Below are 72,089 nucleotides of genomic sequence, written 5' to 3'. Positions count from 1 at the left end.
GTGTTGTCTTTGTAGCAACTCAGCAAGCAAGTTCTTAAGAGGCACGCCCTTTCACTCTAGGATTTTCTGATTAGAAGTTGTATAGCAAGGAGAAAAGCACAGTGATAACTGGCTTGACCAGTTTAAAATGACCAGGCTAATGAGCCCCTGGTGGCGCAGTGGTAAAACTGCCGCCCTGTAACCAGAAGGTTACAAGTTCAATCCAGACCAGGGGCTCAAGGTTGACTCAGCCTTCCATCCTTCCGAGGTCGGTAAAATGAGTACCCAGAATGTTGGGGGCAATATGCTAAATCATTGTAAACCACTTAGAGAGCTCCGGCTATAAAAGCGGTATATAAATGTAAGTAAGTGCTAAAGTCTTTCAATGATCAGTGAACACCCACATTGGGATGCATATTCCACCCCCACCCCCTTGGAAGGTGGGAGGGTTTGCAGACATGTGGATTAATTGAAATTTCCCTGCACATTGTTCTTCTCTGGTCTACAGTACAGGAATCAGCAAAGTGCAGTTAGGAGGGCAAGAGGTAAATAATTATTTATTTTATCTTCTTAAAAACACTTTGCAAACACTTTAGGCTCTGGACTGACTGGGAATCAAAGTCTGATTCCCAGCCAACAGCTACCCGGCTTGTTAGGTATTTGGGGGATTGGGGTGTGTGTGTGTGTGTGTGTGTGTTCCATCCTGGGTACTTTATTCTTTTTGTAGGGTTGTGGTGGGAGAGAGAGTGGGAGATTTTCATTTGCTTCCTAATTGCAAAGAGGTAAGAGAAACTGAGAATCCTTATGTTTGCGTGGCCATCCAGTCCTGCATCCTGTTTCACACCCCTGAGAAGCCTACAGGCAAGAGCTGTGGGCATGCCCTCACTCTTGCTGTTGCTCCCCTGCACCTGGTATTTGGAGGCATCTTGCCTCTGAGGTGCCTGGAGCTGGCTACACACACAGTCTTGTAGGAATAAGATAAGTGCTTATATCTGTCATGCTAAATTCCTGAAAATGCTTTGTGGGTGCATTGTGGGTTCTCTGTGAGCTGGGACATGTCATCCTAGCCTCTGGAGTAAAGTGCTGCAGGAACCATGCTTGTCTGGGAGCGTGGTTCATGTTCCCAACAGTAGAGCCCAGTCATCTGGGGGGAAGGTGAGTAAAAGAAAGCCTCTCCTTGCCCTGCCGGCCCCATCATGAGAACTCAGTCAGACCTTAGTCTTGGGAAAGTAAGCTGTCTTTCAAGGAAGTTTATATTAACACACAGTTTATATTAATACACAGACCAGTTCTGGCTATTTGTAGCCAGCAGAGCTTAAAGAAGGCTCAGCGGGTTCACAAAAGAGACATATATCTGTACCCATAATAAAACTAGTTTAATTTGAATACTGCCTCCAGTTTAATCAGTCTGTTCAATCTGACCTAACACTAGGTAGTGAAGGGGTATGCATTTTTATTGTTAGATGGCATGGTGTGAACCTGTTTTTGCAGTAAAATTAGGAGGCTTATCCACAGGCACTGGCAGCATGCGATGAGATTTTCTCTGGGTTTTGCCGTTTCTTCCTGCTGAAAGAATTGCAGTTCTTCAGCAGCAGCATCAAAATAAAAGTGCATGCCTTTGCAGTTCAACAGAGATTTGATTATTCTACCCTTTCAAAGCACTACATTGAATGAAGATGGCTTTTCCAGACTGAACACAGCACTTTGCAGGCCGGCTGGCTGGCTGAAGCATTAGTAGACACTCCACAGAGATGGTTCATGTAGCAGTGCTGACAAGTACTGCTGCCACTGCATCTATCCAATGGATTTCACAGTCTCTGCAGATTTTGTATTTTTACAGTGGGCATATTGTGACCTCATCATTTTGTGACCTCATCATTGCCCCTCAGTCTGGAACTTCTGCAGCCCAGCCCCTTTGTCTATTATAGCAGAGGATCTAAGGGGTGGCTTAGGCTAAGGAAGTTTCCTTCCAACCCACTGTAATTGGCTCTTTTCATTGTGCTTGCAGGGAGAGTTTTGATAACTGGAAGCTAGCACACACACTCTAGCCATGGACTGTCATGGGGGAGTGAAGGGTTTAATTACCCCACCTCCCACACAGAGTCCATGGGGCCTTCCTGCATGCTACCACACATTGTGGGAGCAGGAGGGAGAGGATTCATAGCATTGCCACTGTGTGCAGGATCCGGAGAGGAAGAAAGATGGTGCCCTGATAAGTATTTGGGCAATCTGGAGAGCCACAACCTTGTGCCCCTGAATGTGTCACTAAAGCACGAATGACTGTGGGTGGGTTGAGAGGAAGACCTGTTCTACCAAGTCCCTGAAATCACCAGGCCCACTGGGTCTACAGTTCTCTGCAAACCTTGCCTCCTCTCTCCATCTGCATTTGTATCTACTTCCTTTCTGATGAGTTTGATCACTGGATTGCTCTTGGAGACTGCCAGCATAAGAAGTTTCATGCTTAAGTTACTACTAGGAACAGTAGAACTTAGAGACTGCCTGTTTGCTTCCTGCTTAGTGCTACTAGTTGTGCTAAAACATCCACTGACAACTGAAGGAAGCTGTTTTCTGGCTGAGTGCTCCCCCGTCGCCCAAAAATGGGATCCTGTTACACTGGGCTGGGAAGACAACATTAACATATTACTTAGTTCTAAACCACCTTTCCACCCAAAGGGGTATCTCTTTCAAATGATACTGCTTTTGGTGGGAAAATGGGTTAGAACTCTGAAACACAGATCTATAAACAAATAAACGTGGGAAAGATTTGGTGAGATCATAGCTTGGATTGTGGATGACACTCACCAGCTAAATGACCCACACTGTAAGTTACTATTCACTGGGTTTGTTATGGAACATGAATATTCCTATAATTTTGTTGAGAAGACATTTTCACAGGGTATTGCTTCCCTCCTCCCTCTAATTAGCTGGGAGTGAATAGTATCTGCATGTATCAAGTCTGCATGTCTCAAGCTCAGGGGGAAAGCCTGGCAATTGACAGTGGCATGGACTTGAGCGGATTGTGTACAATTCAGGCATGGAGCTTGTGACAGGTGCAAGGCCCAAAGTGTACCATTTACCCAGCCCTCATGTTTCCCAGGAAGACAAAAGTGGCAAAAATTATCTCTGAAATGGGCTCATTGTCTTGGAATAGTGGGCCAACCTGTTTAGCCATAAGCTAATTAAGCCATGAGCTAAACATGAGGTGCTGGAACCTTCAAAGGCAATCTACCTGAGAGAGGGAGATCCCTCATTATGTCATTTCTTCTGCTGCAATCTCCCTCCTCCCCTTAAGGTGAAGAAATTGAAAGTAGCCCCTGCTGGTTTGAAGGAAGAGGACATTCCAGAAGAAGAGAGCTCAAGGCTTTCTGTCTTGGCATGTTCATGAATGGGCCAGTTCAGAGGTAATGCTTTTAGCACTGCTGTCGGTTAACAGCTGCCTGCAAAGCTCTGTTTTAGAGCTGGATGATAGCACCTCATTGGAGAAATGTCCAGTGCTTCCTGGGGCAGGTCTCCATCCAGTGCTGGAAGAGCAAGGATCAGTTCTCAGGCAAGCATTCTGCATTTAGCTTTGGCTACATTCCTGAATAGTTCTTGGGAAGCAGTGCAGGCCAAGCTAAATGAAGAGCATGTTGCAGATCACTTCTGAGCTGGCCAGCACCAGGATGCAGTGCTGCTTGGCACTGTGGTCTCCTGGACACCTCTTCAAAGAGCTCTGGCAGGAACAAGTGCTGCCAGCTGGCTCAGAAGTGCTACATCATGTGCAGCTGTTGGTTCAGGCAGAACCATTTCCAAAGTTCATTTTTGGGAAGTGATGGTGTCAGGACTAAAAGTGCCACATGAAGTGCCACTTCTGAGCAAAGAGATGCTGGGGGCCAGATGGTGCTAGTATATGGGTCTCATGTAGTGCTAGGCTGCCAGTTGGCTATCCCTGCCCTGGAGCATCAATGTACTGTATCTGTCTCAAGAACCAACCCTTGATCACATCACTCTGATAAGCTGAGGAAATAGCTTAGAATGTCTTTCTGGCTTCAACACATTCTCCCAAATGTGTTTTCTACCAGGTGGGCAGGCTGCACAGGGCTGGTCCTTCCAGTAGGGTGACTCATCCTGCCTCAAATGACAGATTTTGGAGCACCATATTGTCATGCATTTAGTTTGTTACATTTTTCTTAACCAACAAGAGATGTGTCATGCAGGCGCTAAAGTGTCGTGGACCATTTCTAGGCTGCCTCTTCTATAGACTATTAATTATCCTGTTCTCTTTCTTTTTTGTTTGGCTGTGCAAATGATTGGAATCACTTAATAATGCACAATCTGGAATTTATGTATTAACATTTTCCCTAAATGTGAATCTCCCAGGACATCAGGAAATAGCTGTAAAATTGCAGGATTTTTAAAAAAATAAAAAGTCAATTCTCAGACAGAAACAACAAGCAGAGGCGTTTTGCTGCAGACTGTGAAAAAACATATGTTAACAAAGGTGGGATAATGTGCAGTAGAATTGCTTGCCTTTGTGAGCTAGCACAAAATAAAATTAAAATAAAGAACTGACATCTTATGTGACAGAACCTGAGTAGGCAGCACAGCATTTATCACCTCCTGTTCACTAGCTTTTCCTTTTTTTAAATTAGTGAGATTTATCTTATATGACGCCTACTCATGGGCTTTGGCATAAAGGAAAAGCAAAATTGAAGGATATAGAATTATATATTGGTTCTGCTTTTGCCAATGCTATGTATACTGTGGGAGGCTGTTTGTGAGAGTTTCAGGGCTGGATGATCCTCTTTGCAAATGTAAATCTGAAATAATAGTCTTACTAAGCACAAGAAATGGGTCTTGGCGTATTCTAGCAGCCTACTCTCCAGTCTGGTAAGAATATAATCATTTGAGGCCTATACAGATGACAGGCACATTTGAGTGAGGAAAGATGGTCCTCTGAACTGGATGTTAGGATTTTGTAGTAAGGTAGGTCCACCTTCTTTAGTAGACACACACACACACACACACACACACACACACACACACACACACACACCATGCTACTTCAGTAATCTGAGAGACCCTCTCTAACAACCTTGGCATCTTTCTCCACTGACAGTTACGTCATACCTAGCCAGAGTCATTTCTGTTCAAGGCTGCAAAGTGTTCAGTTATAACAAAGGCAGAGGCAGACTATGTGCCTAGAATGTTGACTGCACATTATCACCTTAATCAGAAATTGCTATTTGATTACCACTGAACAACCTGTAATTGCATGATCATCAAGGCTGTAAGTTGCTTTTGCCTCTGTGGCTTGACAGCTGGCTTGCCTAGCTCTTCCTGCTGTCTTAACTCTTGAGGTACCTGGTTGAAACAGTGATGCAATCATCTTCACACCAGCTGCAAGGCCTCTACTATATTTGCAGTTGCAACCAATCCATTCAAAATTATTATGAAAGGGCAGATTGAACTTTTACTCTCTCCGTGTGTAGTGTGGGGTATGGAACAAGAGATGAGACATAGCACGAAGCAGGAACTTGTACCTGCGAGTAAGAAGGCTGAATCCTTGCTGCTGTTTTTCATTAATAAGATGACACTTCAAGCATAAAAATACTTAGTGTGGGAAGATACAGAAGAACATATTTTGAACTTTAGCTTGTTAGTACAAGATGTATATCAAGTAAAGGAATGATGACTATTGTGTATAATGTTGCTTTTAGTCCATAGAAGCTAAAAATCTGTGCTAAGATTTGGAACTAAGAATCTGAGATTTGGAATATTCCAAATACCTGCCATGCGATCTAATGTACTACATGTCAATTATATTTTAAAATAGTTTACAAAATCAAGCCAATAGACACAATCTGATAACTTATATACCTGTTCTGACCTCCCTTGTTTTAATGGCATTTGCATAACAAGAAAACAAGGAGGTTGCACCAAATATGGTTGTCTGTGTAGATTTCTTCATATGTAAACTTAAAGGTGGCATTTCCTTGCTACATCTTTAATTTTGTCCACATGTGCTGTTTATTTATTTAATTTATTATTTAACATATTTTTATACTGTCCCAAACTTACCTCTCTGATACCACCCTTCCTAAAGTGGTTCAGAGTAGTTTGCATTAAAATCAAAAACACATAATAAAACAATGAACATTAAAAAAATTAAAATCAGATTAAAATTAAAACTCGATATTAAAAGCCAGGTTAAAAAGATGGGTCTTTAAGGCTCTCCTGAAGGCCTCCAAGGAAGATAATCCTCTTGTATCCACAGGGAGTGCGTTCCACAACCCAAGGGTGACAACTGATCGTTCACTGGTGGCACCCCAAGAGGAACCCCTCTTGATGATCTTAAAGACCATTGGGGCTCTGTAGAGAAAGGCATTCTCCCAAGTAACCCAGACCTAAGAAATTCAGGGCTTTAAAGGTAATAACCAGCACTTTGTACCTTGCCCAGAAACATATTGGCAGCCAGTACAATTGTTTAAGAACAGTCATAATATGGTCTCTCCAGGATACTCCAGACACCAATCTGGCTGCTGCATTTTGTGCTAGCTGAAGTTTCTGAACTATGTACAAAGGCAGCCCTAAATAGAGTGCATTGCAGTAGTCCAACATGGAGGTTACCAGTTGCTGTGCCACTGTTTTCAGGTCATTCTCATCAAAGAGAATGTGTCAAACCAATTGAATTTGGCAGAGTTATCGAATCAATCTCAGCTCATAAAAAGTGCTCCTGGCTATAGCTTCAGTCTGAGGCACCAGGATGAGACTTGGGTTCAAGACTACTCCCAAGCTATGAACCTGTTCTTTCTTGGGGAGTATAAACTCATCCCAAACAGGAAGTTTGTTCCTGTCTTGCAGATTATGACCCCAACAATGAGCACCCCCATCTTGCTTGGATTCAGCCTCAGTTTATTATCCTTCATCCAGCCCATTACTACCAATTACCAGACATTTAAGGGGTTAATGCCATTTCCTGATATTGATGACAAGGAGAAATAGATTTGGGTGTCATCAGCATATTGATAACACCCAGCACCAAATCCCATGATGGCCAGCAGTTTCATGTAGATGTTAAAATGCATTGGTGACAAACTGGAACCCTGGGGGACTCCATATAGTAGCTCCCATTTTGAAGAGCAACTGTTACCAAGTGCCACCATCTGAAAACTACCCGAGACATAGGAGTGGAACCACTGTAAAATAGTGCCACCTGTCCTCAAATCCCTCAGGCGATCCAGAACGATACCATGGCTGATAGTATCAAAAGCTGATGAGCGATCCAAAATAATCAGCAGAGTTATACTCTCTATGTCAATTCCCTGATGAAGGTGATCTGTCAGGCTGAACAAGGTCATCTCAATCCCACAGCTTGACCTAAAGTCAGTTTGAAATGGATCTAGATAATCAGTTTTCCCCAAGACTGCTTGGAACTGGTGAGCCACCACCCTCTCAGTCACCTTACCCAACCATGGGAGGTTGGAGATGGGCTATAATTATCCATCACCAGGTGATCCAGAGCAGGCTTCTTAAGAAGAGGATTAACCATTGCCTCCTTCAAACAAAGTGGTATCCTGCCCTCCCTCAGTGAGAAATTAATGATATCAACTAGACTAGTTCCAACAACCTCCCTGCAAGATGAAATCAGCTATGTTGGGCAATGATCCCAAGAACAGGTGGTAGGCTATACTGCTCCAAGCAGCTTGTTCACATCTCAGGAGTAATAAACTGAAACTGATTCAATCTAATCTTGCAAGGCTGTTGTGACACTGATATATAAAACTAGTCTGTTTTTGGTTTTTTTAAAAAAAACTGTCTTTGCAACCAGCAATTGCTTCATTTAATGTGAGGTAATTTCTCCCACATGTGTTTTCTTAAAATGATGAGAAAGCAATTAAAAATGAAATGTATAAAGGAAAGAAAACATAAACAGAGTCATTTTGCTTAATAGGCATACAAAGATATTTGGGCCTATTGTTGACATTCACTAAAGTGGATAATTATAAGGATATTTCCACAAGAGACAGAAAACTGAACATTTGCATGCCAATCCCCCTGCTTATTAGGACAGCCTGGAAATGTTATATCTAATAGTCAAAACATGCATCAGGTCTATGCATCCTAGAGGATATCACTTTAGCAGAGAGAAAGCCAAGCCGTACATGTAACAAATGAAGGGGTAAGAGAAATTCCCATTTACAACATACTCATGAGCGGGAGGAAATGTATGGTTCCCACTGAGTGTTGCTATTTCTTCCGCCATCCTGGCTCAGTCACACTAGCTCACTTTTTCTATCTAAAGAAACACAGTTCTACTATTCTCACCAGTGTTACGCATGTTCCCCATTTTCTTGAGTGGTGAGAAGGGCTAGAGGGAGCACTATCTGGGCTTGGCTTCCTATGGAAGAGAGATCCCACTTATAGTATCTTTATAATAGTTGGTTTATTTTCAAATATATTATGTGAGCATCAGGTGGAAGTAAGCAATAGCAATTGATGACCTACAAATCATTGATATTTCACACCAGATCCCCAAAGAGACTCCCTGTACCCAAAAGGTGCTTTCCATCATCAGCTTAATCTCTCCCTATCTCAATTTCAGTCTTTATCTCCCTCTCAGAAAGACTGCTTATGTTTTATTCGTGTTCTCTCTCTCTCTCTCTCTCTCTCTCTCTCTCTCTCTCTCTCTCTCTCTCCTGGAGAAAGGAGGAGAATGAATCCATCTTGTATGCTCTGATGGCTTCCCCACATTCTAGAATATTCCAGAGTCAATATCTCCCAACCACATTAGCTTATGTTAGGAAACATGAATTGGTGTTGTTCTTAGCCATTAAGAAATATTAACATTATTATTACGTTACGTTAGGAAACATGAACTGTTATTCTTCTCAGCCATTAAGAAATATTAGAATTATTATTAAAAGTTCCAGACACAAGTAAATCTGATCACTGGTTCATGCTATTCCCTGTGCTTATGTACTAAGAACACTGGCAGCTTAACATTGTTCCAGCAGCTGAACTGTGTGCCACAACTGGACTTCCATTCATTGCCTCCTTAGGGCAAAACCATAATGCAGGGGTCTAACGAGGGTGGGGCAAGCAGGGCATCTGCCCTGGACACCATTGCAGGGGGGCACAAAGTGCCTGCCATGCCTCGCCCCCCAACTGCAGTCGGAGAGGCGGTACAGCCCCCTCCCAGCAAGCACTTGCCATTTATTTCAGGCAGCATTTGCTGCCTGAAAGCATCTATTCCCCTTTCTCTCCCTCCGGAGGAGGAGAGAAAGGAAGAATAGATACTTTCAGGCAGCAAGCACTGCCTGAAATAACACCAAAGAGCTTGCTCAGGCTCTTCGGAGCTTGAGGCCATGCCCCCTTTGCATTGGATGTCAAAGGGGGCATGGCATCAGCTTGATGCAACACCCCCTTTGGCATCACATGTGTGGCCTAAAGCTCCGAAGAGCCTGAGCAAGCTCTTTGGCGCCATTTGAGGCAGTGCTTGCTGCCTGAAAGCATCTATTATTCCTTTCTCTCCCTTTCTGGAGGGAGAGAAAGGGGAATAGGTGCTTTCAGGCAGGAAACGCTGCCTGAAATAAATGGCAAGTGCTTGCTGGGGTGGGGGAAATACAAGGGGTTGAGTGTCTGTCTGTACTCTGAGTTGCAAACATGTTAGAAAGGGACAAGCTGAATTTTAAAGCAGCAGTTGCTCCATAAATGGCTGTTGAATGCTGCTCCTTTTATTTTTTCTGGAGCCAGACCCAAAGAGAAGAACTTGCAAAACTGAAAAGAGCAAACCATGTTAAATATGATGCGATATTGTAAGCTAGACCTGCAGAATATGTGCTCCCATTTGGTCATTTCCTTGCATCAAAATCTGCCCACAATGAGCAAACTTTGAGGGTGTTTCAGGTTGTCTTATTTAAGCCTAGTAAGGGCATGGCTGTGCTTTAATGTGTGTGTGTGTGTGTGTACATGTGTGTAGCAGAGGGGAGGGAGGGAGGATGGAATGATAAATAATTGAATGTCCAGACTTTGAGGAATCAAGTTCTGATTATTTATTTATTTATTTATTTATTCGTTTTCTATACCGCCGTTCCAAAAATGGCTCAAGGAGGTTTACACAGAGACATAATAAATAAATAAGATGGTTCCCTGTCCCCAAAGGGCTCACAATCTCAACAGAAACATCAGACAGACACCAGCAACCAGTCACTGGAGGTACTGTGCTGGAGGTGGAGCGGGCCAGTTACTCTCCCTCTGCTAAATAAAGAAAATCACCATGTTAAAAAGGTGCCTCTTTGCCCTGTTAGCTAGGGTTAAAGCAAACAAAAATCAGGCCGCTGATGTAGTCCATATTAGGAACAATGGTGACCATGATTATACCATTCCCTTTGTGACCGCCTACAAAATGGTGATTTAGTCATGGGTTTTAGTTTTAATTGCTCTCTTTGTCAACTAAGGCAGTGCATATCTTCTCTAAAATGGCCCTCTTATAGTTTTTCTAACTTTGAAATTGTAACATTAAACAAAGCATAAATACATGAACCAAACAAAAAATAAGCATCATGATTCAATAAACACATATCAGAAGTAAAACAATGATGTACCAGAACAAGTGCGGGGAGCATATTGGAGGTTTCAGACTCAGTTGTTAAAATCAGACCAAGAGCCAACTAAGAATCCATGCTACAGACCCTCCATTATTCCACAAAGGAAACTTTGTGAAGTATTTGGGAGTATGCTTGTAGTGAGATGTGCTTGTAACACTCTGTTCTGCAAAAGCCAAGCCTTCCACTGATTAAAAAGCCAAGAGGGTGTTTGCTCTTTTGGTTAAACATATATATTGAATTAACATAATTGTATGATGATCTGCTATACTAGTTTAAAATGTTTGGACGTGGGGGGCACAATTTCAGTGCTTGCCCTAGGCACCATTTTCCCTAGTTATGCCCCTGTCATAATGAGAGGCTATTCACAATAACCAGATCCAAATCTTGCAATGATAGGTATGGTTATTGTAGGTAGTGACATTAAGTGCACATGAAGCTTCTTAGAGGAATATAAGCAAGGAGACTGCAACCTCTCTCAAGGGGCTTACAGGCAGTATTCACACATAACATGAAACCAGAGTTGAAGGGGCCAGAGGTTGCCAAACCTGTACGTCTGAATGCAGGACACTCCTTCAGAACTCTGGTTTCATTTGGAGAGCAACCCGAGGTTCTGCTTTCCAAACTCCAGTTTTAACCCTCAGATTTTAGTGAGTTTTGCCACCAGAACTCAAGGTTAAATGCAGCCTGTGTTACATATGAATGTTGAACTGCAGGCTGTGTTCCTTCAAACCAGAGTTGAGGGAGGAAGCTCCTCCCTATCTCCAGCTATGATTGGCTGTGCAGGCTGTCCTTCATGAAAGAAGGAATCCTTCACAGCCAGTTCCCCCTCCTCTCTGCAATCGCATCGACTGCTGACTCCCTGCTCTCTGTCACATCCGAATTTGGACAGGAGAATTGGGGTGGGGTGCACAGTGCAACAGCAGGTCTATTGGACCTATGGTTCGGTGTTATGTGTGAATACGGCCACAGTGTAACATTAGATGTAGGGTGGAAGGGCGGGGGGGGGGGGAGAAGCAAGGATAATAGGATATACATGTGAGCAAATGCAACAATTAAGCTTTGTGTCAGGGCAAAACTAGGCATGATAGTGGCAGTTACAAATATTAAATGCATAACTGCCCCAATTGTATAAAAAGAGGGAGGTTGGCTGCTCAGTTTTTAATAGCAAAACAGTTTAATAAAAGAGGGTGCTGTACCCTGCCTCTGCCCACTGCTTACCTGCTTGCAACACTCTTTCCCAAAGCACTTTGTGGTCAGCCAAGGTAACTTTCAAAATTTGAGCCTGGCTGAGGAGAAAAACATTCAGGGAGAGAGGTTGCAGAGAGGGAGGTTAGCAGCAGGTGAAAGCAGGTTCGACAGTTCCCACCCACGTGTTTCTTTCAGTGCGACAAAGCAGGCACAGCCACCTCTTTCTACACGATTGCAGGCAATTCTGTGTTTAAACCCATGGGACTGATGACTTCATCAGTCCCTCATGACTTCATCATGTGGCCCTCAGTTTGGGATGCTGCCATGTTCACATTGGCAGACTACTACTACCAGCTAGTATATAGAATTATATATCTTTTTGAGAGGCCTTAGAATTTTCTTGCCATTTCAGTAATGCTCAGAAAAGAGCATTACTGGCAGGGAAGTAGAGCTTAATCATTCTTTGCCAAAGATAACTTATTGGAAAGGAGAAAGGTCCTGGAGATAGAGTTATGCTCTGCAGGTTTTTACAAACATTCTGGGTTTTCCTGCTGCTTTCCCTGAAATAGATAGTAAAAGCCTCCTTCTGGACATCTATATGTCCAGTGTGGTTTAGGCACCATCTGCAAGCTCATGTATCTTCCCCCACTCGGATGGACCTAGGGAAGTAACAGCAAGAAACAAGAATGTTTGCTGACACACTCTTTGGAACTGGCTGAGAAAACACAACAGGGGAGAAAAGGGAAACTGTGGTGTCTTGGTGCCGTGATCCAAATCTTTGCTGGACTCTGCATCCACAAAGCTACATGAGTTAATATTAAGGGCTCCTTTATTATCTTCAATAGAATAAGTGTGTGTCTGGCGGGGGGGACTCCTTTTGGTTCACAAAACCAAGTAAACTACAAACCAAAAAAAACTACACTACCAATAAAATAAATGTAGATTGCAACACAAACACCAACCAGCATTTGAGCAGTCAACAATTAGTTTATAGGCTCTTCATATTTCCTTCACATAATCAGACTCTCAATGTGATGTTATAGGGCTAGTTTAGAGGTAACACTGCATCGAGGGGAGCAGAGAGAGAGAAAGAGAGAGGAATAAAAGGCTGTTTTTCTCTCAAATTCACTCCGGTGTTAAGTAAATTGCTAGAACTAGCTTGCTATAAAAGACAATCTGTTTCCCAGTAAAGATGTTGCACTAGTTACTTTTGGAAGGTGAAAATGTATTTACAGTGTAAAAGCTCTGTCACAATGGACAATGAGAAGCATAGTGCAAGCCAGTCCAGCGAGGTACATTAACATATAGCAGAACTGATGCATACTCTGACTGGAGGGCATTAAAACGTAGTAGTCTTATTGAGTGCCCAGAGAATTTAAAAATTCTGCTCAAGTCTAAACAATTTTAAATTCTAAATGTTTCTCTGAAACATTTATTTATTTATCTAGCTAGCTAGCATGCACATTTTAATACTTCCCCATACAGAAGTCCTTGGGCAGTTCACAAACATCCCATTTGAAGGAAGATAAAGGTTGCATTCACACATAACCTGAAAGCAGAGGTTGCCAAACCTGTGGTTAATTTTTGTAACAATGAATTGCATCACAGATGTTTGTCCAACCATGGCCCGGCAACCTCTATTTTTAGGGCAAGGAAGCCCCTCCCTCTTCCTGGTCCACTGAGTCCACATCCCAGCAAGCTCCATAGCACTCACATTGCCAGCCTACGGGCAACACATCAACTGTCAGCAGGGCAGCAGCCATTGGCCACAATCTTCAAGGGGGCGTGCCAAACACAATTGTGCCTTTTGGGGATGATTTGCCTACCTTCGGCAGAGAGACGGCGTTTAAAACCCTTTATATGCCATGCAAACTCTTCATCTGACAGTGATTGCACCACTACCCTCATAAGAGCCCTGTAACAAAACAGTCTTTCACAAGCACAATTTCTGGCAGCAGGGGGATGCTGAGGGGCACTATTATTTTTGTTACTTCAGGAAGGAATTATGATTACTTCCTAGGAGGGGATATGTATATGAGGGAGGGCAAAGAATCCTGGGGTCTGGCCTACTGTGATCAAGGATGCTCTTGCGATGGCTCACCCCAGCAAAGCAGTCCATGGAGATCAAATCACACTCCTGCCCCCATATCAGCTGACCACCTGGGGATTAGCTCTCTCATAAGAGGGCGAGTCCACTGAGGAGGGCCTTAGGCTCGAAAACCCGTAGTTTCCCACCAGATTGTACACCCATGAGTCGAGCCATTAAAAAAAGCCATCCATTAATCATTCTTTCTAATTAATGAGAGAACCTTTGCACAGTGACCTCCTCCTCTCAGTTGAAGCCTTTGATGCACCCAAAGGAGAATTTTATGCTACATTTCTCCAGGCATTGCCAGGTGGGTTCACTGGGGAAACACTGGGACCAGGACATATCTTAGTTCTCATTCAAATTTCCTGGGTTTGGGACCAGCATTGCAGCATATGCAGATCGGCTGCCTCATGGAATCATGGGAGAGGGTAGCCTGATTTCCAGCAACCCCAGGAGATTAGGGTCACTGTGCTGGGCAAAAATAAAAATCAATCAATCAATCTTTATTACGGCCCCAGACCAGCACAAAATAAAAATGTATATTTCCTGATGGGCGACTGGACTGGAAGAAGACTTGACTTCCCTGCTAACTGGGCAAAGAGGCACCTTTTACCGTGGTGATTCTCTTTATTTAGCAGGGGGCAGGGGTGTAACTACAATTAGGCAGGGGGAAGCCATTGTCTCGGGGCCCCCGCATTGGGGGGGCCCTCAGAGGCTCTCCCCCACCCAATCTTCTCAACATCCCCCGCCCCCGGCGCCTTCCCCTCTGGCTGCTGCACACTCACCATCCAGCAGCTCTCTAAAGCCAAGGCTGCCTTCGGAGGGAGGGGGCCGTCCTCGCAGAGGGCCTCTCGCCAAGCCAGCCTCTCTAGGAAACCCCACTCCCTCGCCTTAACCCTCTGCTTGCCTTCTCCCTCCACCCTCGCCACGGGGAGGAGAGCTCCAGACAAGGACTTCGCCGCACGCATGCCGCCTTTGCGACCAACTTGGGGATGGCTTTTCCGCGGCACCGTTTCTCTCCCCAGTGGCAGCCAATGCAGAGCTGAGTTTCCCAGGCCTGTAGCCCGCCTCAAAATGTGGAGCGGGGGCGGGGGTGGTTGGGGTTGCAGGTTATAAAATGTTCAGCTATGAAGCATGGAAAACGGGCTCGGGAGGGAAGAGAATTTTTTGGTGTGGCACTGATAAATACAGGAAGCTGTATTTCGTGTGGAAGCTGAATCTTTCACTGTTCAGCAATGCTCCTACTGTTCTAAGAGGTCAATAGACGTGGACCGCATCTTGGGCAGGAAAGATCACCTCTACTCTTGGCCATGGCTACATTGGGTGACAGGGAGTTTCATAGGTTAGTTCTGTACTATGTAGGGAACCGTGTCTATTTTCTCTTTCCAACTGTGCGACTGTCAGCATATAGCCCTTTCTCCCCATTCCCCACTACTGCAACAGATCACTGCTTTACATAAGAGAGCAAGGAAGCAGCAAGAGAGCAGGCTAACAGTATTTTCCAAATGACTGCACTGAGGAGGGGGCAATTTTTGACAGTCTCCCCTTTCCCCCTGAGCACCACCCAGAAGTATGTCTCCAAGGGCTACCGGAGGAAAGGAAGGGGTCATCAAAAGTTTGCCCTCCCCTGTGCACCGATACAGTAAGTTGAGAAGTGCTATTAGCCTGCTCTCTCTCTCTCACTGCATTGGTGCTTCCTGGCTTTCTCACATCAGCCACTGTTCTTTTCAGAGCACCACCACATTTTATCAGTGGTCCAGTAGTAACAAACACACAGGAGTGCCTAGGGCATTTTCAATACCAAACAAATGTACTGTTGCAGAATGAGGATGGATATAAAGGCTGAGCCCGCTCTCCCCGCTAACCCTCTCAAGGCGGGTCTCACTGATCATGAGACCCACCTCAATGTCTTCCTGCCAAATATTAGTTGGTGTCAGCACTGGGTCATGGGTAGCCACTGCAGGATGTGTCAGACTCTGAAGTCAGGACTGGGAGGCCCAGTGGAGAACTGAGAATGAGGGAGCATTCTAGAACCAGGAAGCAAGCCAGGAGTCAATGTCAAAATAAAGGTCAAAGCTAGGCTGACAAGCCATTAGCCACAGTGGAAGCATGGAGTCAAACCCAAGCAAACAAATAAGAGATATGCTGACTCCAGGACCAAAGAGACCTTGAAATTAAAGCTGAGCCTAGACAGGAAGCCTTTATATCCATCCTCTGTTGGAAGGAGGCAATTAACTGCCTGACTAGGTGGGGTCTTTCCAGGCCATGCCTGGCAAGGCTACTGTAGTTCAACTGGCTACCACACAGGGCAGCAATATGTGCAGGTTCTCTGATTCCCAGCCTTAAATACTGCAGTTCTTTATAGCCGGTAGGATTTTGTCAAGGTACAGAGCTTTGCAATTGCCAAAAACCTTTTAGGGCAGGGTTTCTCAACCTTGGGCCCCCAGATGTTTTTGGACTACAACTCCCATCATCCCCAGACATGGCCTTTATGGCTGAGAATGATGGGAGTTGTAGTCCAACAACATCTGGGGCCCAAGGTTAAGAAACGCTGTTTTAGGAAATCACAAGGATACCCACTTATGTCCATGATGCAAAGCTGCAATATGGCATTTGGTGATTGTGTTTCTTCCCAGTGCAGTAGTAGGACTAACCCCATGCCACTGTAGTGATGCAACATGCTTACTCTGCTTGCAATACTGACCTAAAACAACTGGTCATGATTCTATAGGGTCTTTTCTGATGATACAGCCCCTGGCACATGTGATTAGGAAGGGTATATCAGGGACATGTATGGAAGGGACCACTCAGAAGAACAGCCCCCTCATACAATAAAGGGATGTGCTGGGCAGGGGGACATCTGTGGAGGAAGTCCTGATGGGTGTGCTCTCAGCACATCCCTCCCCTAACTGTATGTGCTGGGGGCTGTATTGTTGGAACTGGCCCATAATAATTTCACGCAATCCTGACCTCTTATTTGCTGATAGAACCAGACACAAGTCTGATTTCACTTTTTATTTCCAAATTATTTAGATTTAGCGAAATGATACAATCCAATTGTCATGCTCTCATTTCATTACTCTGACAATTTCAGAATTTGATATCTCAGGAAATAAGTAAAAGTTACAAATGGCATTAAAATGAACATTAGAAGATGGAGTCGGAGAAGCTGAAGCCAGCACTTTTCAGTGTTGCTTTTTGAATATTCCTGCCCATCCACAGTGATTTAGTGATTTTTGTGACAGGCCAAACCCCTAGACAGAGACAGTGCCTGCCAAGATGTAACATCACAATGAAATGTCTTTCAAAAGGATGACAGTAAAGCTTTTTTTTTTTTTTTTTAACTATCTGAAGAAGGAAAGCAAGATTTCTAACATATTTGATCATGGAGTTTGGGAAGATTTTTCAAGGTAGATTAATGGGTACTAGAGCCCTTTTATCTCACAGGTGTCCCAGAGAAGTTGTCCCAGAGGACGATCTTTGAGATTTAAGAAACAATCCCTCGCACACTTAATCTGGCATAGGGAGAAGTGGTTAGGCATAGGAGCTGATTATGACCTATTGGCTCCCAGTGACCATCCTGAGAGCATGTAGAATGGACAAATGGGCCGCATCAAACTATATTAAAGATTGTATATGTTAAAGTATAAATCAGAATCAGATTGAAAAATACATTTGGCTGAAAACAAATATGAATATTTAGATTTTGGAAGTGTTCAGAGTGATGCCTGTAGAGCATCATCTACAATATTTTGAATTATTCTGGGGTCTGAAATTTGTGGATTTGAGCCAATTTTGAATTTCAGTATTGCTATCCAGAATATGTGGAAGATGGGGATGTGACTATACATCACCACACTGTTGTAAAATATTAGTAAGCTCTCTTTTCTTACTCCGGCATATGTGGTAATTGGGCAGAAGTTGCCTGGCACTGAGTCAGATACTCAAGCTGTACTTTATCTTGGTGGCTGCCATTTCTTTGCAACAAAACAAAACAAAACAAAAAAGCTAAGAGATTTGTTCATGTAAAATGGTGATCACTTGGAGCAAGCTGGCAATGGAACAAGTGAAATGTTTACTCGAGGAGTAATGTATAGGTGTGAAATATGACGGAATTTATTACGGGCATCAGTGTGTGGTTACATTGCATTGTCTTCCTAAAGAAATGCCGTACAAGTGTAATACCAAATGTTGAAAGTAATGGATCCTTAGTATAGTAACAGTGCAGGAGGTTTAATTTGCTCTTCAAAAAAACCGGAAAAAAATGCATGTAGTAGCATCATGTAAAGTGTAATCTTTCTTTCTTTCTTTCTTTCTTTCTTTCTTTCTTTCTTTCTTTCTTTCTTTCTTTCTTTCTTTCTTGCCTTTGGAGGTAGGTGGTATATAAATGAATTAAATAAATATATAGATAAAAGGTTCTGTTTCTAGAAGAAGGGAAAATCCACAACTATTAGCTACAGATATTCTGTATTATAATACAGGTATGTATTATACTGGAAATGCTACATTATTTATATTTCATATAACTTAAATCATTTCATTATCTTAATGAAAGACACACACTGACCCTATGCATGAAAAAGTGTATAATACTAGTTGGACTGCATCCTTAGATATGTTTCAGTTTTATTAAGTACACAGCATACTGGATTAAAAAACCCTAATGACCTCTACCTTTCAGGCAATCTTAAGGTTTCCTGCTGGGGCCATGAAAACATCAGGTTGCATTTCCCTTTGTTGTCTGTCTATACCAGGCATTGTGCTCTCAGTTGGTGGAAATTAAATACATATTCAGTGATGCTATGGGAAGAAGTGTTTTGATTAGTGGAAGCCCAATGGCATTCTCAGCTGGAAAGAACAGAGCAGGCAAGGTTAATCCCTCCCACACACAAAGACAAAGAGAATATACACAGAGAAATAGAGCAAATCTCATACTGCTTATGACTGTGGCTTACATAATGTGCAGCACCCTGCCAATCCATGCTAGTTCCAGTTGAGCCCAGCTCATTCCATGCTGAAAGCTCAGAGAGGCTCCTAGGCTCCTAAGAGTTGCATTAGTGCTGAAATGATACTTCTCTTCTTAGGAATGATGGGGAAATTGCCACTTCAGCGCTAATAGACAATTCTTAGGCGCTACAAGACCTCTCTGTGTTAGCTTCCAGAGTGGACAGGGCTTGGACTCAAATGGAACCAGCACGCACATCCTGTTAGAGATGTGCATGAATCAATTTTTTCAATTTGATTTGTACCCGAATCGAATCACCGCCAATTTGTTTTGAGTCCAATTCTGGCCATCTAGCACAGGGGCAATTTGTTTCGTCCACAAATCTCCTGAAACAGGTAGATTTGGGTACAAATCATTTTGTACCCAAATCAATTTGCACAGACAGCAGCAGGCAGTGATTCTCTCAGCAGCAGTAAGGGGATGAAAAAAATTCTCTTCTCTTTTCCTTAGTCAGAAAAGCAGGAACAAAAAGCAGAGAATCTACTCCAGGCAGCAGGCAGGCAAGGCAAAGCAAAGCTCCTCTGGCCCTCTCTCTCTCTCTTTCCGCATGAGGCAGAAAGGCAGAATGGTGGCTGGCTGCCTCCTTCAGTACATTTGAAAATCCCTCCTTAGAACTACCCTTGAGCCTTCTTTAAACCTTCCCCTAGCCAATGTGGGGTCAGTCACCCTTGGCAACACAAGATTTGAATGGAAATGAGTCAGTCTGGAACCAGGGGGGAATTGCTAGCCAATCGTTGCACACTGTAAGTCACCAATCTGAAGCTTGGGAGGGCGGGATTTTTTTTTTTTAAGTTCCTGACACAAAATGGAGACAGCAAGAGAAATTGCCACAAAATGGAGGTCTGGATCTACAAATGTTTCAGGTCTGAAATCTGGGCAATTTGTTTTGGACCCAAATCTGGCCAGCTAGCACATATTTGGGTACAAATATTTTTGTACTCAATTCGCACATCCCTACATCCTGCTCTTTCATCAGTGGGGCTCTGCACACTATGTAAACCAGCATTCATATATATAGATATAGATATACCCTGTTTCCCCAAAAGTAAGACCTACCCCGAAAGTAAGACCTAGCAGTAATTTCTGATGTGAGGCTTTCATCCTCAAAATCCGTTAACAGTTTAAAAATACTCTTTTGATATGTAATTTATCAATTCTTCTTTCTGAGTAAGGGCATGGTTACAACCCTATAGTTTTGAAGTGATGCAGCTTAACCCCTGTGGCACCAGTGTATGGATGGCCAGTGTCAGAGGTTGACAAATTTTGACTCTGGCCAACAGCCCACAGTCATCAAAGGGCACATATCTAATACCTAAGGTTTTGGTTTTAAAAGAAGGTTATATGGAAGAGGGAGAGGCACCACACCAATGAAGACCAGAGAACCGAGAAAGAGCGGTACAAAACTGTTTATCTATATAAACAACGCCCATTGTGTTTTGGGGTGATAAGACATCTTCTTCAGGGGAAAGTCTTTATCCAACACAGTGTAAAACCTTTCTCTAACAGGTAACCCAAAAGATGGTGGCCAGTAGTATGGCTGCCAAGAGGTAACCCAAGCTGCTACTGCTGCTAACATCCAGGTAAGCATCTTCCATACCTTTGTGGGGCTTACCCTAGTGTGGCTTGAAGTGCTGCTCAACAGATGCACTGGTGACTGTCACCTTCCTTTATATGTCATGCAATGTCCCACCACACCATTGCATCCAGTGGTGCTGCAGTGCATGGTGGAGGTGCAGGTATTATGTTATAATGCCCACCCGTGGGGTGCCCTGTTCCCGCTCCCCTCCCACTAAAATGCCCTGCAAAGGCATTTGGCCAAGGGCCTTCATGAACTTGGCCCCAGAACTGAGTGCACACAGTTGATTCATGGATATTAGGGATGTGCAAACAGGCTCGATTCCAAACCTGTTTGAAGTTGAACTGGTTCAGTTTAATGGCTAGATGTTGGGCTACACACACACACACACACACACACACACACACACACACACACACGGTTTGGCTCGACATCAGACCAACCCCCCTGGCTTTTTTTGGGGGTACAAATATATATTTTATTTTTATAAAGAAATATTTTGTGTATTTACCCTCTCTGGGGGCTTCTGTGAGACCACTGAGGTGTGTGTTCGTGGATGTCCCCCCTCCCCCACCAATCTTCCTTATGTATAAAAGTGCCCAGTTCAGGTGCTCTTCGGCCCTTTCTAGGCCTTGCCCCCATTGCGGTGGCCATTTTGGAGGTGACGTGTATGCACAATGGGCCCTGCATGACCAGGACATGACCCAGGCCACACAGGGGCCCATGGTGCATGAACAGTGGCCTCCAAAATGGCCGCTGTGATGGGGGCAAGGCCTAGACCGAACTGGGCGCTTTTATACATAAGAAAGGCCATTGGGGGGAGGGGAACATCAGCAGACCCCCCACCCACCTCAGAAAAGCCCCCCAGAGGCAGTAAGTACAAAAATTAAATTAAATTTAAAAAATATTAGTGACACCCCCCCCCCCGAGTTGAACCGAACCGGGTGGGGGTCAGGGTTGAGGGGGGCAAACCCGAACTGGCCCAGTCCAGTTTGAGGCTGGTTTGGCCTCAAACTGAACCAGGCCATCCAGTTTTGTGCACACCTCTGATATCTCCTGCACACCTGGTTGCCACCAGTATACTCCATGGACCAGACGCCATGCATACAAGGTCACCTTTATGCCAGGCACATAAAATAAAAGGAGACAGATGCTTCTCAGACTGGGGTTGGATGAAAACATAAGCAATAAAGAAATAAGACTTTAATTAGGAGACAGCTTTTTACACACCAGAGCTGGAGTGGCCTTCACTCTAGAGGAAAAGTCCCTGCCCCTTCAGCCTAGGCAAAGCACCTAGGAATGTAACATCAGCTTTCTCTGATTAAACTGCACTCCAGATTTATGACTTAGAAAGTGTGTTGGGTAGCAGATGGGAAATTGCAGCCACTGGGAACAAGAATGCCATCAATCGGTTTCTCTCCTTGAGACTTCACTTTGGGACGGGGGAGGAATTAAAACCATTAGTCTGGGTAATCTATTAATGAATTTCTTACATTGCAGGTACCCAGTTGCAGGGGCATGAACTCCACTGGAGGACAGGAAGCATCAGAGTCCAGAGGGGTGTGTGTGACACCCTTTATTTAATAAATATACTTTCATCACCAGCAATGTCAGTTGCTCCATCTATATCCAACATTCCTTATCAAGAAAGGTGATTTTCAGAATGGTTTCACTGTGGTGATTAAACTGCTGTTTTCTTCTACCAGCTACAACCATCTTGATGCTGTTGGCTGAATTAGAACATGATAGACTGACTAGCTTGTTCCTGAAGTGTTCCTGAGAGAATCATTGATTTTTGATTTATTCTTTCTCTCATTGCTTGCCTACATGGGTTTTTTAAATAGGTGCAGCCTCCCTGCTGGTTTTAGGTCAAACCACCACAGCCCTGCTGAAAACTTTTGTAAAGACTCAAAATGGGAAATTCGGTTAGAACAATTTGCAGCTCCCTTCATTTTCTGAAATTGCTGGTCTCTTGTGCTTAATTGCATTCAGGTTGTTCTACAGGAATACTGAATAAGTTTATTCAGGTAAGGTGTAGAGAAGTCAAGCAGAAAAACACATATTACATGTGACCTACTTCATGATTAGCCCAGGATTATAATGGTTGGTGGGAAGGACATTCATGTTGTTCTATGCTTCCCTATATGTCAGGTATACAGCAGAATGTGTATAATTAATTAGCATTTTAGCTCCAATTCTAGAAGTAAATATAAGCAGAAACAGAAATGTTCTTCCTAATATTAAGCTGCTCACAGTGGCTGACATGCCCCACAGTGTTCTGACAATGGAAGGAGCCATGTGGGGATGCAAAGAGCTCAAGGGGTAGTGTTCTTTGCTCTTCAGCCGAGCAGCAGCAGCAGCAACAAAGGGTGGAGGAAGCCATTTTAGCTGCTCTCCCCCAGGGACACATTCCTGAAACTGAATAGTCTCAGGGACTGTACTTCCTGCCCTTAGTGAATTATTCTGAAATGAAATAATGTTCATTGTGCAAAAGTTGGTTTGCAAATAACAGGGAATGCCTTGATGGTAAATTGCTTTAAATGCTGTGTGGTGATTTAGGTGTAGAGGTTTCTTGGACAGTCCTAATTTTCTAACTGCCAAGTACTGTGGGGCTCAAATCACGGGATTTTGCAGGTTAAATCTGAGTACAACATTTGGGAGTGGGGAGGTGATATATGAAAGTGATTGCCATCATACTCTCAAACATTTCAGTGGTGTAAATAAGGACATGCTTGCTTGTGCCATCCCTATTACCAGATCAAGGATGGTTTCATGAGCTACACTCCCTCCATTATAACACACTGGGCAGCATCCTGATTTGTAGTTCCATGACATTAGTGTAACATATTCAGTTCATGCAGGGAAGATGGGTGATTTTCACAGACCCTCCTTCCCTCTGCTGCTCCTGTTATTGAGGTCCCCCAGGTTCTCAGGGAAATATTTTCAGAGGGAACAGGGGGCTTCAGAGGAAACGGGGAACTGATGAAAATCGCCACTTGTGTGAACAGAACATGTTTCATTCACAACTCTGCATGTCAGGATGCTGTCCATTGTTGAGGGCTCATCACTGCCTGCTGTATGATACATTCATTTTACTCAATAGCAACGTGCCCTCAATTGAATGCCAGTAGGGTGAATCTTCTTTTGGTAAAGACATACTAGAAAAGCATAATTATCCTTGTCACTTCACATAAATATCATTTGTCACTTGGCAGATAAGGCTGCTTACATCCATGCCGATTTGGACTCCAGGGTTTTGGCAGTTCCAGAAAAGGTGCCTCAGCAACCACCTGGTCCTATTGTGTTGGATTATTTCCAGTTAGTGCAGCCTGAGAAGGTGGACAAGATCCTGGGGAGTCTGTGGGCAATATCATGTGCTCTGGACCCTTGCCCTTCTTGGCAGGTAAATGAACAGGTAGATGGTTGGACGTAAGTATTAATGCCTCAGTAACAGAGAGAAAGATGCAATTGATCCTCAAGCAGGTGGCGGTATTAAAAGAGCCCTTTCTAGATTTCTCCAACCTTGATAACTACCAACCTGTTTCTAATCTCCCTTTAAAAATTTATTTTATGTATTTATTTTATTTCTCAAATTTGTAGACCACCCCAAACTTCCATCTCTGGGCAGTTTTCAACAACACAAAACAAATTAAAATGAAAACCTTAAAACAATTAAAAACCACAATCAAATTAAAAAGCTTAGGTGAAGCTGTTTAAATAAAAGAAAAGAAAACTAAGCTTTTTAAAGCAAGGTGACAGAGCGTACGGTGGCTGTGCAGCTGAAAAGGGACCTGTATGATACAGACCCTTTTCAATGTGGCTTCTGCCCTGGGTTTGGGATGGAAATTGCCTTGGTCACCCTGGTGGATGACCTTCACCAGGAACTAGGCAGGGGGAATGCATCCCTTTTGGTTCTGATGGACCTCTCAGCGGCGTTAGATACCATCAGCCACGGTATCTTTCTGGATTGTCTCTTGGGTATGGGGATTGGGAGTACTTCATTAGAGTGGTTCTGGTCCATGCTTGAGGGGAGGTTTCAGGAGTTGGTGCTGGGGAATTTCTATTCGACTCCTTGATCTCTCTGCCTATGGGGTCCCACAAGACTCAGTTCCCCCTCTACCCATTTTGTTTAACATGAAACCAATGGGAGAGATAATCACGAGGTATGGATTGAAGTGTCATCAATAAGCAGATGACATTCAGCCCTAGATCTTTTTTCATTGAATCTTAGGGAGGTGGCGGATGTACTGAACTGGAGGCTGGAGGCAGTGATGGGCTAGATGTGGGATAGCAAATTGAGGTTAAATACAAACAAGACATAGGTGCTGTTGGTCAGTAGTAAAGCCAATTGGGATGGGGGTGGGAATTCATCCCGCTCTGTATGGAGTTGTACTCCCTTTGAAAGAGCAAGTGTGCAGCATGGGGGTGTTGCAGGACCTGGCTCTGCTTTAGGATGTTCAGGTGGAGATGATGGCCAGGGGTGCCTTCACATAACTTTGGCTAGTGTGCCAGCTGTGTCCCTGTCTTGAGAAGGCAGATCGGGCCACAGTTACTGATGCCTTAGTCATGTTGCAGCTGGATTCTTGCAATGTGCTTTATGTGGGCTTCCCTTGAATAATATTCAGAAATTTCAGTTGGTGCAGAATGCAACAGTTAGAGTTCTAGCTGGAACTCCTTGTTCAGAACATATTACATGAGCAGAGTAAGGGTCCAGTAGAGCAGGGATCCAGCAGGGCAGGACCAGCAGGGCAGGGCAGGGGCCCAGCCAAAGCAAGGCTGCAGCAGCAGCATAGAAAGCAGCAAGGCAAGACAGCTCTCTTCCTCCAGAATCCAGAGTTAGAGTGAAGCCAGGCACACACTGCCTGGCTTTAAATACACTCCCTCCTTTTTGCTTCCCCTCCCTTGTTCTTCCTCCTCAACCAATGGAGCCAGAATTGCCCTGACCACATTTGATTTTGAATGCCAACCAGAGCAAATGGGATTGCAAGCCAATCAGAAGGCAATGGCAGACAAACAATCAGCATGAGAGAAAACTAGAAACACACCAGATAAAATGGTGGCCTCCATAGACATTTGAACCGTTGAACCAGTTCTAACTGGTTTGAATTGGACTGGGTCCAATTCAGTACTGCGAGTGCCTCCTGGTCCTCCTCCTTTCTCTGCCCAACCTTTGGCAGAACTTTGATCCAGAGAAAATAAAGTTGTATCATCGAGTCAGTGTCAAATCCTGGAGACCACAGAGCCCTGTGGTTTTCTTTAGTAGAATACAGGAGGGGTTTACCATTGCCTCCTCCCACACAGTATGAGATGATACCTTTCAGCATCTTCCTACATCGCTGCTGCCCGATATAGGTGTTTCCCATAGTCTTGGAAACATAGTCTGGAAAACATACCAGAGAGCCTGACCATAAAATATGATCTAGTTTGGGAGATTTAATTTTTTTTAAAAAAAACCTGCTGCTATGCAGGAGCCCAATCTAGAACAGGAATACAGTATGAAAGTAAAGGTTTTTAAGCCTTTAATTTTATAGCACTTTTCCTGCTGAAAACACTGAAAACCTCCTAACACTGCTCTTGGCCCCCAAAGGCTCCACTGCAGTTGCACCTTTGGGAGCCCACAGAAGCCTTAGGATGAGGTTTTGGCAGGAAATGGTGCAAAATTGAAGAGTTAAAAACCCTCTGCTTCCACACTGTGTTCCTAATCTAGATTGGTCCCCTTTGCTACTTCTATTTTAAGATTTAAAATGACTCAAACTAGATAATGATGCATTTAATAGGGCTATGTGAAGCTTCAGATTGCTATTCCATTCGACTGAGATTCATGTTGAATCGGGCATCGAAAAGCTAAATCCATCCAAATCAGCTACTGAATCTCTCCAAATCGAATTAGCAATGTTCACGTTGATTTGGAGAGATTTAACAAGATACAGCCATTTAGAGGCTTTCCCCCTGCTATTTTTTAATGGCTATTTTTCAATGGCAAACATTACAACTTGTTGAAACGGACAAAAGTCAGTTTGTAATGGAAGTGATCTTCCATAAAGTGAAAACACTGCGGAGCAGGAGAAAGTGTCCTTTGAAATTGACATCCCAATCTGGCCAATGACTTTGCTTAGGTTCTCTGTTCCCATCCGATCACATTGCTTTGTAGGGGATGTAGAAAGAACAAGCCCTTTCCCTATTTGCTTGAAATGCTGTTGGCAAATGTCATCAAAACAGGCAAGCAATTCCCTGCTATTCTCACCCCATTGCTGAATTATTATCTTTTAAAAAGAAGAAAGGCTTTTTAATCCAAAATTTAAACTTTATTTTTAAGGAAACTCCTGCACTTATTTATTTGAAATTTTGCAGGCTTTAAGTCCACTTAAGTGGCTAGCACTCTCATTAGTTTCATCCCATTCTGCGAAGAAATTAACACAATATAGGCATTTTAGTTATTCTCTCCATTATATTTATTTATTTATTTAATACATTTAATTAATTAATTTATTTAAATTAATGTGGTTCACAATCATAAAACAATGCAAATAAATAAAACATTAAAATCAATTAAAACTCCAAAAAGATGCCTAAAACAAAAACAATTCACAGTATTTAAAATTTCAAAAGCTAAAAGGCCTGGTTAAAAAAATGAGTCTTCAAAGATTTTTTTAAAACCGCTAGAGATGAGGAGAGTCTTATGTCAGCGGGAAGCACATTCCAAAGTCTCGGAACGACAACTGAGAAGCCCTGTCCCTGAGCGGCCACCAAACGACTTGAAGGTAGCCACAGACGGGCCTCCCCTGACTAACACAGTGGATGATGGGGATCGTGCAGAAGAAGATGCTCTCTTAAATACCATGGGCCTAAGCTGTTTAGGGCTTTATAGGTTATAACCAGCACTTTGTATTTTGCACGGAAACCTATTGGCAGCCAGTGTAACTCCTGTAATATAGGAGTAATATGGTCTCTTCAAGATGACCTGGAGACCAACCTGGCTGCCACGTTATGTACTAATTGTAGTTTCCAGACTATGTACAAAGGCAGCTCCACATAGAGCGCATTGCAGTAATTAAGTCTGGAGGTTACCAGCAAATGTACTACTGTTCTGAGGTCATGAATCTCAAGAAATGGACACAGCTGGTGTATCAACCGAAGCTGATAAAAAGCACTTCTGGCCACTGCCTCAACCTGAGAAACCAGGGAGAGGCATGAATCCAGAAGCACTCCCAAAGTGCGTACCTGTTCCTTCTGAAGAAGTGTGACCCCATCTAGAACAGGCAGGTCAATATCATTTCCTGAGTAACAACCCTGCACAACAAGTACTTCCGTCTTGTCTGGATTCAGTCTCAGTTTGTTATCCCTCATCCAGCCCATTACCACCTCCAGGCAGGCATTCAGGGAGGATATACCTTCTCCTGATGAAGTTGACATGGAGAAATAGATTTGGGTGTCATCAGCATACTGATAGCACCCAGCTCCAAATCCCCTGATGATCTCTCCCAGCGGTTTCATGTAGATGTTAAAAAGCACTGGAGACAATACGGAGCCTTGAGGGACCACATATAAAAGTTCAAGTTTTGAAGAGCAACAGTCTCCAAGTGACACCATCTGGAATCTGCCCAAGAGATAGTAGCGGAATCACCGCAAAGCAGTGCCTCCTACTCCCAACTCATTATATCCTATAGACAAATATTTGGACAATTGAATATTTGGATCAGAATAATCAAATATGAATTGGGGTGGGCGGAGGTATCCAAATAATCTAACTGAAACACTGAATTGAATAGTACATTATTTATTTATTTACTTACTTACTTATTTACTTACTCACTATTTATTTATTTATTTATTTATTTATTTATTTATTTATTTATTTATTTCTATACCACCTTTCATTAAAATAATCTCAAGGCTGCTCACAAAACATTCAACAATATAAAGCCATAAAAACTACACAATAAGTATTAAAATGGAATATAAAAATACAAATCTAACTAAAAGTTTTAAAAACATGTACAATATAACCATAAGATAAAAAGCATCAGCAAACAAAACACTCATTTAAAAGCCTGGGTAAAAAGCCAAGATTTTACTGTTTTTCTAAAAACTGTGATGGAGCCTGGGGAGTGGAGGCTCACCAGGAGAACACTTCAAAGTCTGGGGGCAATGACTGAAAAGGCCCTGTCCTGAGTACATGATAGGTGAGCCTCCCCCATTGTTGGCACACAGAGCAGGGCCCACTCTGATGACCTCATTGAGCGAGCAGACATCCTTGGGAGCAGGCAGTGCCTCAGATATCCATGGCCCAAACAGTTTAGGGCTTTAAAGGTCAAAACCAGCACCTTGAATTGGACCCAGAAACAGATTGGCAGCCAATGTAGCTCTCTCAAAATGGGGGTAATATGGTCCCAGCAGGCAGCTCTGGATAACATCCCAGCAGCTGCATTTTGCACTAGCTGCAGTTTCTGAATATTCTTCAAGGGCAGCCCCATGTAGAGCACATTACAGTAATCCAGCCATGATGTCACTAAGGTGTGGGTAACAGTGGCCAGATTTGCCTTTTCAAGAAAGGGAGAAGGGATCCACCTTTTGAGGGATCCGCCTCCCTCGAGAAAGGGAGCTTCTTTGGCTGGTGCGCTAGCCAAAGCCGTGCAAAGGTACCCTGGGCCACCATCTCCACCTGAGCTTCCAAAAGCAGTGCTGGGTCCAGCAGTATTTGCTCTTTCAAGGGGAGTCCAACCCCATTTAACATTTGAGCCTGAACTGCTTTTCCTAAATAAGACCTATTTGCTCTTCGTCTAGTTGTTCAAAAATGTGGACACCTGCAAAGGTTTTGGCCCTTCAGCCACCTAAAAATGTGTCCTTTTGACATACTGGAGAAGTAAGCAGCAGCTTAGAATACTGCATGGAGCAAATTTAAAAAATGGTTTGGATTGCCCTGTACTAAAAATGTTCACTCTGATGCTTATTCCCAAAGAAGTGTTGGGGTTTGTGATTATTTAGCAAAGCACCAAGGAAGTGAGCAGTTAAAGAGTGCAGAGTTTAGTTGTTGCAGCTATTGAAATAGCACACATGGAGATCACTGTAGAGTCTAAACTAAATTGATTTATTGATGAAGTACATTTGAGATAGGAAAGAGCTATCCTATCTATTAGCTACATAATGAATAGGTGGGGGGGGGAGAGAGATGTTTCCAGCTTCTCTCTAGGAGGAAAGGAAGAGGACTGACTCACTACAGGAAATACCTGAGGAGTCAAGGCAGGGGTCATACAAGGAGGGACAGGTAAGGAGACTCTCACTAACTACCTCTACTCTCAATGCCCCTAGTGGACATTAGGATAGTTAGTGCAAAAGGCCGATGCACTAGAACTCCATCTCCAACAATTAGTTTGCATAGGGTTGTAGTTTTACTCTTGATTGTATTGACAGGCCAAATAAGAGTTTGTTGGAACAAATGAGCTTGTCTCTGCCTACCATAGAGGCCACCAAAGGTTACAGAAAAAATATTAACAGGCCATCACCTTTTCCACTTTCCTGAACCCACCCCATATCAAACAACATTTGCTCAGGCCCAGCAGCATAATTCTGGCAACTGAGTAGATTACTAGCAAAGGGACGTATAGGAGAAGATGCGGGCAGGGGTTGTCATTTGGCTGGGCTGGGGGACAGCTGCCCCTTAAGCCCCTGGACACATAATCATCACTAGAAACACCCCCACAGCTGTTTGCATTCATCTCAGTGGTGGCTGGTGTGGGTGGGTCTAGAGGGGTGGAAAACGACCCAACCTGGCGAACATCAGCCATATGCCATGGGTAAGTGACTGCTGCAGTGGGATGAGGCAGCCGGGTAGGGTGGGGTGGGGGCAAGAAGAATGAGAATGAGCTACTCATTTTACACTTCCCAGCCCCACCTGTATCAGCCACCACCGATTCCTTCTTTTTCATCCATGGTGCGGGGAATACCTCCAAAATGGTGCCAGCCAGACTTTATGAAATGGCTGCTTTAGGAAATGCCATCTGGTACAAGATTGCTTTGCCCCTAATAGCTATTCTAGGAAGCCTGCCAGGTGTCATCTTGAAGACTCTTGCTAGTTAGTGTTGAGAGAAGAAGGTGTTGAGATGGGAGGCCTGGAGTGGGTGGAGGGCAGAGGGTAACTTCAGAGGGGGAAGAAGAGGGGAAGGAGGGCTACATTCCTCCTCGGATTTTCTTCTTGACCCATCATGATTATGACCCATCATGATCAGTTCCTCACATATCTAACTGAAGCTCTAAATGCAACCATCAGAAAGCTAGGGGATTTTAGATTTCTGCAATGCTAGTGTAGTGCACTTGGTAACAGTTGATGTTAGTGGCTAATGAGTATTCTAGAAACCAAAGAATGTACTATTTGGTGAATTATAGGAATTGGATTTAATCTTTTTCCTGTTGAAGTACTTCAGGTGGGCGGGGGGAAGAAACCCACTCAACCATGCAAGGCTTGGTTCATTCATGTTCAGAACTAAAATTGTGTGTTAATGAGCATTGGCTATGTGCCATAATGTCCTGGGAATCTCAAAAATTGTACCCATCCATTATCCGTGTAATTATACATTATTGACATAAAATTAATCTAGCCTATGTATTTCACATCTCAACAAATATAGCAGACCTGTCATAGATAAGTCTCAGGATTTCCTCTTTTGCTCCTGCTCATTTTGGTGCAGACATTCTAAATTAGGTTTTCAAAACTCCACACTGCTGTGAAACTTTCAATAGTCAAGCCAATGAACATGGAACACTAAGAATAGCAATCTGGATCTCTATGGGATGTTCTAAATTTTGCTTGAAATGTGGCTAGAAAGAACTTCTTGGCTGAAAAGTTCATTTTAAATGGGGCTCTTAGATACTAGAATAGCTTTCTCCTTGGGGAGGGGGGGAATGCTGTGCTATGGTTACAATGTATGTATGCAACCAAAGGGATGTTCTTGCCTTCCTAAATCAAAAGCCAGCCTTCTGTCTACTAAGACAGAACTTTTTAAAGACACAGCTTCATATTTAGCCCTGATACATCTTGACATGATGGCAGCTGATGACAGGATTAAGGGGATTAGTAAAGACATTCTAATGCACAGAAAAAGAAGAGGACAGAGGGTCTTGCCTTTGGCCATTGTGGCTGGGGATGATGGGAGAGTTTAGTCCAACAACATCTGGGTTCCCAAGGATGAGAACCCCTGATGTAGATGAATAAATTGCATGTCATCTAGCAGTACACCAGAGTTGGTTTTTGTTTTAAAAAATTGGCAAATATCTCAATAACAACCCATCACAAGTTAATGATTTGGTATCTTTGCCTAACAACTGTGTCATCACTTTGCAAGGTTCCAAATGGCTCAGGCTCTTTCTACAAATAGGAAGCTATGGCTGCATGTTCATGGTATAAACTCATCATTTCACTGCTGCACATTCCAGAAATAGCAAGTGTTCTCTCTGTATTTTTTCCCACCCTCATGAAGCAAAGATGTCTATAGATAGCTATAGGAGCTAAAGTCAGTGGTATATAGGGTCTATGCCTGTCAAAGGACATTATCAGTCTTCATTTTAGGCTCTCTTACTTTGGCATGGTTAGCTCTTTATCACAGCACAAATCTGAAATGTGAACTGGATAACATAGTTGACTTTTTTCCACATCAGAACACTTATAAAATAGTTCATGCAACATAGCCCAGATACATGTAGTTGGAGGGGTAGCAGGAAAACACCAGCTGGTCTCACCTCAACTGCCACATATCCATCAGAAGCTATGAATGGAGCCTATATGCATAACCCCTGTTCATAGCTCCCATAGAATACAATGAGGTTGGTGTGTATGTGCAGCCAATGGCATACTCTTGTTTCCTACCTCTATCCATGTGATCATATCCATGGATATATCATGTGAACCTGCCTAGTAGAATGATGTATGCCCTGAACATAGTTTCCTGTATTTAAAACCATGTGGAGCTCTGTTTACAGCCTCTGTTATAGCTTCTTTCCTACAATCCAAACTGAGTTCAATAGATATCAGGGTTGTTTTATAAAATAAAACTGAAGGATATATGTATGGAAAATCTTGCTTATATATATAGTCTTCAGTTTATATAAATAAACTGAAGAATATATGTATGGAAAATCGTGCTTTATTATTATTATTATTATTATTATTATTATTATTATTATTATTATTATTATTACAACATTTATATCCCGCTGTTCCTTCAAGGAGCCCAGAGTGGTGTACAACATACTTAAGTTTCTCCTCACAACAACCCCGTGAAATAGGTTAGGCTGAGAGAGAAGTGACTGGCCCAGAGTCACCCAGCAAGTCTCATGGCTGAATGGGGATTTGAACTTGGTTTCCCCCAGTCCTAGTCCAGCACTCTAACCACTAAACCACACTGGCTCTCATGGCTTATGATCATGCATCAGCATCCTGGTGCTAAGAGTATCCTGAAGCCCTTTGGGTTGCTCAGAATTCTTTAGGGCTATAACTAACACATGACTAATAACCACCCTTTTAGCCCTGTATTTAGTTTTTAATACTGTGAGCCATGTGATGATAAAAACATCAGAAAACAAATATTATTTATTTGTTGGGGTTATACCCTGCCTTTGACTGGTCCTCAGGACAACTGACAATGGATTACAGTAATAATGATGTAAGAAACAAACAAAAACCCATCCCTGCTCCTGCATGGGTGCATGTGCATACACACACACCTTAGCAGTCATTAACCCTGTGGTTGATGGTAGAGGCTGGAGGGTGCTTCTTTTTATTTCTTCCCTCTCCAGGCAACTGGTGGTTGAAGCAAAAGGTTCTTTACTGGGAAAGAAGAGGAAGCAGGCTTCCTGCAGCTGCTCCTTCCCTCTCCGATGAATGGGGCCAGACTGGTTGTCCCCTTGCTGCTCTGGTCTTCCTAGGAGGCAGGGAGTGCAACCAGTAACCATTTAGACAATTAGACGGTGCCCATGACATCATTGTTAAGAAGCAGCACAACATCTCCATGCCTGTGCCCTTTGGTGAACAGATTGAAAATGTTACTTTTACTTTTTATTAATAAAAAATATATTAGAGCATCTCACTGCACTACATCGGTACAGAAGCACAAGCTCTGCTAGCTGTGAGAATGTACCATATATGGAGGAACAGTGCATCTGTTAACAGTTTTCCAGCATGCTGATAGCCTTGTTTTGTTTGTTTTGGTGTTGTATTATATAGCCAAAGCACTGAAAACAGAGGATATACTTCCTAATAGGCCCCATGTGTGTGTTCTCTCTCTCTCTCTCTCTCTCTCTCTCTCTCTCTCTCTCTCCCTAATCAACTGCACTTTTCTTTTTTCTAGTTACTAGCCCTTTGCTTTAACTGTGGTCACTCCTGAAACCACTCAGATTAGCACTTTGAAAGAATGTTATACAAAAGCCATCTACATCCCCATCACATACAGTTCCTTATAGCGTGGGGAGCCTTCGTGCTTCGTAGTCTAGTGGCATGTCTTACTAGTATTTTTAAAATGGCACTGTGTAAATAGTTTTATCTGCTTCAAGGAGATAGGTAATGCAGGCAGCTTTTTAAAATCCTTATCCTCTCTCACACCCAATTTTTGGAGTTTGTGGGTTTAGCTTTTAATATTGGAATTTAGATTTTAATATTGGACCCTTAAATATTTACGTGTCAGTAAATTTGCTATCAAGAATTATCCTCTCTAAATTGAGATCTTGAAGATTCACGAGAAATTTATTATTTGAGCCTTCAAACATTCATTGAATATTCACTTTATATTTGACACTGGGAATTGATTATATGTAATTATAGTTTAATATTTGATAATACTCAACTTGAATATTAGATTTTTGACACAATTTTATGGCTAATATGTCATAGCATTTAGTATCTGTCAGCATTTTATGATTAGCATGCAGTGCTAGTAAGTACTTGACAGTTGGCATCTTATGCGATTTTGAACTTGACACCTGCAAAAATCAAAATAATGCTGAGATGGCAGAAGGTCTAAAGGTAAACACTGCCCATTTAAAATCCGAATATCATTTTAAATATGACCAAATTAGAAATGTTGAAAATTTGCAGAATTTTGTTTCAGCCCTAATATATCTTATCTCACCATTTCAGCTCAAATTCAGTGCATTATTAAGGAAAATAAAATAAATTGCTAGATCTTCTAAAAAGTGTAACTTTCTGATATCCAATAATTGGGAGCAAAGGCTAATGAACATTTCATGAATGTGTTGTGATGCGTGGACATTGTCCCCACTTATCCCATCTGCTTCAGAAATATTCTAGAATAAGCATGCTAATGAACCAAACATATTCTGGACAGGAACATTAACTGACTCCAAATTATATTCCTAATATCACCATTATGTACAAGGATAATCACTGAGCACACCGGGCATGAAGGTCAAGATCTTGCTTAAGTCAACAGAATCAGGCCCTTCTCACAATGCATTTTGGGTGACTAGAATGGTAGAGTGGGCTCCATTCATAATCTGGAGGCCAAACCTGGGTGTTAGACCATAGACACTTCCATGCTTGCTTAGTGAATCCAGAATAGTTAGGCATCTTGGGAGCTACAGGATAATGGGAGCATTGTGGGAACATTCCCATGGCACCCAGCAGACAGAGCTTTGCAGACAGCAGCAAAAGGGGTTGTGTAATTAATTTTCTGTATTTTATGATTTAAATCAAATTCAGAATTAGAAAATATAAGTGCATTGCAGTGACTTGCAATTTTAATTGGCTGTTTCAAAAATATAGTTATTATGTCATTTGTTGCACCTACTTCCAGAAATAATAAGATGAGATAGTAGGTAGAATTTGTGACACAAGTAGGTGGAATTTACAAGTATGTGGAATTCACAAGTAGGTGGAATTTGCGACACAACTTTATTAACTTACTACAGAGATCGTTAACTTAATTAAAAAACAGATACCAAACCAGGATTGAGGTAGTGTCCTCAATGTGACAAAAGCCACCACTTTTTCTGGGTGAGCATCCTAAACTCTGAACACAGAAGCAATCAGTGGACTAATCTCCTCTGTCTGCTTGAAACACAGCTAGCTAGCTATGCTAGGGAAGTCTTGCTTGAATCTCCATGTCTCAAGGCTCCAAGTGGGTGAGGCAGGCAATCCCCCAAAAGAGCTTCAGTTTCCAAGGCCCTGAGAGGCTGATCCATGGAGATCTCCATTTCAGTTAGTACTTCCAGATACTCATCAATAATTTTCTCTGACAATCCATCTGCTGCTGCATCTGCCATGAACTGCCATTGTGATCAGGGTTACACAAACTGAAGACATCATACATTAAACAAAGACTCATTCTGTGCCCCAGAGCAGAGTCGGCAAAATCAAAAAATTCCTACCTTTAGGCCAAATGGTGAACAGTAAACAAGTCCTACCCAGACCCATAGTCAGCCTCAAGGTTGGGGGGAGGGAGTGGGAAGGCATCTTATCTGGCCTTTTAAAGACAACATTCAAGCAACATTCAGTTATTTAAGAATCATTTGTTTGTAAACAAAACTTAGAAAGGCCAGAGAATAATGTAGGGGGCAAGGGCCAACAGCCCCCCCCCCACCCTGCTCCTACCGGGTGGATCTTACACTGAAATGCAGGTGGGTAGGTGCACTGATGCCAAAGAGGCATATCAGAGTATAGTGCTGGCTTTCCCATTAGTCAGGGACATATCTAGGGTGAGGCAGGCAGGGCACGTGCCCCGGGCACCACTTGAAGGGGGCCATCATGCATGCTCAAATGGCCTCTGTGAGGCCCTAGGCCATGCCAGGCCTTGCAGAGGCCATTTGAGCATGCGCAGCATCCATTTTGTTTTCAGAGGCCATTTTAAAACAACAACAACAATTATTTTAAAAAAATGGCCACCACACATGCTCAGATGGTTCCTGCGAGGACCTAGAGGCCAGCGGGGGAAGGGGGAACCTTTGCAGACACCCCCACGGCCTTTAGGAAGCCCCCCAAAGGGGCTATGGGTAATTAAAAAAAATGTAACTGTACACATATTCAGTTTGGCACTATGTACAGAGAATCAGGGCTTGTGAATACTGAGCTGAAGCTTATGAGCTAGGATTGTATTCATTTGCTCTTACTTTGCTTCTTGTGATAAGTGAGTTAAACGTGATGTCTTAATTATATGGCTATTAATGGTGAGTTTGTCTTTGAATCAGTGTGAAATCCTTAGTATTAAGGCCCACTGGGAGTTTCTTGCTCTCTTTCTCTCATTTTAACTGCCTTTCTGAAATACTAGAATATATTCCAAGCAGTGACACAATTTACTTTGCATATCCTATAATTATTTTCAGAGTATCTGGGAAAAGTCAAATTCTCCATTTATTTTTAAAACATATGTAATAGTGATGCTACAATGCATAGTAGAGAATTAGACAGGCATTTCTGTTTGTTTTCCAAGTACACCTCCACACAGTATTTGGGTATTTCATGAGCCCTAGCTTACTGAAACTTGTAGTTTTCCAGCATTTTTTGGTCTGGCTACGTTTTTTGAAATATTAAAAGATTGATGAGCTTGACTTGTATTTTTCAGTTTATATTATGGTAAAGTTATCTGAAAGATGGGTGTCAGATGTTTGGGGGGGGGCGCAATTTCAGTGCTTGCCCTAGGCGCTATTTTCCCTAGATACACCTCTGCCATTAGCTCCTCAACTCAAGACTGTGAACAGCCATAGTGCAGCTGGAATCAGTGTCCTATCTCCAGTCTGAGGCCAGGCACTGTCCTGTCCTGCCCATATGGGGAAAGGGCACCAATGTTTGACTTGGCATCATTGAAAATACATTTATGTCTCTTATGACATTTATATCTATTTTATGTAATTAAAATGATTTCCCCCCAGGAATGGCATTAAAGGCACATTATGAGACATTACATAGTGATTGTACTAATGCACTCTTGCCTACCCCCTGGAACCGGTATTTATGAGATGCTTACTTAGTTAATCAACATTAATTTTCAATCCCTCTCTAATAGAAAATGCTTGGGGAGAAACCCCTGTAGAAGTATGCATTAGGCATGAAGAACAAAGTGTGGTTTCTGCTTAGTATATAGCCATATTCTTCATTTGAAATACAATACAGGCATTATGAGTGTATCACATAATTGTGTGTGTATCATGATACTGGTATGATGCACTTGGGAGGAGGGGATAATCTGCAAAATAATAAAAATAATAAATAATGACAGGGAAAAGGAGATTTTAAAAGGTATGGGTGTTCTTTGTTTTTTGTTTTACAGTGAGGAATTATTATGAAAAATACCAAACTTCTTCATATTTTTAAGCTGGTTCTGAGTTTACATTGATGACTTGAGGCACTCACATCATTTATATCTACTCATCAGAAATCAAAGCATTTCAGATAGATGATAGAGCAGATGATGACTTTAGATATTTTGCCATGGTCAGCCGTACAATATTCTGAATATATAATAATGTTCCACTTGCTCCAGGTTATTCTGAACTGGCAAAGTCCTTCTTGTTTAAGAGATGAGTGGAAGCCGAAAAAAACTGTAGAAGAAAAAAGCTGAATGCTTTTTGCTTAAGGGAATTAAAGATGTTCTCATGACAGAGGCATAAGGAAGTTGTAAATCTGAGGTTTAAGAATTTCTGAACATCATCCCTTTGAAGTCTGAAATGTGCTCCTGAATAAAATGTTTAATATGTTTAAACTTGAACCCCAAATTGGGCCTTTAATCACATGCATAGGTCCCTGCCGCCAGCTGGATGGAGTGTAAACTTGATGAGCCATTTGTGTAAACCAGCCCACCATGTGCACCAACCATCAGCATAGCTGTGATATGCTGTGTATGAAAATTCAGGTCATTGCAGGATGCTGATAATTCTCAAGTACTGGTAATGTTGGATTTGCCCCCACCACACACACACATACACTCATCACATTAAGGGGGGCAGATCTGTTACAAGTACTGAAAAATACGCTCTTAATATAAGATAATACGTTACTCCGGAATTGACATTTTAAACATAATTTGTTCTCATTCTGATCCAGAGATTCAGTCATCAAGATGTCTGGGATCCACAGGTGCTAACATTAATTTCAATGGTGGGAACTGACTTGCACTTGTGTTCCTTAGTGTGTATGGATGACATTTCTCTGGATGGTGTCCCTGCCCTCACCACTGCTGCTGGCTGCCTCAGCCACTTGCCATTACACTCCCAGGAACCCAGCTCTCAGGACCATCCACCTTCCATCAGCCGGGCTTCTGCCGAATGAAAGGAGGACACACATGCACTCCCTGTGGGCTGATCAGCCCATGGAGAGTGCATGTGTGCCCCCCTTCCATTGTCCGGGAGCCCAGCTGATGGAAGGAGGATGGGCCTGGGAGCCGGATAGGTGGCCGCCGCTGGCAGTCCTGGCCAGGGGTGGGGAACTCAGCCTTGGCAGCATCTAGACACAGAAGTTCCTGGGCACTTTGAATCCATTCAACCTATTATAGCTCCTCCCCCCCCCGCCTTATGCATTATACTACAAGGACATATCTGGGCTGCAAATTAAACTGTTATGCATGGTCATCGTCACTCCCATCCAGTTGTAGTTCTCTTATGGGTCTAGGGACTAGAGTGCTGTGAAAGGAGTAGGCATCTTTAAGGGAATTGTCTGCTATTTTTGAAAAGTACATGAAAGTGATGTCAAAATATACATTTTCTGTTCTCAGAAATTCCATCAACTCCTCTTCTGTAAATATCTTTCATTTTCTAGTAGTAGTTCATGAATTCCCATTTCTTGCCAATGCTGATAAAAAATGTAGGCCCTTTATTTCCTAGTGGGGTGGCTATTGCTTCAGAAATTACTACGAACAAAATACTTAACAGAAACAAAGACTTGGGCATCTTGAATTACACAGGCACATGAGTGCCTGTGTATTATGAATGGAGAGGTAAAACAGCATTCTATCGTGTTATTCTACTTAACCCCCCTGCCACACACAGACATACAACTGTGGCTTCTCAAAGCTTTCTCTTGGCACTATTTGTGCTAGAAGGGCCACATTGTTACACTCAGAATTGCCTGCTCAACAACTGTGTCAGTTTTTAAAAACCAAATTTGTGGGGGAAATTTTTGAGGAGTTTTGTGCCCCTAGGTGCTCTGCATCTGGAATAATGGGTCGGTTCGACTCTCCATTATACTCGATGTGGAACCTTTTAGAACTGGTTCAAGTTGGGTTAGAGTTCAAACCAAATTGAGGGGGGTGCATTTTGAGCAAAACCAAAACCGTACCTACCTATCCCGGTTCGAATTGGGTTTGAATTCAAACCAAACAGGCCAAACCAGTTTTGTGCACATCTGCAAAGCTGGTCCCTATCCCTTCAATAAAGCCAAATAAGAGTGCCAATTCCAAGACAGGGCAGACATGTCTTAAAGGCACAGTGCACAAAACAGCAACTGGAAAACACTCTAATTGGGTGCAACCCAGGGAGGAAATAGGATAAACAGAGACCAAGCTCAAGAAAAAGAAGACCCTTTGGCACTGGCAGACATGGAGGAGGCACAAAGGGAGCCACCAAAAAAGCAATAGCAAAAGCACCTAGAGGAGGAACATACAATTGTTCCAACTGTTAGTTCACCAAAACCTCAGCCCCAATCGCCTTCCCCAGAGATCTCTATAGATGCATTGTCTGACGGTCCTGACCAGCCATACAGACCATTCTCTGATCCTGAATCCAAACATGACTCAGCTGCGAGTGCGGGCAGCAGAGACACTGGCTTACTAAAGTCTCTGTGATGCCATTATGAGCATCACTACTAGTACCTTGAGTGTGGGACTATTATAGACCCCACCCATGCTATAAAGACCCCCTATTATGAGTTCTGTGCTCATTACTGTGCTTTTAGCTAGCCATCACACATCTATGAGGAGAAGTGTGACTATCATCAACAATGCTGCAGTTCCTGGTCATGCACTCATTCCAGATCTCCTTCGAGATCCCCAAGGAGGCAATCATGTAAAAAGGAGGGCCCTCGCATAACAGCATCACAGGAGAAGCCGACCCCTCCTCCTCTGGACCCACTGGCACCTGCCCAATCAATGCAACAGCCACTGTCCTGCCTCCAGCTGGGCAACAAGAGAATCCACTGGAAGGGGGCACCAATAATCCCCCTGACATCCTGCTGGACCCAGAAACTTCCATGGTCCCTGCTGGTATGCCCAGTTCAGGGAATGAAGCCACAGAAGAACCATCAGATGAGACCCCATCATAGGAATTCAAAATATATGGTGAGCAACATCTTCTCATGGCTTCCTCCTTGCAGCTCAACATACAGTAGCAGTTGGCCCCACTAGAGGACCCAATCTCCAGATTAATCCAATCTGAGTCTCAAGGTGCAATTGCTTGTTGTCTTAAGTAGTGAAGGCAGTGTGGGAGAAGCTGGCCTCCATGCCTCCAACTTCAAAGAAATTTGAGAGCATGTATAAGGCACAGCAAAAAGATTTGCAATACCCCACTAAACATCCCATACCTAATTCAGTAGTGGTCGAAACTGCTCAGTCAAAGGCATGCCAAAGATCTTCAGCAGCACCTGTGGATAGAGAAGGCAAAAAACTAGCTGCAATAGGCAAGTGAACCTATTCCTCGGGGAGCCTCTTCTTAAGAGTAGCCAACCACCAGGCATGTTGGGCCAGATACTAACACTTCATCCTAGAAAAACTAGTCCCTCTCTGAGGAGGTCTCCCTCAGGAGCATAAATTTGCAGCTCAAGCCCTTCTACAGGATGGTTTCCGTGCAGCAAAACAACAGCTACACTCTGCCATGCAGCGGACTGTGGATCATGCTCTATGGCATGAGCAGCAGTCTCTCTAAGGAGGCATGCCTGGCCTCACTCATTGTTGCTAACACAAGAGTCCAGGGCACAGATAGAGGACCTACCTTTTGATGAAGAGGCCTTGTTTGGACAAAAACAAACAAACAGATGACACACTTGAAAGGGTGCAAAAGCTTCGAACCACAGCTCGCTCTATGGGTTTCTCCTCTTTCTCTTCTGCCTTCAGTAACAGAAGAAGGTTCTGGCCTAAGCAACACCAGCCTAGACAATCGCCTTCATCGTACTATTCAGATGATTCCTTTTGTCAGCATCAGTACTGTTACCAGCAGCAGAAGCAGTTACCTTCCTCAGTATCAAAGCCCAACTCTTTGGCTAAACCTAAGCCCCACTACAAGAAACAAAGACACTGCAACCTCCAGATTGGGTCAATACTACCACACATGGGCATCCATCACCTCAGGTGGGTGGGTTCTAATGATAGTTCAAAATGGCTGCAAAATAGAATTTCAAACCCTGCCCTCAAATTCCAGTATAAAAATTATACCACCATCCCCACACCTCTTGGAGGAAATAAGATATCCAGAAAGCGGCAATAGAGAGGGCTCATCAAATAGTTCAGGATGGTATATTTTCAAGATACTTCACCGTCCAGATGCCAGATGGTGGACTGCAGCCAATATTGGACCTGAGGAGTGTGAACTGCTTCATTCATTACAAGAGGTTTTGAATGGTGACGATTCCCTCCATCATTCACCTCCTCTCAGTTGCAGTTTGGTTCACATCTATAGATCTCAAGGAAATGTATTTCCACCTCTTTATGACCTCCGCCCTCCATTCCGCGTAGCTGGCCAATCTTACCAATATGCGGTCCTGCCTTTTGGTTTGGCTTCAGCCCCACATGTTTTTACAGAATGTATGGTGATGGTGGCTGAGCATCCGTGGCTGCCTGCAGGGTATATCAGTTTACCCATTTATAGACAATTGGCTATTGGTTTCCCCATCTCATCGCCATCTCATAGATCATATAAAGACCATACTCCACCTACTAAATTTGCTAGGTCTACGTATTGATCAAGCCACCTAATGGCACAGCAGGGAAATGACTTGACTAGCAAGCCAGAGGCTGCCGGTTTGAATCCCTGCTGGTATGTTTCCCAGACTATGGGAAACACCTATACTGGGCAGCAGGGATATAGGTAAGGTGCTGAAAAGCATCATCTCATACTGCGCGGGAGATGGCAACGGTAAATCCCTCCTGTATTCTACCAAAGACAATCACAAGGCTCTGAGGTTGCCAGGAGTCGACACTGACTTGATGGCACACTTTACTTTATGCATCAATCACAAAAAATCAAAGCTAATGCCAACCCTGACCATAGAATTCTTGTGCATGCTCCTAGACTCCCACCGAGAAAAGGCATTCCTCACGAAACACTGCGTTCTGACCATTCAGGAAGCAGTATGCAATTTCTGGAAAAGGAAGGTGCATACCACCCACTTTGTCCAGCGCTTATTTGGGCTGATGGCCTCCATGACCGCAGTACTCCCTCTAGCTCGAAACCACATGAGGCCACTTCAGGCATGGTTCCTGACTCATTTCAAGTCCCATTGCCAGCATCACAGCAGGAAGCTTTGTGTTCCCTCAAGGATACAGGTGGGCAGACCGTGCCAATCTGACAGAAGGGACTGCCTTTCATCGACCATCTCCAACCCTCATGATAACCACAGACACATCCACAAAGCGGGGGGGGGGGGCATTTCAGGAACCTGATGGTGGCAGGGAGATGCTCATGTGTAGAACAACACATGCATATAAACTACCTGGAGTCGTTGGCCATTTTTCGGAGTTAAGAACCTTCCATCATTAGATCCAGGGATCCCTAGTACTGATCTTAATGGACAACACAACTGCACATTTCTACATCAACAGACAGGGAGGCATGAGCTCTTACCATCTGTCATGCCTAGCTCTTTAAACGTGGAATCGGTGCATTCAGAAGAACATTTGGTTGGTTGTGGTTCACATAGAAGGGAAAATGAACACCCTAGCAGATGCTCTGAGCAGGCCGGATTACCTGTATCACGAATGGTCATTAGACCCGAGGCCACTATAGAAAGTGTTCTGCAGATGGGGCACACCCGCATTGGACTTATTTGCAACACGGTTCAACACGAAGTGTGTCCAGTTCTGCAGCAGGATGGGCAAGCACCACAAGTCTTTGGGTGATATCTTCCTCAGGAGTTGGAGTCATCAGCTGCTCTATGCCTTTCCACCGATTCTGCTGATCAAAAGGGTAATCCAGAAGATAAAACAAGACAATGCATGAGTCCTGCTGGTCACCCCTTGGTGGCCACAGCAGCCCTGTTTCACTGCCACTTACTTCTCTCCAGGCAGACTTACCTACAACTTCCTCTGTCATCTTGTCTTCTTATGCAGGACCGGGGAGTGATGTTGCAGCCTGATCTGGACTCTCTCCACTTGACAATCTGGAAATCAGAGAGTTCAATGAACTCAATGAGGACGTAAAGAGATTCTTGCTACCTCTAAAAAGCATTCCAACCAGAAAATGTACGTCCTGAAGTGGAAGCAATTTGTGACTTACACCTCCAGTGAAGGCATATCTCCACAATATGCTCCCATACAAGCAGTGCTAGACTACCTATTAACTTTGAAGAGCACTGCTCTTGCTCATTCTTCAATCTGTGTTCATTTGGCAGCTATTGCAGCAAAGCATTCAGTAACAGGGTTGTTTTGTGACCCAACAGTTAAAATGTTTTTTTTAAGGTTTGGTCAATGTTTTTTTTCAGTACCTCCAAAATTGTTACCCTCTTGGGATTTGCAATTGGTCCTGTCCTGCCTAATGAAGCATCCCTTTGAACCTATAGCTGCATGCAGTCTTAAGTTACTTGCCATCAAAACAGCCTTCCTGGTGGCAATCACCTCAGCAAGGATCATTAGTGAATTAAAAGCACTGAGATATGACTCCCTATACCTGACTTTTCATAGAGATAGAGTGGTACTGCGCCCAGACATCAACTTTCTTCCTAAGGTTGTCTCCAACTTTCACCTTTCCCAGGACGTATGCTTGCCAGTGTTTCACCCAAATCCTGCAACAGACATGGACAGATGTATCACTCTCTAGATGTAAGGAGAGCTTTGACTTTTTATGTGGAAAGGACAAAACAGTTTCGGCAATCCTGTTCATTATTCATTAGTTACGCTGGCTCCCCTAAGGGTCTTCCAGTCTCAGCTCAAAGAATTTCAGCCTGCATAAAGGAAGCCATTGCTCTTACTTACCAGCTGGCTAAGAAGCCCCTACCTTGCTCCTTATGGACCCACTCAACCAGCGCAGTGGCAGCTTCTACAGCATTTTGGAGCAGAGTTCCTCTGGAGGATGACTGTAGGGCAGCAACTTGGTCACAAGTTTCCATGTTCATTAGACACTATGCCCTCGAAGTCAGGTCTCAGGTACAGGCTTCATTTGGTTCTGAGGTTCTTCGTACAATCTGCAATTAAGGCTGCTCCCTCTAATCAGGTAAGCCTAGCTTGCTACTGTCCCAAATGTGATGCACAGAGACTACAAAGAACAGGTTGCTCACCTGTAATCATAGTTCTCCGAGTGGTCTTCTCTGCATTCACACTTTCCTCCCTGCCTCCTCGCAGCAGCCTTTGTTGGCTGTGGTGGTCTCCTAGACTGAGGTAGGGAGGGTAGTTAGCCAATGAGTTTTCCCACTCTTTTTCCTTTGAATGACGAGCTCTGGAACATTCCAAGTCTGCGGATCTGTGCAAGTGCATGTCCAAGTGTGAATGCACAGAAGACCACTCAAAGAACTATGGTTACAGGTAAGCAACCTGTTCTTCCCTCTCCTCTCTGCATTTTCACTGACTGCAGGATCCCTGATCTACATTATGACAGAATTCAGACTTGAGAGAGTGGGTGGGGTGGGGAGTGGAACCGCAGGTTCATTGGACCCACAGTTCTGCATTATTTGCGAATTTGGCCACCAGCTCCAAACTTCCCTGAGCTATTGATCCCTCCTCCCCAAAAAGAGGGGAACCCCTTTTCAAATTTGTTTGGTCTCAGGCTGGGCCTGGCTACCAATCACAGGGTTCATGTGGATTTCCAGGCCCTATTAACCCCTTGTTACCCACTACAATGACATAGTCAGGGAAATAGCAGGTTACTGGTTGAAGGCAGAGACAGGCAGAATGACACAGATCTGTACCCCAAAGAAGCAAGAAAACTTCTCTCTTGGGAAGATACATGCCCTAAGAGACTCCTGAGATGGCAGCCAGCCAAAGCTTGACCTCATGGGGCCAACATGACCCAGATGAATCCTTGTGGACTTTCCAACATTCTGAGAAAGCAGGTCTTTGTGCCTTGACCCTCCAGAAGTGGGGTGGACTGGAGAAAACCACCCCAGGAAGCTGTAACTCCTTTGAACAATGACTATAAATGAGACCCTTTGGGAGGGCTAAAGCGAGAAGCCTTCATCTGGAACCAGGACATGTATGCACCATGCTTCTCTGTCCTGACCAAGCCGAAACACCAACTAATTCTTGGAGTCTGGCCAGGTCCAGAGTTAGTTAGAGTTAGTAAGGATGTTTGAGTGAGTGAGATACATCAGTAAATCTTGTTATTGATATGTGGATTTTTGTCTTTGCTGCTGCTACTGACATTTTTGCCATCATCATTATTTGTCACCTGCTGCCAATGCTAAATATATTTCCTCTTGTGCAATTCATGCCTTAATAAAAGTTATATACATTAATGTCAAAATTACATCGGGTCTCCCTTGTCTTCTTCCCTCTAAAGATCTGATAGCACAGAAAACCTCAGCCCCGCATAACTGTAGTAGTGGATCTAGGAGTGCAAAGGTGTTCCTATATCCCCAAAGGGTCAAGGCCAGAGCAGCACCACACCATTAGGTGCCACTAATTCTTTAACCCTTTTTTGTTTGCTGCTGCTGCCACCTCAAGGGTCAGCCTTCAGCACTGTTGCTGTATGCCATCACTGCAGGAGGTGACCTTCTGCACTGCTTGCCACTTCCTTGGTGGGGGAAGCAGCCTTTGATGCTTCTGCCACTGCCAGGATGGCAGCAGTGGAACTACACAGTGTGCTGCTCCTGGTGTGTAAAAAGCCAGCCAGAAAGTGGTGTGTGTACACCCTGCTCGCTTTTCACACACCCGGTAACGGTGGTATGCTCCTTAGCTTCTCTGCCACCATCCTTATGGTGGTGAAGGAGTAGGGATGTGCATGAACCAAGGTTCATGCACGGGTTCGGTGCAATGGGGAGCGGAGCAGTGAGCGAGAGCTTTAAAAAAGAGGAGAGCAGGTTCTTACCTGCCGTCCGTCATCCCATGCATGGGTGCTATGTGCGTGCCGGCATTGCATGTGGATTCTTAGGATGAGCAACACCCCAACAGGAAGCTGCATGGGGTGGTGGAGAGCAGGTAAGGACCTGCTCTCCTCTTTTTTAAAGCTCCCACTCACTGCTCCCCTCCCCATATCCAAAATGGTTTGGTATTTCTGAACCAGGTTCATGCACTTCCTTATGAAGGAAGAAGTGAGGTAGAGGGAGGTCTGGAGCACCCCCCCAAATATTGGGGCCATATGCACTCAGAGCCCCTGCCCCCACTGCACTTGGGGCCCCTGCCTCCCCCAACCATTGAGAGCATGGCTCATGCCAAAAAGCTCTATGGCTAAGTTACGAATATGACAAATATATATATACATACCGCTTTTCAATAAAAGTTCCCAAAGCAGTTTACATAGATATGAATAAATAAATGAAATAGCTCCCTGTCCCTAAAGGGCTCACAATTTCAAAAAGAAACATAAGACAGACACCAGCAACAGCCAATGGAGGGATGCTGTGCTGGGGACAGATAGGGCCAGTTACTCCCCCTGCTAAATAAAGAGAATCACCACTTTTAAAAGGTGCCTCTTTGCTCAGTTAGTAAAGTGAAGCTCTAAAAAGTGAAGAGATTGACTCAGTTATATGTGTGTGGAAAGAGTAGGGATCACTGTAGCAGAGTGCCACCCCAGACCCACTGGGTTCGGTCTCAAGGATTGTCTCCTACGAAAGGGAATATTCCCCAGGCTGGTGATGAATGCTGCCACCACCTACTCTACTTTAGGGTAGGGTCCTCACTCCCCTCCCCTTGGATATTCTAGATTGGGAAGAGTATGAGTCTCAGACCACCCATCATCTAACTATACTCAATAAAGAAATCTTACAGGGCCAGTACAACTGGTGACCCCTAAGCTCCAAGGCTTGTGGATGAGGCACTAAAGAACTCCCCCCCCCCTTTACCACAGAGCATTCTGAACCAATCTTACAGAGAAAAAGAGATGTTTTATTCTCTGAAGAACCTCATTGCAGAGTTAAACATAAGGACTGGAAATAGGAAAAACAAATCAGTATGTTGGATTCAAAGGCACACTAGAATTTTAAAAAACACTAAAGCAATTGTAGCGGATTAAAGCCTTTGTCTTAGAGCAAGCCCACGTGAGGGGAAGAAAAATGCTGAATCACCCCCTCTATGCTTTCTGAGTAAGGCTTTTCCTTACTTTCCTTACTTTCTGGTAGTTTCAAAAATGGCTGCCACCACCACCCCTCTTTATCACAGAGCTTGACCCTCCCTGGGTTTAGGGTGGAAATCCCAGGGAAAGGCTCCCTTTATGTTGCTTTAAGCTAAATGCAAAAATTCAAGCCTACACGTGGTGAGAAAACTGATGCAAGTGGACCGAGAATGAGACATGTTTGCACCAGAGTAAAAACCCTCTTTCTCCTGAGCCAAAAATCCACCCAGAGAGGCTTGTAAAATCGCAAAGAACAAAAGGGGGTGGGAGTTTTATTCAAGGGCTATAGACTGCTGCCATCTGAGGCTCTCTCAGCTTTTAGTTATAGGTAAAAATACTCAGTAGGTTACAAGAATATACCAAAAATAGAATACTTCAAAAAGCACCCTAGTTGCAAGGAACAGGTATGCAGGAAGATACAAAATACCCTTTAAAAGCTTATAGAGTATTTTACATCCTGGCTGGATGGGCGAAGGCTACTGTTTCTTAGTTCAGTTACATTACACGTAAACAACAATAGATCAGTATCCAAAATATGCAAAGCACATACAAAAGAAACTGAAAATCTGATGCAAAATCTGACTAAACAAACTTTCCCTAGACTAAACTTCCTGAAGCCAAAGCCCTGGCTTTCTCTGTCTTGAACTCACCAAAACATGGTAGAGGATTCAAGTTTCCTTCCCTTCCCCGCTTCCCCGGACTTGCAGAGAGATTTTCCTGCAGGCAGATCTCATGGCCACATCTTCTCTGCTCCTCCAGCCAGCTACTTGTAACAAAGAAACCCTTCTTCATCTCCAATGACCCTCTAGGTCCCACTTACCTGGTGTGCTGATTGGCTGATCCCTGGAGTTCACCAGACTGTCTGTAAGGACAGGGTTCACTTCTGGCTAACTCTTTAGGGGAGCGGTGGCTGGTCACTACACCAATATCTAAGAACCTTTCCTAACACTATCTTCTTTAGATGGCAGTTCTTCCTTAAGCTATACTGCAGCTTTTTCTTCAGCTTTCTCAGTCCAGTTCTCCAAATGAGGGCTTGGAAGAGAGTGTGATTCCCACCTTTTCTGGCTGCTCCAGCACAGAGAACAACAAAATAGAATATGGCCGCATTTGCACATAATGAAAAACTAGAGTTTAAGGGGCCAGAGGTTCCCAAACCTCTATGTCTGGATGCCGGAAACTCCAGTTCCACAAGGAGAGTGACCCAAGGTTTGCTTTTTAAAACTCCAGTTTGTACCCTTGGGTTGTAGTGAGTTTCGCCATCCCAACCTGAACTCAGCCTGTGTTACATCTGAATGTGGACCTGCAGGCTGTGTTCCCTGTAACCAGAGTTAAGGGCAGAAGCTCCATCCTCTCTCCAGCCAGGATTGGCTGTGTGGACTGTCTTTCATGCAAGAAGAAAGCCCACATAGCGAGTTCTTTTTTGTGGTCTCTGTGCATTCACACTTGGGTATGCGCCTGCGCAGAGCCGCGGACTCAGAATGTTCCAGGGCTTGTCATTCAAAAGAAAACGAGCAGGAAAATGACCCCCCTATTGACTAACTACCCTCCTTACCCCAGTTTTTCATCGACTGCCGGTCTCGGAATTTTCCTCTGCTTGTTCCTGTGGGAGAATGATAGGTCTAATTCTATTTTTCACTTGACACTCCTGATTTTTCTCTTCCTTCTAACATTTTATTTGTTTTTAGTCTCTTCCTGTTCATTTCTGCATGTTATTTTTTATTTGGGCTCCCCTCACCCACCACTGCTGCCTAGCCTCGCAGGCTGGGGGTGCCTTATGGCCACAACATCTAGTTACTTTAATAGTGTGCTGAGTGCCATTTGAAAATCCAATCATTGGACAGGCACAAAAATCCCATCATTGGATGGGTAGACCCAGGGCAGAACAGCAGCATCAAGCACCGCACCTATGGCTCATTTTTTGCCGCTTCCACTGTCACCACCACACAAAGGGTGATGGCACAGAGATGGTCTCATCTTCAGAGACTGCTTGTGAGGGCCACGAGCCTTTAGCAGCTGCTGCCAGCCCCTAATGCCAGCCCTGACCATGATTTTTGTAACTCACTTCATGTCAAAAGGCTACAGCTCAATAAAAATAAGTTCAAACAGTGATTGTAGTTATTTAAACACAGCAAGAAGGGCTTCCTTGTTTTGTTTGATTTGCTCACATTTGTGTTTGACTTTCATTAATGCCACAAATCTATTGATTAGCCATAGACAATGTACACATGTTATAAGCATAAGGTTAATGGAAGTTGTATTGGGAATACTCCATGAGCCAATGGTAGAATACATCCATTAGCAGACTTAGATAAACACTGGCTGCTCATGACCTTATTCAAACTCTTTCTAGCAGAAGAAATATAAGCAAACAACTTCTGATCACCTACTTGGAGGAAGAAAATAGACTTTCAGCACACAACGAGGTCTGATGTAAAAATTCACATCAGTTCAAAATCTGGCACATTTTAAAAGTCCAGTTCTGTTTTTGTTAGTTTAAAATTATAGGTTGTTGTAAACCTCACTGTGGTCATGATGCAACCACCTATTTATCTCAGGTAATAAACTATAAATGCACATATCTCAGCCGGTAGGTATGAGCACAGCAACTTCATTTCAATTCAGAATTCAAATTTGTTTCCTGACATCAGGTCATTCAGTGCCATTTGATAATACTTTTATCAAGTAATCCCCAAAGCAAGACAGTAATTAACTGTATGGATTTGCTTCTATTTTTCAGTGTTGTTATGGCAAATGAGGATCTTAGTATAGCATTATGGGAGGAAAGGAGCCCTTAATGAAATCTACAAGCCTCACTCTGACTCTCCCCAGATTTAGCCAAATCATGCCCCTATAGCCTTCTAAAAGAGTAGCTAAGGGAACTGTCACAAAACATGAAAAAGCCATTTAGAAGAATCCAAAGTCAATTCCAAGACCCCGGTCATTTAAGTCCTGAAGGATGGTCAGTGACAAATTTGCCCTAGTCTGATAGCAAATTAAAAAAAACCTTTAAAAATCCGTTGATCCCAGATAATCTCACTCTATATTTCTCTTAAACATACCAGTTGCTAATCCCATGCGTAGCAGCTCTTGTGAGAGCTCGTGAGCAGCTGTTGGATAGTGGTGGGGAGGGAAAGAGGTAGCCAGGCTGGCAGCGGACAGTGAGGGAAAGTACCACCAGAGGGCAGTGAGAGAAAGTGGACTGGGAGGGGGAGAATGGACTGTGGCTGAAGGGAGGAGGGAACAGACTGGGGCTGAAGAGAGGGGGGGAACAGACTGGGGCTGAAGAGAGGGGGAATGAACTGGGGCTGTAGGGAGGGGGCAGAATGGACTGGAACTGAAGGGAGGGGGCAGAATGGACTGGAGCTTAAGGGAGGGGGGAGAATGGACTGAGACTGAAGGGAGGGAGAGAACAAACTGGGGCGGAAGGGGAGAGAATGGACTGGAGCTGAAGGGAGGGGGGAAGAATGGACTGGAGCTGAAGATGAAATGAAGATGGGGGAGAGACCGGGAGAATTAGGGGCTCAGATGCTCTGTGCCGGATCAGCTAATTTGAGAATAAATTGCAAACAATCTGGTTATAGGGGCATTATACCAAGGACAATACAGAAAATAATAAATTATATCTTCAACCAGACACTGACTGCATACACAAAGACCTCAATCAAATAGTGTGTGTTTTTAGTATATTTACCATCCAAGTAAACTGATGGCATTGTCTGGAATTGTAAACTTGTGAATGTTTTTCACAAGGAACAGAACAATATATCTGCTGGAGGTAGTCCACCTTAATGTATCCATACCATGCAAAGAACGAAGTACATATCTGTACCTGTCTGTACATATCTGCAATCTTTGGCCTGGAAGACAGGGATTGTCTGTGGCTCAAATAATGGCATACCAAGGCCTCCTTGCACCTGGAATTCTGCTTTTAGTATGATCAGTGATATTCTATCATGTGCAAGAACCTTGTGACCTTGTGAACCTTGTGACCTGAAGTTTTCAGGGTCCCTAAAATCTATTCGAAGGACTCAGGGACCCTAGAAAACTATATTTCCCAAGTCCCCTGGTGCATGGGCAGGGCTTGAATTGAGAGAACCAGAGGCAGCCCAAGCCTTTTACTTTTTTGTGCTGCCCACCTTAGGAAAGGTTTCTGAATTTTATAAGGTACCCCTACCTTTCCCCTGTAATTCAAGCACTGTAAGCATGGGACACTGCCACTGCAGCATTCAGGTCATCAGGGAGGCCTCTCAGTAAGGTCTTTAATAAGAAAGAAGTTGCTGTTGTTGCTGCCACAGCCAGATGTTAATGGTACGCAGGCGTGGGCCGTGAACGCGCCTCTGGGGGGGGCAGTGGGTGGCTTCTTTAACTGTAAATGGAGCCCGTGCTCCATGCTGCCCAGCAGCCCCCGCAGTGGGGAATCGCCTCCGCCACTTACCTGGCTCCCATGGAGGTGATCCCCCGCCAGCAGCCAGGAAGGGAGCTACATGATTACTGTACTTTATGTATTACTGGAGGAGCTAGAGGGTGGGAGAGCCCAAGATCTGAGGTGGCCATGGCACAGTGCTGTGATCCAGCCTTACTTCTGTTTTCCTCCCTAATTTCTTGGTGAGAAAGAGTTTGAAAGTTCGAAGTTTGAAGAGTTTAAAAGTTGGAAGGTTCAGGAGTTGGAAGGTTCAAGAGGTCGAAGGTTCAAGAGGTCATAGGTTCAGGAGTTTGAAGCTTTGAAGGCTCAAGAGTTCAAAGTTTAGATATTCCAAAGGTTTGAGGGTTCAAAGGTTCAAGAGTTAGAAAGTTCAAGAGGTTAAACGTTCGAAGCTTCGAGAGATCAAAGCATTGAGAGTTTGATGGTTTGAGAGTTCAAAAGTTCAAAAGTTCAAGAGGTCGAAGGTTCAAGAGATCAAAGGCTCAAGAGTTTAAAAGTTTGAAGGTTCAAGAGTTTAAAAGTTCAAAGGTTCGATAGTTCAAAGGTTCAAGTGTTTGAATGTTCAAGAGTTCGAAGGTGCAAGATTTTAAAAGTTCGAAGGTTCAAGAGTTCAAAGTTTCAAGAGTTCGAAGGTTCAAGAGTTCGAAGGTTCAAGAGTTCGAAAGTTCAAAGGTTCAAGAGTTCAAAAGTTCAAAGTTTCAAGAGTTTAAAGGTTCAAGAGTTAGAAAGTGCAAGAGTTTGAAAGTTTGAAGGTTCAAGAATTTGATAGTTCGAAAGTTCATGAGTTCGAAAATTCAATAGCTCAAAGGCTCAAGAGTATAAAAGTTTGAAGGTTCAAGAGTTTGAAGGTTCAAGATTGTAAGAGTTCGAAGGTTCAAGAGTTTGATGGTTCAAGAGGTCGAAGGTTCAAGAGTTCGAAGTTTCAAGAGTTCAATAGTTCGAAGGTTCAAGAGTAAAAAGTTTCGAGATTCTGAAGGTTTGAGAGTTCGAAGGTTCAAGAGGTTAAAAGTTTGAAGCTTTGAGAGTTCAAAGCTTTGGGAGTTTTATGGTTTGAGAGTTTGAAAGCTCGAGAGTTCCAAAGTTCAAAAGTTCAAGAGTTTAAAAGTCGAAAGGTTCAAGCTTTCGAAGGTTCAAGGGTTTAAAAGTTTGAAGGTTTGAGAGTTTGAAGGTTCAAGATTTCAATAGTTCTAAACTTCAAGAGTTTGAAGGTTCAAGAGTTTGAAGTTTCGAGAGTTCAAAGGATCGATAGTTGGAAGGATCGATAGTTCGAAGGATTGATAGTTCGAAGGTTCAAAGGTTCAGGAGTTTATAAGTTGAAAGGTTCAAGGGTTTAAAAGTTCAAAAGTTCAAGAGTTCGAAGGATCAAGATTTTAAAAGTTCAAAGGTTTGAGAGTTCAAAGGTTCAAGAGTTTGAAAGTTCAAAGGTTCAAGAGTACAAAAGTTTGAAGGTTCAAGAGTTCAGTTTCAAGAGTTTAAAAGTTCAAGAGTTTAAAAGTTCAAAAGTTCTAGAGTTTAATAGTTCAAAGGTTCAAGCGTACCAAGGTTCAAGTGTTTAAAAGTTCAAAGGAATGAGAGTCCAATAGTTCGAAGGTTCAAGTGTTCGATGGTTCAAGAGATCGTAGGTTCAAGAGTTCAAAGGTTCGTAGGCTTAAGAGTTTAAAAGTCTGAAGGTTCAAAAGTTCGAAGGTTCAAGAGTTCAATGGTTCAAGAATTTAAAAGTTCAAAGGTTCGAGAGTTCGAAGGACTGAGATTTCAAAGGTTTGAGAGTTTGAAGGTTCAAGAGTTTGAAGGTTCATGAGTTTGAAGGTTCATGAGTTAGAAAGTTCGGGAGTTTAGAAGGTTCAAGAGTTTAGAAGGTTCAAGAGTTTAAAAGTGTGAAGGTTCAAGAGTTAGAAAGTTTGAAGGTTCAAGAGTTCAGGAGTTCAAAAGTGCAAAATTTTGAGAGACTGAAAGTTCAAGAGTCCAAAAACTGAAGAGTTCCAAAGCAAGAGATTGAATGTCCATTCTGTCACAAACCATTATCTCCATCTGTGAACTGCCTTGGCTATTTTTACAGGAAAGAGGTATATACAAGTAGAAAATAAATGAATTAAAAATTTTTAAAAAAATCATCTGCATCTTGAAGGAAAATCTCATTTGATCCACGCAAGCTTAATCAATATATGTTAATATGATATGATGGGCTGAAACATACAAATTAGTCTAGATCTTTGTCCTGTACTTACCCTGATGAAGAACTAAAAATAAGCACCAGATTCACTATTCATGGTAGGGCTTTTTGCATATCTGTGGTTTGAACTTGAACTTGACCTAAGCTCTGTCCATGAGCTTCGATCTTGAACTGTACCTCGACCTGAGCTTCAACCGTGAGCTTTGAACTTGACCTGAGCTTCGAACTTGAACTTGGGTGGTGTAGGGAAAGAGGAAATCCTGTGTGTGTTTACTTTTACTGGCCCTAATCCTGTGATTCCTCTCTGGGCAACCTGTTAACCAGTTAGGCCTGGGGTTTGTGCTGCTAAGTGCTGAACTTCAACTGTAGAGTAAGGAAGCCCACCGCCCCCCCCCCAGGTACGTTCACGGCCCACGCCTGATGGTACTGCTCCTGTGGAATTGGCAAATACACTGGCTATGTTTTGCGGTTTGTGTCGGGAACTAGCAAGCTTGAATGTAGCAGCTCACCTCAGAATAAATTTGTGCAAAGCTTTGGTCACAGAAAGAACTGGCAGAGAGTTGAAGTTCAAAAATAGAATGAGGTTTATTTTAGAGTTTTGGGGATAGAGAAACGAAATATCATTAATAGGTAATACAATATTAGCTAGCAAAACTAATAAAACCAACAGGTCAATAAGACTATGTTATGACTCAAAGAGGCAATTTGGCTTGAGTTCTGAATTAGGTTCACTCAAAGCTGACCAGAGAAACGGTCTTTGGAGAGAACAGCTTTGGATTTTAGAAAGCGCAAGAAAGGAGGGGAACGATAGGTTTGAGATAAGGGGTTATCTATTACCTCGATCCGTCCAGTGGGGTGTTTGCACCCTTGCAGCTCGGTTGATAGTGAAGGACTTCTCTCCCCCAGGGCAGGCAAGAAGTCAGAAGGCAGGAATGGGAATCTAGGGACCAGGCAGGAGTCCAGGAACCAGGCAAAATCCAAAGTGGATCTGATCTCTGGAAATCAGGACCTCACAGCCAAGAGGGCTGTGCACGGTTAAGAAAGAGGGTTAAGAAAAGGGGCCAGTCTGGAAATGACAAGCAAGACAGGAGCGAGAGTCAAGGCAAGGTGAGATGGATGTGCCAAAGCCAAGACGTGATGATAGGTAGCTAGTGAATCTGAGGAAGAGACACCAGGAGGTTATTCACACTTGCCTTCAGGGTAAATGTTGAGCGAAGTCACTTTGACTTACACTTGTGGCATTGAGGGAAACAGCCCCTCCCCACCGCTCTTGAGTTTCATTTTCGCAAGTACACATGGCAGGCATCAGTGTTTTCCTTCCTAGCCAATGGGAAGTGGGGGAGAGAGAGCGTTCCCTGTAGAGATAGATATGCATTTCTGAAGGGACCATGCCTCTTATCATGCTAATGATTCTACTTCAGCACCTCTCCCTGTTTGCTCTGGTGTCTTCAGAAAAAGTAGCTTAAAACCAGCATTTTAAAAATCTGGAAATACATCGAGATAAGCTAGAATTCACATCACAAATCCCGACTTATATGTGGAATGGATCCAAGGATCTCATCGGGAGTTTGGGGTAAGTTTGGCTGGTATGTGAATGCACACACTTTCTCCTGAAGGAGATTCGGGCAGATTCCCCTTGTGTAAAGCCTCCTGGTGAATCTGAGAGAGAGACACACAGATTGATTATGCTAGGCTACTAATAGCAAAAATCTTGCCCAGGAGCATTATGCTGATCACACCTTGAAAAGATGGACAACAGGGACAAAGCCCAGGACACAACATTGTCCTATTCAAATTTGCTGAGTGTACTTCCTTTCAGTACAAGGGGTGAATAAGTCGGAGAGATGTGTGTAGGGTGAAATATAATAGGCACATCAGGGCTTATCTTGTGTCTTTTTAGAATTCCTTAGGAGTGACTAAGAATGTTAACAAGCTCACTGCTAAGAATGTAAACAAGCCCGTGCCCTGAGCCAGCCATTAACACATTTGTTAGCGAAGAAGATGACCTGCTACCTCCTATTGCCCCTCCTGAGGAGGTGATATCTAGACCTGATCTGCTGTGCCAACATAGGGAGAATACTTGGCTAATTCTTGAAATAACAGTGCTTGATTAAATCATGTTTACCTCTGGTTTCCCCACTTAAAAGTTATCAAAGGGGCAAGCACAAGGAGGTCTTCCTGAAGTCCTGAAATGAAATGTGTCCTGACAGCCACCATTTCCCAGGCTACACGCCAAGTGACATGCCCTATGAGTTAACTCATGTGAACCTACTAGAGATCTCACTGTCCTGTGGGATGTGAGCAGCATAATGTGGGAACTACCCACTTGTAGCCCCAAACCAGGTATAGAAGTGCTCTTGATATGTGGGAAGAGACAAAAGGACAGCATATGGGAGCCTACAGGTTGGGGATGCATTTGAAGCCATAGAAAGGTCCTCAGTCTGGTCTATATGGCTGGGTCCATATGGATTTGAAGGGAGGGAAGGTGGTGTGTCATATGGATGTATGGACAGGTTTGGTACTGAACCAGTTCAAAGTTTAACTAGTTTGGTCCGAAGGCTCTGGGTTGAGCCAAAACACTCCCGGTTTGGCTTGACCCTGGACCAAACCTCACCTCAGCCCATTTGTTTTAAAGGGTTTTTTAAACTTACCCCTCTGAGGGGGGTTATTTGAAGTGGTGGGGTGGGTGCTATACAGAGGTTCACCCTCCCCCCACTGGCCTTCCGTCCTTCCAAAACTGGCCCATTCAGCCATTCTTTGGTCCGTTCAGGCCTTTCCCCCCGGCGTGGTGGCCATTTTAGAGGCCGCCATGCCTGCACAATGGGTCCCTGCATTGCCTGGGTCATGCCAGGCCCCACAGAGGCCCATTGCGCAGGTGTGGCGGAGCCAACTGGTTCCATGCACACTCCTAGTGTGTCATTGGCTGGATCCCTGGGCTATGCCAATGTGTCATGTATCGGTATCCTGGTTTGGGATCTGCTCTGTAAAGTTGTTTCTGATTTTCCATCAAACATAATCAATGTTGGCAGAAAACCTAAATGCCTTTTGGAGGTCACTTTCTTGGGGGAGAGGACTCGCATCCCCCCCCCTCCTGTTTCTTAGTGCAATTCTTTCCCACTGAGACACAAAGTGGCTCCTGTGAACTGGAATGATCTATTGAGTCTATGTCGAAATTTATGTCCACAGCTGCCCTTAAACTCCTTTTTTCGGGGGGGGGGGGATAGGTTTTCTTTGCATGCCTCCTACCCATTAAACCACAGAGCTTGCTGGGCAGTAATGACTAGAATAGCAGCTCTTCCCATTCTGTGTGGTCCTATCTCTTTGGCTCACTTATTGAAGCCTCTCTGGGTTTGTGCACTTCTGCATGCAGTCACCCCTCTCCAGAAGATAGCATTTGCCATCTGGGAATGCTCCAGAATCTAGCATTGTTTCAAAGTAGTGAGCACCGCCAAGGTAATATGTGCAAGTGTTGACTGATGCACAAGTTGCATCTGTGCTATATGAAAGTGACATCCATATGGTGTGTAGCTGTTCCTACACTTGATCCATAGCACTACACTGCTAATCATTGGTGCTGAAGTACAATTACTTTGCAACCATCTAATTCTAAAGCCCAGCTTGGAAATTATTTTTAATTTTCTCTGATAGCAATGCCCTAGTTATGGGAAATATACTAGTAAAAACTGATTACTCAGTTCCGTGTGACTATGATTCATCATAGAGGAATAAAACATTCCTGGAATTTTACCACAAGGTGCTTTTTTTTTTTTTACAATAGACTTTGACAAAATAATCATTTGATGGTGTGGTAAACAGAGGCAGCAGGGGGAAAGGGGGTATGTTTTCACCTATTTCTAAAATGAATTACTGCAATAAAGATTTTATCTGAATCTAGGCATTTGCTAATTTCATTGCTAATCCTGGAGATTGTCATTCTCTAGTTCAATATAATTTCCTAAGAACACAGAGATTACCATGAAAAATCACATCAGTTGTCATGTCCTCTAGTTCTATAGTCTGTACTGAAAGGCTGGTGAAACTAAGATGCTTCATTCAATTTTGGTTCACTGAGAATCATTGTTGATTCTACATCTAACATTGTAAAATCATAATCTATCTATCTATATAATTCTCTAAGGCATACCTGTGGCTAATCCTGTGCGTGGCAGCTCTCGCAAGAGTTTGCAAGCAGAAGCACCTGGTTGGGTAGTGGAGATTCCATATGCAGATAGGGAGGAGGAGCCTGTGGCACCATGGTGATTGGACAGTGGGGATTCCATATGCAGATAGGGAGGAGGAGCCTATAATGGTTAAGGTCAGTTGGAATGCAAATGTTACTGGTTGGAAGATGTTCTTGATTGTAGAGGTGAGGAATAGATAGATAGATAGATAGATAGATAGATAGATAGATAGATAGATAGAGGGCAGGGGTTTGCAAAGAGAGGGGTCGTGAGAGAGGAAAGAGCCCTTTCAGGAGAAGGAGGCTGCCACTGTATGAATTAGATGAGGAAACAAGATGAACAAGATCTGTTAACTCAGGAAGGGAGAGAGAAAGAAAGAAAAAAAGAAGGGAGGGGAAGAGCTAGTGGAGGAGAGAGAAAGAGAGAAAAGGAAGGGAGGCGAAGAGAGAAAGAAGGAAGGGTGAAGGATGGGCCTGGGCCTGTCAGCAGCCTGAGAGGAACGAGTAGCCATGGCTGTGGCAGCAGCAAGAAAGGGCCTCAACAACCAATGCTGCTCCTGCTCCTGTGGGAAGGAGCAGGAGCGGGACTTGGGTGATGAGGTCTCTGGGGATAGGGGGCTGCAGCTTGGCCAATAGGTGCCAGCAACGCTGCAGCCACAACCAAGAAGGTTGAGGGGAATGGAGTAACGGGATGGAGGAGTGGCCAAGAGGGGTGAGGGGGGATGGAAGCAACTGGATGGAGGAGGAGAAACAGGAGTGCAGCTCACGTGAGGGTGGAGAAATGTTTGAAGGGAGGGGAACAATCCAGTACTAGCGCGCAGATGCTCTGCATGGGTTAAGCTAGTATTATTAAAATGGGCCATGAGAGGCATGTTCTTTAGGTTCATAAATTGTCTATGGTGCCTGGTCCTGTGTCACTAGCAGTTAGAGACTATGGGAACTACTGGTGTCAACTACCTGGTCCACATGGTTTCAGACATCCTAACCATGTGATAGAAGCAAATACACTGCAGAGATATATATGGAAAGGGGGGATCACTTCAACTATATTACCCATATGCCAGGCTAAGAATCTGATCGCCTTGAGGAGTAACTACAAATTCTTTTTCCCCCCCTTAAATCCTTGGTGAGTAAGTTTGTTTTCCAGTTAATTTGCCTGTCATTTTTATTCTTGGCATCAAAGGCATAGCTGTAACACTTCCAACCTGTTGTGGGTGGATTATAAAACATTAAGCTTTTACTTACTTCTATGAGCCCCCTGGTTACCATGTTTACAGGAATAATCTAAATAATCAAATGAAAGAATACTTAAAAAAATACTGGGAAATGCCTCTATGGAGGCATGCCCCACCAGTAGCCAGTGGGATCCTCTACAACCTTCCTGCTGCTACCAATCTGAATACCCTTCAGATAATGGATCACTCTGATGAACTTACTCCCCTGTAGTAGGTGGTGTTTTGATGTAGGTGTGGTAACATACACAGAAAGATTTGATAGTGTTGATGTAACAAGAACCTGCTACTTATTAAGGGAGTAGCTAAACAGGGTGATTCAAGTTTATAAAAGGTTAAGCAAATAAATAAACAAACAATCTGAAAGGACTGAAACGGTTGTCTAATTAGGCTGGTCTTAGTCCAAATCCCTATCCAAACTGGTCCAGATTCCTTTTCTCCACTTCAATAACACTCACTCACACACTCACTCATGGACCTTGGTGACTCAAGCCTCAAAACATTAAGGAATGGTTTCCCCTCACTGGCCTCTGATGGCTGTTGAGGCAAGTCGTTTAGAAGGTTGGGCCTTTGAGAGTTCCACTGCTGTCCAATTCATTTGTTTATTTATGGCATTTATATGCTACTTTTCAGGAGAAGCTCCCAAAGTAGCATTCATAAAAGCATTATAAAGAAACATACCACAAGCAACACATTTACCTCTTTACATGCTGTGCTCTTTAGGCTTTGCCTGTTCTCTCTTCCCCTCAGAAAAAGGTGCCCCCAATCACTATGTGGTGGCAGTTGGGGAGTGAGGGCCGCCTCAGCTAGAACATGGTTACAATGTATCTGCCACAGCAGTAGTGGCAGCAGTGGACAACACAGAGTTGCTGTCTTCTTATAACCAAACACCACTCACCATCTATATATTTAAAAGCCTTAGGATGTATGTTGCACATCCCATGGCACGTGGTACATTTTACAAGAGTTGTCCAACGGAGAGAGAAAGCACAGAGAAGGGCTGAGTGGCGGACCGAGGAGCAGCTGCTGAGGAAGAGGAGGAGGGAGGAGGCAACAAGGAAGAAAGAAGAAGAGAAATTGAGCAGTGGCTTCTGTTGCCCTGCTGAATCTCCTCATGAGGAGGATGGCCGGGGTGGAAGAGTGCACTGAGAGCGAGTGCAGGCCAGGAGCAAAGCCCCGGCTCAGCCATTCTCCTCATGAGGAGACTTGGTAGGGTGATGGAAGATGGCCCTTGGTGTGTGCTCTCGCCCGAGAGAGTTGTGAGTGGAGATAGCTGTGGGGGAGGAGAGAGTTGTGGGGGAGGAGAGAGAGAGCACAAGAGAGTTATGAGGGAGGAGAGTGCGAACACAAGAGAGAATTGTGGGGGGGGGAGACCAAGAGCACGAGAGAGTTGTGGGGGAGGAGACTGAGAGCGTGAGAGAGAGTTGTGAGGGAAGAGAGCGAGTGAGAGATGTGGGGTGGGGGGGAACGAGAGCACGAGAAAGTTGTGGGTGGGGGAACAAAAGCGAGAGAGAGTTGTGGGTGGGGGAGCAAGAGCGCGAGAGAGTTGTGGGTGGGGGAGCGAGAGCATGAGAGCGAGTTTTGGGGGAGAGCAAGAGTGAGAGAGAGTTGTGGGGGGAGAGCGAAAGAGAGAGAGTTGTGGGGGGGGGCATGGGAAAGGTTTTGCCACCTGCACTGCTATTCCAGATAGCAGGAGGTGGCTTAAGGATGGGGGAAGGTGAAGGCAGGGCAGGGAGCTGGATTGTCCAGGAAGGGGTGAGAGATGGAGAACTAGGGCGCAGATGTTCTGTGCAGGGCCAGTTAGTTACTATATAAACCAAGCTAACATAGATGAATTCTTCACACTCTTAGGCCCAAATCAGTCAGTCAGTAAATTTAGTGTGGTCCACAGGCTGCAACCATGGGTCCATAATCTGAGGCTAAACTTTATTTGTTATTGTTATTATTTGGTTTGCCTAGCAAAAGGAATGAGAAGATGGTTCCCTGCCCCAAAGGTGGGCTTGCACTTGAGCCTACATTCCATACTCTCATCCAGACCTATGCTATGCCCTCCAGCTGGCCAATGGGCATGCACAGCCACACCCCTGGCTCTCCTTGAAGACAGAGACAAATGCCAAAGCCAAGGAAAGCATCTGCCCATGATCTGGAATGCTGGCTGCCAGATTTTCCAGACCATGGAAAGAAACTCCTCCAGATATAGCAACGCATAAGCCTCTGCAGACAAATACTGGACTTGGGAAGAGCACACTATGGAGCAGGTTGGCATAGTGGGTGGGTGGGGGTAGCTGGTGGATACCTGTTCCCTTTTTACCTAGGTGCACTGTAGCTGTGTACAGTAGCAACTGGAGGGCTCAAATCTTACACATGTACTCTGGTAAGTTACACCTTGGTCAATGGCTATCTATATCTATAACCCTAACCCCTGCTAACTGGGCAAAGAGGCACCTTTTAGCATGGATTCTCTTTATTTAGCAGGGGGAGAGTAACTGGCCCTATCAACCCCCAGCACAGTACCTCCAGTGACTGTTGCTGGTGTCTAGCTTATGTTTCTTTTTATATTGTGAGCCCTATGGGGACAGGGGTCCATCTTATTTATTGGTTGTTTCTCTGTGTAAACCACCCTGAACTATTTTTTGGAGGGGCAGTATAGGAATTGAATGAATATATATATATATATATATATATATATATATATATATATATATATATATACATACACCGTGTAGGAAAGAAATCAGGAACAAATGAAAAATCTGCCATTTGTCATATTTTTAGAAACCGGATGTTTACATTTTAGTGTTCATAACTTGCAAGATTCCCCTTTTTTAGCCTACGTTCGAGTAGGCTTATGTGCTCACCCAGCGCGTTCTCTCTCTCTCTCTCTCTCTCTCAATTTGGCAGTGCCTGGAACAATATAAAACAAATTGAGATCAGTTGTAGGGACCCATAGGGGGACACCTTGCCAGCGTAATTTGTGATATCAACCACCCCAGTTCAAGATGGCGGATGCATATATGTTTGGGGTGCAAGTGGGTTAACTTATGAACTGCCCCAGATGGTATAAAGATATGATAAATAAATACAATATTTTAAAATTTGTATTTTATACTTGTGGTTCTCAATGCTTTGGGGAAACTACCTGCTTTCTAAGCAAGCCTCACTGGTCTTTTTCAAACTCTTTGTTCTCTTTCTGACATCACCCTCTATGACATCACCTAACTGACCTCTTAACTGTCAACTGCTCAGAAGTTTCTTGGGAGTCAGTTTCTGCTCTTTCTGAAGCAGTTTCTGGGATCTGGGAGAGTAGCTGCTTCCTCTCTTCTCTGCTTTCCTCTGACAGGTTTAGCAGGACGTTTATGCTCCAGATGCAGTTAAAGGCTTCAAGGACCCCAACAGGCAACTCCTGGGCACTTTCAGCATCCTGCCAGGGGAGTCGTGCTCATCATGATGGAAGGGGCTTCTCTTCTGTGCTATGGCCCACTTCATCAAGTGGTGAGTTTCAAGGGAGCCCTGCCCTCCCTCTATTCCCTTTGGAGGAGACTAAGGGGGTTTCTATAAAATTTGCTTTATCTGCTAATAGTGGGACCCCTGTTAACCGGGCTTAGAGTTGCCTTTTAATGTTAAGACTCTTCTATTGGGCACATGGAGAGCAATTGTCTCTATTCAGTCCAGCACAGTCTCCCTTCCAGGGTCTCCCTTATGTCAAAATCAGCCCTGCTGACTGGGCAAAGAGGTACCTTTGTGGGTAGTTTTCAATTTCATATTTAGTGGTGGGGCAGGTTGGGGGGAAAGCAACTGTCCCTATTCAACACCTTGGCTGTTGATGGTGTCATGTGTGGGGGTGTAAAGTGTGCCGTCGAGTTGGTGTCTTTGTGGTTGTCTTTGGTAGAATACAGGAGGTCTTTATCATTGCCATCCTCTGTGCAGTGTGAGATGATGCCTTTCAGCATCTTCCTATATCACTACAGCCTGATCTAGGTGTTTCTCATAGTCTGGGGAATATACCAGCAGGGATTTGATCCGGCAACCTCTGGCTTGCTAGTCAAGTCATTTCCCCGCTGCTCCAGTAAGTGGCTACAGTGAGTCCTTCTTGTGGCACACAGTTTGGACTTCACCCCTGCCCACTGAGCAAAGCACCACTTTGTAAAGTGGTGACTCTCTTCTATTTAGCAGGATGGGGAGCAACTGTCCCCTAACCAACCCAACATAGCATCATTCTGGGGCTATTGCTGGTCTCTCTGCTGTGCTGCTGCATAGATTGTGTCCCAATTTCCTTCTGGACAGGGAACTCTCTTCTCATTCCTTTGGCAATGTAAATCACATGGAGAATCCTTTTTGGTTGAAAATAGCCTATCAACATTTGTAATATTTGTGGATCATGAGTGTGACTGGAAAGAGTTACAAAGTCACACAGTTCCTCCTCCCTGCTTGTGTGCCAGGCTGGACATCACCCATTCCCGGGAACTGTGAGTTAACTGCTTATACAACTGGATGTATCTGTTTTTTCCTTCTATCTATAGAAAAAGAGGCACCAAAAACAGGACCATGAAAGATTTGGGGGACAAGTAGTGTTTCCTTTGATCAATCTGGTGTAAGGTCAAGATGCATAAAGATAAAGCAGGATCCGGCAAGGAAAGAGCGGACTTTGAAAGAAGGTGTAGTAGTCAAGAAGAGAAGAGGTGTATCTGGGGAGGAGAGCGGGTACAAGAAAAAGAGACCCTAACTGGGTAACAGAAGGGAAAAGACATAGCTGGGTTGTGGGGTGGATGACAAGAGAAGAAAAGCCCACTGGGCAGGAACAGTGAGGGCTTGGGAGCAACCAAGCCAACGCAGATACTTGCTTAGGAGGGATCTTTACAGCTTCCTCAGAAGAACCACAAACAGCCATTTTCTCTGAGAAGGGAGAACCTCTCCTTCCTCCTGCTGTAGCCTCCTGTCTTCCCTGATAGGTCAGAAAAGGTGCCAGATAAGATATTCTGTCATCTGGTTGTTTGGGGGCTACATGACCCAGCGTCTTCTTCTTGACCAGGAGCTCCAGGCAGCACTTGGGCCGAGCAGAAACTGGCACTTAACAGCTAGTGGGGTGGGCAGTTGGGCACCCATCCACCCAAAGACTAAAAGAAAAAGCTTGCAAAATAACATAAATAAATCCTGGAGACACCTGGGGAAAAGAGAGAGCCTGGCAGGTTGGGCAACCACAACTTACAAAAACAAAAATTTCCCAAGCACGCAGCAGCAGACAGCAAGGGGCTGCCAAAGGGGAAGGTGGGGAGAACTCTCAGCATCCTTGTTATCAAAGGCACTGAGAGCTGTTACATGTCGGGGGGGGGAGGGGCACAAAGAAACAGAATTTAAACCCACAGCAGCACCCAGTTAAACCCATTACCACTAGAGCTGCTGGTACTATTTTTTTAAAATAATAGTAAAATAAGCAGTTGGTAAGGAAAATAAAGAGAGAGCATGCCAGACACTGGCACAGTCTCTCTGCCACCACTCTCTGCTCTGCTGCAGTCTTCCTCCTCTGATATCCTCTAAGAGTGTGGCTCTCTCTGTTGAGCAGCCCCCTAAATACACTTTGAAACTCCCTCCTTTTGGCTCCCCCTCCCTCCAGCCAGTGGGAGCACAGTGGCCCCTGACAACACTTGATTTTGTATGATGACAAGCCAACCAAGGAACAAGGAGATCACAAGCCAATTGGAAGGCAATGCCAGAAAACCAACAAGAAAGGGGAAAACACTAAAACAGCCCTCCAAAATGGCACTCACAATCGCTGCTCAAAACAGCAAACCCACTTGCCGCAAAACTGGTTGGTTCTGGGTTGATCTCGAAGAAGACCCCTTTTTGTAGGGTGTTCTCTGGTGAGAATGAACTGCTTGAAATGCCCTGTTTCACAGCGAACCTTTTCCTGGGCGTTCTGCACATCCCTAGTTAAAACTAAAAGTCATTAAGAAAATAAGTCATTTAAGTAGCAGGTCCACAGATGTAATGCTGAAAGTGGTGAGTGAGAGTCCTAGAAAGAGGGACAGTTTTCCCAGTGTCTAAGTACTGTAGACCTTTTCTGCTTCATCATTTCAGCTGATATGTTAAATTGTGTAAGTCTGTCCCTAATTGGTTGCTGTTTTATTTTGGTATTTGGTTTTTGTTTTATTTGAGAAACTGCTTAGATTGTAATAATGGATAGTACCTAGATGTAATCAAAAGCTTTCTCTGTTTTGTCATTTCCCTACATATATGCCAGAAGGACCAGGCTGCCCATATACTACTTCCCTGCCCTGAGGAAAATCCCATTATCCACTTCAAATTGAAATTTGACACCATTGAATAACACTAGTTCAGAAATAAGAATAGTCTATATATTAACTTTGGTATTTCAGGAGATAATGACAGGCTGGCATTTCAGGAGGACCTCCCCACTTCTGCAGCCAGAACCAGGACAGTCCCACCCACCCCCTTCTGCAGCTGGATCAACTTCAGTCCTGACCTCCTCCTGCAGCCAGCCCCGGGATGGTCCCACACACCCCTTCTGCAGCCAGCCCCTGGACCATCCTGCACCCCCCTTCTGCAGCCAACCCCTGGACCATCCTGCATCCCCCTTCTGCAGCTGGCCCCGGGAGAGTCCGGCACCCCCTTCTGCAGCCGGCCCCGGGAGAGTCTGGCACCCCCTTCTGCAGCCGGCCCCGGGACAGTCCCGCACCCCCCTTCTGCAGCCGGCCCCGGGACAGTCCCGCACCCCCCTTCTGCAGCCGGCCCCAGGACAGTCCCGCACCCCCCTTCTGCAGCCGGCCCCGGGACAGTCCCGCACCCCCTTCTGCAGCCGGCCCCGGGGCTGTCCCGTACCCCCCTTCTGCAGCCGGAACCGGGGCTGTCCCGTACCCCCCTTCTGCAGCCGGAACCAGGCCTGTCCCGCACCCCCTTCTGCAGCCGGAACCGGGCCTGTCCTGTACCCCCCTTCTGCAGCCGGAACCAGGGCTGTCCCGCACCCCCTTCTGCAGCCGGAACCAGGGCTGCCCCGCACCCCACTTCTGCAGCCAGAACAGGGGCTGTCACGCACCCCCTTCTGCAGCCAGCCCCAGGACAGCGCCACACCCCCACTTCTGCACCCCCCGGCTCTGGGCCAGTCCTGCCTCCTTCCTGCAACTGGCCACAGTTTAGTCCTGCCCCCCACCCTTGATTTCCCTCAGGGTAGGGATTAAATGGCTTGCCGAGAAACGAGGAGAACTCCTGTAGTAGTAACTACAGCCAGTGAATGCAAGGGAAATGCAGAATCGCAGGACGATGGGGCAGCTCTAGATGGAGCATCCCAAGAGTGGAAAATGCTATTGAGATCAACGCTGTTTTATCCAAGGACTTTCCTCACGCCTGAACCATGGATAAAGTCAGTATCAGTTACTGGTTTTGTATTCTTGTTTTTGAATTGTTCAGTTCCTTTCCCCGTTTCCCCCAATTTGGGTGCAAATTCATGGTGAACCCGATTTGGGGATGGATCCTAAGAAGTCTTGGATGTGGGTGTGTCTAGGGAACAAAGGGGCTATGCAGAAGGGATTGGCTGCATCCCAGCTCTAATTCTGTGGAGGGCTGGAGAAGACAAGAGCTGGACCAAGCCAGGATGGATGGGGAGCTTGGGAGGGGAGAGTGCCAGTGGAGGTGGGGCAGCCCTACTGGACTCCATGGGACACTGGTGTGCTGCCCTCCACTACTTCCATTTATATATAAGGTGGGAGGTCTTAAGTTGATGGTAAGCCTTTCATTTCATATATATTTAAACTGTTTCTATCTTTTATATTCAAACTGCACTTTGTTAGGACACTCTGGGTTGGTGTGCAGCCCATCGGACCCCTTGCAGGGTGTGGCGCATTCTTGTAATTCATTTCAGTAGATCCCAGTTATTAATTCCAAAGTGGGACTTCCCCCAGTTTCTGGGAAGATAAAGCACCCCATTCAGTGCCAGTGCAAGCACCTTTCCACTGCTGGGCGCTTTCCAGATTACAGTTACAACCTCCGTAAAATGCTTCAGCTTGGGATCGAATTGACAACGTAATGAAAGGGTGTTTGTTGCTCAAGTCCACCAGCAGGGGCAGCAGTCTTTTCTAGTTTGCCCCAAACTCCCTAAAATGGAAAAATACTGCAATATTTTTACCGTGTTGCACGACTGTAATAAAGCAATAAAATCCGAAAGAAGGCATTGGAAATGTGAATGACACCTTGCTGATAGCACAGAGACTGTGATGTCAATGCACAGGCAATACAGAAGCACACTTTGCAGATCCGTAGTGGCACTGTGATAAGGGTTAATCTGGAAAGCGCCCAGGCTGACCTGCGCAACTAACTCCTGGCAGCTGAACAAGCTTGAGCCTGAGTGTTTTCTTATAGGAAGCACATGGCTAAATTTCTAAACAGAAATACTACTGGCCAGGCAAAAGAAGGGGAAAGGGGTGGTGAGGGAGGGGAAGGAAAGAAGGGGGGAACCTACTTGGCAAGAGAAGGGGGGAAGTGTCTTGTGGTCGGGGGGGTAGGGTACAAGAAAAAGAGAACCTCACTGGGCAACAGGAGGGGAAAGGCTCACTGGGCAGGAACAGTCAGAAGGGGCTTGAGGGGAGCAACCAAGCCCATGCAGACACTTGCTAAGAAGCAATCTGTACAGCTTCCTCAGAAGAACCAGACAGCCATTTTCTCTGAGAAGAAGGGAGCTTGCCTCAACCCCTCCTTCCTCCTACTGCAGCCTCCTGTCTTCCCCGATTAGCCAGGGAAGACTGGAAGCCATCTTCTGATTGTTTGGGGAAGTCTGACCAGGAGCTCTAGGCGGCACTTGGGCGGAGCAGACACTGGCACTCAACAGCTGGGGGGAGGGCAGGTGGGCATCCCCCCTACCCCAAACGTCAAGCTATCCCGTCTACCCAAGCATTGCCCACCTCCCAGAGGAAAAATGTAAAAGTCAATCAATCAATCAATCAATCAATCAATCAAATACAGGCTGTGGCAATCAGCCTGGTAGTTGTTTCTCCTGGGGTGAGGGGGTGGGCAATGCTTAGGGGAGTACCGAAACAATCAGACAGGATAGCTTGACTGGCACCTCTTCTGGCCAACCATGGAAGAGAAGCAGTTATAGCCGCAGGGAGAAGGGGCTAAGCAAGTTCCCTTCTCTTCAGAGAAAATGGCACTTTTGCTCTCTTCTGGTTAAGCTATAAGTTTCCCTTCCTAACAAGAGCGTTAGTTTGCAGGGGGAAGGGGGACACACAGCCTCCATGCCCTTACTCAGCAGCCCCCAGTAAGCACAGCAGACAGCCAAAGCCAGGAGAAAAGCCACAGAGGATCCAAGGTGCTAGTGATGGCCCACCTGAGACTCTCCAGCTGTTGTTGGACTACAATTCTCATCATCCATAGCTGCTGGTGGAGGGACTACAGCTCCCATCACCCCATCATAAGAAATGGGAGCCGAGGATGATAGAAGCAGTAGTCCAATCATCTCCAGCCACCACGTATTGTGGTAGGAGGTTATTGGAACTGTAGTCCCTACAACAGCAGCGGGGGTGATGGGAGTTGTAGTCCAATGACAGCTAGAGAGCCTCAGGTTGGCCACCCCTTGCAATAATTAATATAGTCCGCTGGTGCAGAACCCCATGTGTTTATGAAGAAAACCCAACACATTTGGGGCAGCAGCTCTTTGGCAGGGGACTGGATAAAGACATCAACATGAAATCAAGGTAGTTTAAACTGAGGGTCATTGAGAAAATGACATTTAAGTCATAGCAGATCCGCCAATCTGAAGCTCACACTTGTTATCTTTGGCTTCTCTCTCCATCCTACCAGCAAAGGAGCACTTCCCGGAATCCCACTTGGCATTGTTATCGAGGTAAGTGCAGAGGGCGACCTCAGCCAGGTCAGTACACATCAACACTGACAAATCTCCCCTCGTGGGTGAAGGGAATTGCGGGCAGAAAGAGATTGAGGAGATCAAGCCCGCACCAGATTCCCATTCCCTTTCTGGCTAGGTTCCCCAAAGCCTCAAGTCTATTCAAGGTGTTGGGAGAAGACCAAAGGATCCTTCTGTGTGGAAGGGAGGATACTTCTCCATTCAGAGGATTTTTGCCTTCACCTCTGAGGCAAAAACCACCCCCTTAACAGGGAGGCATGGTTGCACCGCAATGCTTCACCCCAGGAGTGGAAGCCATACCTTAGTTTACAGAACTCCTTTCAAACTAGTTTCTATAGTTGTGGCCTGAGTTTGCAACTCTTCTCTCTGCCCCATCTCTTGATTCGGAGCCTGGGTGCAAGACCACATCTCCTCCTAGCACTGCATGCAGTGTGGGGTGCTGGGTTTTTTTTGCATCCATTCCCGATAGGGTATAAGAAACAAGCCTGGGAAACACAGTGGATCATGCTGTGACAGCATCCTTGGTAGGGATGTTCCTGGACTGGCACATCTGAACCAGGCGAATCGTTTCGGTACCTCTCTAATGAGGCGCCAAAATGATGTGAGCACATCCCTTACCCTAGGTCCATAGGGCCATCCAGAGGGATGAGGACATGCTAATGAAAGCAGTCCCCAACCTCTGCTGGCTTTCTGCAGGAACACCTTGGGATCCTCTCACCCCACTGGGTAACAGTGTGGGATTAGCTGGCTGCCTTTTGGGGCCGAGTAGGAATTTTCCCCATCCACCCAGATTGGCCTGGAGGTGGCTGGTTTTTTGCCTACTCTACACTGTTGCACTGGTAGGGGTTTTTGATCTGGCCCATGTTAGGAGCAGTGCCTTTAAATAGAGTAGCCCCTTGGTCACCAGCACCATGATGGCAGGTCAGAGGAGGGGATACGGTGCTGCACCCTAGGGGTGGCAGCTCCACTGTGGCTTGGCTACATTGCAGCTCTCTGTTGAAACTAGGTTAATAAAGTTATCACCCTAGTTTTAATCCATTTCCTGTGTCGTGTTATTTATTTGGGGGTATGGGTGCAAAGGAACCTCATGACAGACCTCTTGCAAGATGTTCTCGAGTAGGCCTGAGCAGGATCTCTAGAGCCACAAAGATAAGCTTTGCAAAGAGGCAGGATCCACAAATCCATGAGAAGCAGGATTGCTCATTCTGCCCCAGCAGCACTCTGGGAGCCAGCCCTACCCTCCAAATCCTCCAAAGGAGAGGCTGGTTCATACACTCACATAATTCAGTGGCAAAGCTCTGCATCCAGGCTGCAGGTTGAAGATGGGATTTTAAAATAATAATTTTAAGGGAACTTTCTGGGTGTGGAAACCTAGCATGTTGGGCAGAAGAATCCAACACAGGTGTGCAGACAGAGGGAAAGCTTGACGAGCAACGCATTCATTTTGTGAGTAGATATGGTTGGTTAAGTTTGGCGGTGAAGGGACAGTAAATTGTGGGGGAAACTCCTCAATTGGCTGGGGTGATGTGCACCCTTGGTTCAATGTAATCATTTCCCTAAATTGTTATCTTTCTCTGTGTGGTGACCTTTCATGGGGAGGATCACACAAATCACACACCTGCAGCTTGAAGTGACACAGTCTTCTAAAACGTAACTGCCTGGTTTTGCTGAATGTTTAAATGGGCAAATATTATCAGAAGACTCTGAGCACTGCAGAAAGAAAGAATCTGGTGATTACTAATAGGAGCCAGCATGAATGTGTCAAGAACAAGTCATGCCAGAGTAATCTCCCCTCCTTTTTCAACAGAGTTCCTAGTTTAGTAGAGCATGGAGATGCTGCAGCCATTGTTGTATGTCTTGATTTCTTCTACAAAGCCTTTGAAACAGCCCCCGCAATGTCCTTTTCTGTGGACGATGTGGCCCAAACCTCCATTTTGTTGTACGTGTGCTTGTTCTTCATTTTGATATGTTTAAAATGGCGGCCTGACCCCCATCTTGTTTTAGAGTTCCTTATACAAAAGGTTAAGCAAACTTGGCCTTTTATCCATCTCAGGTTTGTTTTTTCTGTCTGGAGGTCATTATGTTCCATCTGGGGTTTTTTTTGCCATGATTGGCTAATCCAGAGGAGGTGGGCAAAGTTTCGGGGATAAAAAAGGAGAACTGGAACAGCTACAGCTAGGAAGCAGTAAGAGCAGTTGATTCACAAAAGCCCAATTCAGATGTTATGCTGTATGAGTGTACAGATGTGTGGTACAGATGTGACTGAGTTCCTGGATATAGTGAACCTGGATACAGGCCCTTGGTACAGAAAGGAAGTGTAATTCTGTACCTGCATTCAATGTAACATGTGAATGACAGTGCCTGTGTACAGATCTGTACCTGTGT

The 72,089-nt window shown here is 44.4% G+C and overlaps 2 long non-coding RNA genes across 4 annotated transcripts; one reads left to right on the top strand and one right to left on the bottom strand.

Annotated features, from left to right (window-relative positions):
• Positions 1-33,160: 33,160 nt before the first annotated feature.
• LOC128352538 (uncharacterized) lies at positions 33,161-60,615 on the bottom strand. Its single transcript, XR_008320477.1, has 7 exons — positions 60,533-60,615; positions 49,381-49,428; positions 44,235-44,349; positions 43,643-43,728; positions 43,317-43,520; positions 40,939-40,998; positions 33,161-33,340 (listed from the first exon to the last, which is right to left on the bottom strand). It is a non-coding gene; the product is annotated as an uncharacterized LOC128352538 (long non-coding RNA).
• LOC128352537 (uncharacterized) lies at positions 59,568-70,722 on the top strand. 3 transcript variants are annotated; one of them, XR_008320476.1, is made up of 5 exons: positions 59,568-59,727; positions 63,174-63,325; positions 64,354-64,488; positions 66,072-67,208; positions 69,641-70,722. It is a non-coding gene; the product is annotated as an uncharacterized LOC128352537 (long non-coding RNA). The 3 variants fall into 3 exon arrangements; XR_008320474.1 differs by lacking the exon at positions 59,568-59,727 and having other exon boundaries at positions 62,963-63,325; XR_008320475.1 differs by lacking the exon at positions 59,568-59,727 and having other exon boundaries at positions 62,963-63,325; positions 64,354-64,512.
• The last annotated feature ends 1,367 nt before the right edge of the window (positions 70,723-72,089 follow it).

Source organism: Hemicordylus capensis, chromosome 3, assembly GCF_027244095.1.
Source record: "Hemicordylus capensis ecotype Gifberg chromosome 3, rHemCap1.1.pri, whole genome shotgun sequence".
NCBI lineage: Eukaryota > Metazoa > Chordata > Lepidosauria > Squamata > Cordylidae > Hemicordylus > Hemicordylus capensis.
Note: the sequence above shows the minus strand (reverse complement) of the source record. Positions and strands in the feature narration are given on the sequence as shown.